The following is a 72089-nucleotide window of genomic DNA, read 5'->3' as shown; positions in this document are numbered from 1 at the left end:
TTTAAGGTGGTTTTTTCCAGTTCTGCAAAGAAGGTCATTCGGAGCTTGATGGGGATAGCATTGAATTGTAAATTACTTTGGGCAGTATGGCCATTTTCATGATATTGATTCTTCCTAACCATGACCATGGAATGTTTCTCCATCTGTTTGTGTCCTCTCTTATTTCGTTGAGCAGTGGCTTGTAGTTCTCCTTGAAGAGGTCCTTTGCATTCCTTGTTAGTTGTATTCTTAGGTATTTTATTCTTTTTGTGGCAATTGTGAATGGAAGTTCGTTCTTGATTTGGCTCTCTTTAAGTCTGTTATTGGTGTATAGGAGTGCATGTGATTTTTGCACATTGATTTTGTATCCTGAGACTTTCCTGAAGTTGCTTATCAGTTTCAGGAGATTTTGGGCTGTGACGATGGCATCTTCTAGATATGCAATCATGTCATCTGCAAATAGAGACAATTTGACTTCCTCCTTTCCTATTTGAATACCCTTTATTTCTTTTTCTTGCCTGATTGCTTTGGCTAGAACTGCTAGTACTATATTGAATAGGAGTGGTGAGAGAGGGCATTCTTGTCTAGTGCCAGATTTCAAGGGGAATGCTTCCAGTTTTTGCCCATTCAATATGATATTGGCTGTTGGTTTGTCATAAATAGCTTTTATTATTTTGAGATATGTTCATCAATACCTAGCTTATTGAGGATTTTTAGCATAAAGGGCTGTTGAATTTTGTCAAAGGCCTTCTCTGCATCAATTGAGATAATCATGTGGTTTTTGTCTTTGGTTCTGTTTATGTGGTGAATTACATTTATAGACTTGCATATGTTGAACCAGCCTTGCATCCCCGGGATGTAGCCTACTTGATCATGGTGGATAAGCTTTCTGGTGTGCTTTTGCAATTGGCTTGTCAGTATTTTATTGAAGATTTTTGCATCTATGTTCATCATGGATATTGGCCTGAAGTTTTCTTTTCTTGTTGAGTCTCTGCCGGTTTTGGAATGATTAATCTTAATAATGAAAGACTCCCTAGGACTGTGCATGATTATATGCAATTAACATCAATTTGAAGTGAGAAAATAGCCTGACATCTACAATGCTTTACCATTTTGATTTGTTTAGCAGGAAATGATTTGCTTAGCTAGTGGAGCACTTCATTCTCTGTCATAGACATTATTTAGTATTTAGACTCAGCAGGGTGGAGAAACTTGACTAGAACATTTGGCCTGGACAAGGAAACTGACTGCATAAACAATTTATATTTATAGATAAGTGTAAATTAAGTCCTTCTTTTCACTTAGTTGTTGTATACCCTTCAGCTTAAGTCTTAAAATTTAGGTATTCAAAATCTGATGATGGAGGAGGGGTATATAGTGAGAGTTCTTAACTGGATTAACCTTTTTTTTTTTTTTTGTGACAGGATCTTGCTTTGTCATTCATGCTGAAGTGCAGTGGCACAATCTCAGCTCACTGCAACCACTGCTTCCTGGGCTCAGGTGAATCTCTCACCTCAGCCTCTTGAGCAGCTGAGACTACAGGTGTGTGCTGCTACATCTGGCTTTTATTTTTTTGATTTTTAGTACTGACAGGGTCTTGCTATGTTGACTAGCCTGATCTTGAACTCCTGGCCTCAAGTGATCCTCCTGCCTTGACCTCCCAAAATGCTGGGTTTAAAGGCATGAGCTACTATGCCCAGACTGTATCAACTTTTAAATAACATATAAACAAAAATTTATATATGTTTTTCATGTAAATGTATAGTTTCAACATTTTTTTGAAGCATTAATTGCAACTTGTACAAAAATAAAAATCTTAACATTAATGATGCAGAGATAAATGTTTACTGAAACTCGTTGAAAGCATTGCCTGCATTTGCTGTCTCCAGTTCTAATCCTATTTGTTCCTGAACCCATTCCAGTCAGGTCTTCTCCTGCAAGTCCTCTAATACTTTCCTCATCATAGTCATCAATGAACTTCCTGTTGTACAAATTTATGTTACGGTAAAGGTTTCTGCTCATGTTTATGTATATTATTATGTAAATTTTATTCACTGTGGAGCCAAGAATGTACAAATTTACTTTTTCATTTTTTATTCGGTCCAAAACTTTTAATAGTTGCCTTTTTTATTTTCTTAATTTTTTTAAAGGTCTAATTGGTAATTTTTCCAAAATGTTCTGAGACCTGTCAAGTTTCTAGCAATAGTTCTTCCAGATGCTCAAATACTTCAGAGGCACTCAGCTGAATTCTATTTCTAATGTCATCTCTCCTACCATCCTCCAGCCTCCTTCTCCAATCTGGACTAGTTGATTTTGTGCCTGGTTACAACTAGACTCCTGAGACTGTCCTTCAGTATTTCTGTGTGCTAGAATTGTGTTTTTAGATCCTATATCTTATTTCTCATTTACTCTCTGATTTGTTAAAGCATACTTGCCACTGCTTCCTAAGCATTATGAAATAAGAAACCTTTTTTCTCACTCAAAGCAGAGAACCATACTTAGCACAGAGTAGATACTCTAAATATTTTAGTTTTTATTTATTTTTAATTGACAAAAATAATTGTATATATTTATGGGATACAATGTGATGTTTGATATATGTAAACATTGTAGAATAATTAAAGTGCAAATTATAATAAAAATTAAAATAAAATAAAATAAAAAAATAAATAATTGCATAATTGATAATAATGCAATCAATTATCCTTACTATTTTTTTGTGATGAGAACATTTGAAACCTACTTTTAGCAATTTTGAGATATAAAATACATAATGATTAACTGTGGTCACAATGCCGTGCAATAGATCGCTAACACTAATTTCTCTTGTCTAACTGATATTTTCTATCTTTTGCCTAACACATCTCGTTTTTCCAGCCTTTACCCCCACCTCTGGTACCATTCTGCTTCTATGAGTTTGGCTTCTTTAGGTTCCACATATAAATGAGAAGATGCTAAATGTGTCTTTTTGTGCCTGCCTTATTTCACTTAACTTAATGTACTCTATGTTCATCCAGGTTGTTCCAAATGACAGAATTTCCTTCTTTTTTAAAGCTATATGGTATTCCATCATGTGTATGCACATTTTATTTATCCATCGATTCACTGACAGACACTTAGTTGTTTTCATATCTTGACTATTGTGGATAATGACACAATCAAAATGGGAATGTACATATTTTTTCAACATACAAATTTCAATTGCTTTGGATGTACACCCATAAGTGGGATTGCAATTCTAGTTTTAGTTTTCTAAAGAATTTCTATACGGTTTTCCATAACGGGTATACTACTTTACATTACCACAAACAGTGTGCTTTGGTTTCTTCTTCTTGCCAACATTTATTATCTTTTCACTTTTTGATAATAGCCATTCTAAGAGGTGTGAGGTGACAGCTCATTGTGGTTTTAACTTGCATTTCCCTGATGATTAGTGACATTGAGCATTTTTTCATATATCAGTTGGCCATTCATATGTCTACTTTTGAGAACTGTCTGTTCATGCCCTTTATCCTTTTTATTTTTGCTTTGAGATGGAGTCTCCCTTTGTTACCCAGGCTGGATAGAGTGTGGTGGTGTGATCTCAGCTTACTGCAACCTCCACTTCCTGGGTTCAAGCGATTCTTCTGCCTTAGCTTTCCAAGTAGCTGGGACCACAGTTGTACGCCTAGCTAATTTTTGTATTTTTAGTATAGATGGGGTTTCGTCATGTTGGCCAGGCTGGTCTTGAACTCCTGACCTCAGATGATCCACCTGCCTCAGCCTCCCAAAGTGCTGGGATTACAGATGAGAACCACTGTGCCCGGCCCTTTGTCCATTTTTTAAGCAGGTTTTTTTTTTCTTGCTATTCAATTGAGCTCCTTATGTATTTTGGATATTTGCCCCTTACCAGATAAATAATTTGCAAATATTTATTTTTCTAGTCCATGGGTTGTCTCTTCACTCTGTTAATTATTTTCTTTGCTGTGTAAAAGATTTTTGAAATGAAATCGCATTTGTCTATTTTTGCTTTTTTTTTTTTTTTGCCTGCACTTTTAAGGTTATATCCAATACATCATTGCCCAGATAAATGTCACGAAGAATTTTCCCCTGTTTCATCCTAGTAGTTTTACAATTTAAGGCCTTATGTTTAAATATTTAAACTATTTCCAGTAGATTTTTGTATACGGTACAAGATGAGGAATCTAATTTCACTTTTATATACGTGGATGTCCAGTTTTTTCAACACCATTTGTTTCTAAAAGACTATCCTTTCATCATTGTGTGTGTGTGACAGCTTTGTGGAAAATTAATTGACCATAAGTACGTGGGTTTATATCTGGGCTTTCATTCTATTGCATTGGATAATGTGTTTGTATATAGAAAACCCTAAAGATTCCACCCAAAAAAAAAAAAAAAAAAATGTTAAAAAAAAAATAAAAGAAAAAAAAAAAGATCTCACAAAAAAAAAAAAAGAAAACTGTTAGAATGAATAAATGGAGTCAATAAAATTGCAGAATAAAAGTCAACATACAAAAATCAGTAGGATTTCTGTACACAACAATTATTGAAAGCAGAAATCAAGATAGCAATCTCAGTTACAAAAGCATTTAATGAAAGGAGTAAATTTAATTGAAAAACTACAAGATCTGTAGACTGAAAACTATAAAACATTGATGAAAGAAATTGAAAATGACACAAATAAATAGAAAGATATCTCATTCTCATAGATTGGAAGAATTTAGTTAAAATGTACAATACCACCCAAAGTTTTTACATATTAAATGCAAAATCCCTCAAAATTTCAATGTCATTTTTCACAGAAATAGAAAAACAATTCTAGAATTTGTATAGCACCACCATAGACCCCAACAGACAAAGCAGTCTTGAGAAAAATGAACAAACCTGGAGGCATCACATGACCTGATTTTGAAATATACTGCAAAGCTATACTAATCAAAACAGCATGATACTAGCAAAAAACAGATATATATTATTCATTAAATATTTTAAATGAATGAATTAATAAATGAGGACACTAGAGAATGAGTAAAGAATAAATTTTCTGAGACTACAATTTCTAGTTTCTTACTTTTACTATTACCTTTACATTATGGTTTTGTGAGGTATATGATCCTAGGTTGAAAATAATTTTCTTTCTCAATTTTAAACTTATAAATTTTGCTCAACAGTTTTCTCACATCTGGTATTAATAAGGGAGAAGACTGATGTTATTTTATTTCTGTTTCTTTTTCCCTTGTTCTCTCAAGAAGCATTTAAATTATTTCTTTCTGTTAAATGTCATGATGATATTTTGGTGTGGTTATTTTTATTATCTTTTTGTGTATTTCATGGGCTTTTTCAAGTTAAAACATTAGGTCCTTCAGTTCTGAAAAAAATCCTTGTATTATTCAATATTTTTCCTTTTTTATTGGGCTAGGATTACTCTTCTCATTTTCTTTTTCCTCATTTCTTCTTTCCCTCCCTCTTTCCCTCCCTCCTTCCCTTCCTCCCTCCATCCCTCCTTTCCTTTCCTTTTAGCTCTATTGTTCATTTGTCTTTTCCCCCTAATTTCCAGGAGATTTATTCACATTTGCCTTTTAAATATTTGATAAAATTTTTATTTTTATCATATTTTTAATTTCAAGAATTCTTATTCTTAGGTTAGCTTATTTTCATGCATCTTATTCTTATTTCAAAGCTGTGATATATTCTGTTTTCTCTGAGGAAATTAATTATAGTTTTCTCACAAAGATTTATTCTATCTGAATTTTTTTCTGAATATCATTTTATAGTTTGTTTTGTTTTGGTCTCTATCTTTCACATGGAACTTTTTAACAGACATATAATGCTAAATTTGGCCATCCATTCATACTTATTGCAAAACACTAAAGCGTTGGTTGGAAATTGTGTGGATGAGCATTGCTTTTGATTAGTAGTATACTCTAGAAAGATCAAGATGTAAGTCAATCATTTGAGTACGGATCTTCAGATGTCAGCATGTGAGAATATTTCCATGTAACTGTTCATTTCTTTCATTTCTTTAGAGAAGAATCGCCCAGTTTGAAGCTTGCTTGGGAAGGTGGGAGTTGTATCAGCTAATTGTAGTATTCTACCAAAAATGATGAATGAGTAGCCTGAGGGTCTTATAGGTCAGCCTTCACGTGCCCCTTTTTTTTTAGACCTACTCATACAACTTGCCCCCCCCGCCATTGTAGCTTGTATTTGTGTTATTTATCCAAAATATAATTCCCTAATCTTTTCTATGGAAGGGATTAACTGATAGCTGTACATAGAGAAAGGGTATAGGGAGGACAATTGACCTATGTACATGCTTTCTACAAGGCCACTTGTTTTTATTTGTGTAATCTACCCCTATGGCCTAAAGAACCTACAGTCTTCGAGAGCTAAGCCTTAGGGATTTCTTCTTTTTAGGCTTATCCCTCAGCAGGTACATAGATTGTTTTTTTCTTATCTTAAATTTACTAATATAGCTACCACTGTACTATCTACTCTTTTACAACATGATTTTAAAATATTCATCTGCTATTACATTTTCCTCTATTTTCCTTGTCTTTGTAGATAATTATTTTTTATTTTTATTTTTTTGGTTTTGTGCATTTGCTTTACTAGAGTTTTGGGTGGGGAGAAGTTAAATGCATGTAGTCAAGTGGCTATGTTTAACTAGATGTTTTCCTTTCCTATTCAAATGAAGTAGGTGAAACAAGGAATGATCAATACATGTAGGACACCTGTCCTATATTGAGGGGTTAAAATGTGTTGTAGAATCAGAAACTTGTTGCTGTCACTATGTGCATGTGCTTCACAGGTACAACTATAGCCAGATAGCTGTTTCTATGGTCAAGGTACTGCTAGCCACCAGAAAGTAGGGTCTGCTGTGGGTATTTGGATATCAAAATAGCACTTACAGATATTTGGAATTTAGGCAAAAAGATTGGCAGAAATGTTCTCTTCTTCTAGATTTTTTTCCAAAAAATCATAGAGAAATATTTGCTGTGATTTATGAAGCAGTGAGGGGTCAAAGAGGGGGAAGAGTGACCAAATGTCAAAAAAGGAAGAACCCAAACCACCTCTAAAAAAAAAAAAAAAAAAAAAAAACCTCCAAGGAAACTTCGTTTTTTTACCATGTTTTTGACATATTTTAAAATGCCTTTAGAATGGAAAGTGGCATTAGAGTTCCTACAGTGGGTATTCTAGGGAAAAGAACACTAATTCATTACACAGTTTTGGCACAAATGTTAGAGTAGTTAGTAGGGGCACTATTACGTAGGCGTAAAAGAAAAGTGGTGTTTTGAGACTATAAAAAGACAAAAATTACAAGAAGAACTTATGCGAACTATATTGCTTGCTTTAAATGATTTTTGACTGAATCAGGACAAATGTACTGTTGTTTATGTTTTAGAAATGTTATAGCTATTGCCAGCATACTAGCAATAGTCAGGCAGTGAAATTTGCCAGAAAGGGAGGCTAAATATTACTTAACTGCATAGTTCAGAGTTGGGAAGAGGCTGTCTCATTTAACCCATTGGCTTCATTAATAATCATGTATTCTAATATGTGAAAATTCTTTATTGGTTTATAAATTTTAAATTATTATAGTAATGCTTGTTATTTAATCATAATTAAATTTACATTTTTATAAAGAAAATATTTAGATCCTGTTTTTGTCATATTGCATATGCATGTTTTTATTTGTTATATTGTGCATGCATGTTGTGGTTAGTTGTGTATGTATTTTTGTGTTAATATGTGTGTGTGCATTTTGTGCATTCTGAAATTGTTGCCTGTACTGCTTAAATATGATGCTGATGTTGTATTTAATGGTGAGTTTTAACTTTAGCTGACATTTCAGTATCTTTAAAGGAATTAATTAACACATTATCAGATAATTAGAAAAAAATTAAAAAATAGATCTGTACCATGCTAAGTATAATCTAGCAACATACATATGTTTATAAACAATCTTTATTTCTTTTTACGACAAGAGGGTAGTGAAGATATGTCTATACAATCTCTAGACAAAGAGCTGTCTCAAAAAGAAGAGCTCAGATTTAAACATGAGGTATTATTAGAAAGAAACCAGCTTGGAATCTATGTAAAGGTTCTTGGGGTGGGAGGGGAGGAGAAAAATCCAGTAGGAAAGAAACATGGTAAACCAAAGACAAATGAAGACTAAACCAAGGACAACTGTGTCAAGAATAAAATGAAAGCTAATAAACACTTGTCCTTGAAAACTAAGAGATAAAAAAGAAGTCCGAGAAATCTGTCTGAGAACAGACTCCAGAAATCTCAAGAAAGGGACATAAAAGAAGAGGATGAAAACTGAAGTAGTGATGCTTATAAAGGATAAATGTAATATCTCAACAGAAATACATTCACATTAGAGAAAAGAGGGTGGGAGGATAGTCAATATTTACCCCAGTGGAAGAGTAAAGAAACTTATCTGCAATTCATTCTGATAGGGAAATCTCAAATGGTCCAAATTTAAATTTCTTGGTGAACTTGGATAGCCAAAGGGCCCCAGAGACTCTTCCCAGAACCTCTACTCCCACGGCATTACTCTAACACTTAGGTAAAGCCTTAGAAAAGGTAGATGACATGGGGTGAAAATAGTACATGTCAGTAGGAGATGAGTCAGAGAAAGAACGAAGTTTGGGAATAAGAATTAGGAACTGTATTCCCAAAATGTTAAATATGAGATAGTTATACATATTCAAGTAAAGACATCAATGAAGTAGGAAGTTACATATTTGAGTCTAAAATTCTAGGGAGAAGTGAGGACTGGAGATGAAGCCATAGAACACTTTGAAATAATAAAAATAAGAAAGAACATTTATGTACTGCTTGCTAAATGTCACACAGTATTTTAAATATTGTACCTAAATTTATTCATTTAAAATCCATAACAACCCTAAATTATTATACTTATTGTACAGATAAGAAAACTAAGGCACACAGTAGGTGGTGCTGTAACTTGAATACTTGTCAATCTAACCTCAAAGACTCTTTCACTACTCTGGAATTCTGAAAAATATTGTGATATTCGAGTGGCACATTGAATGGCAAGAAGAGAGGAGTGGCTATGCCAGGTAGAAAGAAATCACTATAGGTCCTGGTTTATTGTTTGATTTTGAATTAAGGAAAAAAAACCTTGCGTGTTTGAGTATAAAAAGGGTTTCTGTTGTTTTGTTTTTGTTTTTTAAATCTCGGAATAAGCAGGTATACTTCATTGGCACTTGCCTCCACAAAGATTACTGTGGAGGTGGGAACATCTGAACAAACAACTGTTGCTAAATCATATGTATTGTGAGAAGACAGCTTGTTACAAGAAATCTGGCTTATACCCTGTCAACACTTTTTAAACATGCTTCAAGTAAGAAAAAAGAGAAAAACAAAAATAGTGTAAGTTTGGCTTTAGAGTCTCAGAGTGCATTTTTGAGAAACCGTGACTTCAGGACACAATCAAATGGACAACCACTTCTTTCTCTTCCTAATCCCCTCAGATTTTCCTCTTTGTCTCATTTACTTGTTTTATTTATTTTTATTTACAAGAGATAGAACACACTGTACTCATTCAATTGTTCTAAATCTATTAAACGCCTGTTGTGTTAGAACTGCTTATAAATAGTTTACAGTTTAGTGTGTAGTAAATATTCAATACCTCATTTATCAAATTGACTAATCATACAAACTGTATGATTAAGTAATACATTGGTCATACAGATCAAGGACCTTTAAGTAGTTTTAAAAAGCAGAGAGAAGTCTAGCCCTTTTAAAAAACGTATGGTCTGGATAAATAAAATGTGGCACATATACACCATGGAATACTATGCAACCACAAAAAAGGATGAGTTCATGTCCTTTGTAGGGACATGGATGAAGCTGGAAGCCATCATTTTCAGCAAACCAACACAAGAACAGAAAACCAAACACGGCATGTTCTCACTCATAAGTGGGTGTTGAACAATAGAACACATAGACACAGGGAGGAGAACATCACGCACTGGGGCCTATCGGGGGTGGGGGGACTAGGGGAGGGATAGCAGGGGTGGAGGGATTGGGAAGGGCTAACGTTAGGAGAAATACCTAATGTAGATGATAGGGGGATGGATGCAGCAAACCACCACGGCATGTGTATACCTATGTAACAAAACTGTACGTTCTGCACATATGGCACAGATCTTAAAGTATAAAAAAAAAGTACTAACTCTAGTGATGTCAGAAGACTAATTATTTAATTCATTCATTTAAAAGTGTTTAACAAGTGTCCAACCTATGTGGTGGGATATTGAGGGATGAAAATGTTAACGGAACACAGCTGTTCCCTGCTCTCAGTGCCTCCCTGACACCTGCCAGTTGCATGACTGAGTAAATACCTTCAGGTTCCTTCCAGCTCTAAAATTGTACGTATAGAGGAAGATTGAGATTTAACCTTGAAGAACAAAGGGATTTTTTTTTTTTAAAAAAGAGTGAATACTTTTGAGAAAGGGAGCTAAAAATTAACTCTGTGTCTATCTATCTATCTATATCTATCTATCTATCTATCTATCTATCTGTCTATCTATCTATCTATCTGCCTACATATCATCTGTCTATATGTCTATCTATCAAACAGATTTTCCTAGAGAAGTAGTAGACTATAAGAATTCGTAGGTCAAATTGTGAAGAGTTTTGGAGCTGGTATAACAGAGACTGATCATTAGCCCCCAGGAATTATTCTCATCCTCTTCTACCTGTTTAGAAAAGGTACACACACAATTTTAGCTGGGCCCAGGGACTCCCAGCCAGAGACTATGTGCTTCAGCCTCTCTTGCAACAAGTGATTTATTAGGTTGGTGCAAAAGTAATCGTGGTTTTTGCCATTGAAAGTAATGGCAAAAACCACGATTACTTTTGCACCAACCTAATAGTTTAGGCCAATTATCTGATCATAAATAATGGATACCAGTTATGTCATCTTCTTAAAGATAAAGCTTCTTATCCTTGACTTCCTCCCTCCTACTCCTACTTCTGGTGGGAAATTGTGACAATTAGAACAACCTTGAAAGCCATGTATTAAAGATGAAAATCCATTTCTCCAAATACATATTGCTTGTATCTATACTGTTTATTACATGAGATAAATTCACACATTGTGTAACTGTTTAGTGTCGGCTTTTTCATTCCATATAATTCCCTGGAGATTCAATCAAGTTGTTGGGGATCTCAATAATTCATTTCTTTTCATTGCTGAATAGTATTCTGTAATATAATTATATAACAATTTGTTTAATCATTTACCCATTGAAGGACACCTGAGTTATTCCTAGTTTTTGGCTATTAGTAATAAAGAAGCAATGAACATATATGTACCATTTTTGCTGTGGGCAGATAAGTTTTCATTTTTGTGGGATAAATGTCCAAGAGTGCAATTGCTGGGTTGTATGGTTCAGTGTATGTTTAGTTTTTAAAATAAATTACCAATCTGTTTTTCAGAGTGGTTGTACCTTTTACATCCCCACCAGCAATATATGAGTGATTCAGTTTCTCCACATTATTATTATTATTATTTTTTTTTGAGACAGAGTTTCACTCTTGTTACCCAGGCTGGAGTGCAATGGCGCGATCTCGGCTCACCGCAACCTCCGCCTCCCGGGTTCAGGCAATTCTCCTGCCTCAGCCTCCCAAGCAGCTGGGACTACAGGCACGTGCCACCATGCCCAGCTAATTTTTTGTATTTTTAGTAGAGACGGGGTTTCACCATGTTGACCAGGATGGTCTCGATCTCTTGACCTCGTGATCCACCCGCCTCGGCCTCCCAAAGTGCTGGGATTACAGGCTTGAGCCACCGCGCCCGGCCGTTTCTCCACATTATTATTAGTATTTTCTGTTATTACTATTTTTAATGTTAATCACTCTGATACATGACTAGTGATAGTTCATTGTGGTTGTGATTAGCATTTTCCAAATGACTAATGATGCAGAATGTCTATTCATGTATTTATTTGTCAGCTGTACATGCTTTTTGGTGAAATTTCTGAACATATATTTGCCCAATTTTATTTTACCTGTTTACCGTTTACTCTTTTTTCTACTGTTGAGTTTTGAGAATTCTTTTTATATTCTAGATTTGACATTAAAAGCATGGCTCATAAAGGGAAAAGTTTAACCTGGATCTAGTTTGGACTAATTGGGTGGATTATAGATGTTGGATGTCGCATCTATATCATCTTTTTAAAGACAAAGAGGCTTATCCTTGACTTCCTCTGTCTCACTCTTATAAGGAAGTAGCCAAGTGTAAATACCCTGAAGTGATTAATAGTAAATGAGAGTTTATGCAAATGTAATTTTCATATTTTCCTGCCTTCAAACTCATTCATCGAATTGTCAATTGTACCATTTTGAAAATGTAACTTTAGAATTCAGATACATTTTTCTCATAGGCAATGACTGAGAATCTTAAGGTAGGGGAGTAAAAGAGATAAAATTGGCACTCAAGTTTGTAAAGCAGAATTGGTGGCAGAATCATAGTCTCACTTGTCGTTAACTGTGGTGCACAAATACAGAAAATTAAGTACTTTCTTTGGCTAACAATTGTTTGGACAGTGAAATAAAAGTCACTTTTATATCAAATGGTTAATCTAAGTAGTCTTTCAGTTTGAAAGCATGGTCACTAGGTATCTTCTATAAATAGATCTTACCTGCAATCTGTATACTATTACTGAAATATATGCTTTCTTCAAATTGAAGCATTTGATCCTAGAGCATTTTACAATCTTTTTACAGAATACAGGCAAAAACATATTTAAGCAGAGGAAATGAAATATCCAGTCACAAAAAGGCCATTGCCTATTTTCCAAGTCATGTTTGTTGTTTTTTAGATTAAACCAATTCAATTCCTTTTGATTTTTTCAATTATATAATTTTAATTAAACTACTCTCTGAATCATGCACATATTTGCATATTCCATTTGGCCTGTAATATGAAATTATCCATTGACATCAAGTAAAGACGTGACCTATGAAAAACAGAAATGACAGGGACCTTAATGATGACTTCGTAGGTATATTATAACCAAGAATCTACTCACCTGTTGCCTCATGAGAAAGGTACTAGGACCAGGGGTACATGTATACAGGTCACCTGTTTTGATATGTTATGTGCTGAAATGGTGGATGTAGATTTTCCGCAACCCCAGTTGGCTTGCTTCTGTTAATCTTTAGGTCAAAGATGACAATACTAACTAGTTGTTTTAGATCATCAAGTTATTAACTTTCTTATAAGTTTTTGCTCATTTGATAAAATACATAATGATAATCCATAGAAAATGAGAAAGGACTTTTCTGAGGACTTCCTTTAGCAAGAGAAATATGGCTGAATGTCCCCATTTTAGAAATGAAAAAATCAAGACCTAGAGAAGTTTAATTTCAAGACCTAGAGAAGCTATATTACATCCACTATATGAGATACACAGTGTTTTGTTTTGTTTTTTCACGTTATCTTCTCTAAAATTAGGATGCTTCCTACAATCAATAGTGTCTTACATTGGCTGTTGGCCAGGTAGCAACTGTGATGTCCTTGCCTGGTATGTATGAGCTTGGTTGGACAGCTACATGAACTTGGTGGCATTACTGGATATTTGTAACTTCACATTTCATTCAACGAACTGCCTAAGGACCATTTGAGTAAATCGTAAGTTCTGGTTGTGGTCTAAAAACTTATGCTAATACCTTCTAGTGAGATGTACAAATCATCAGCAGCAAAATTCATATAATGAGTCTTAATGGCTTGGAAGAATATTCTGGAGTTAAGGGTGAAGCATTCTCTTAAGAAAAGCTGCAACACCAATGGCCACGATGGCACAAAGGACGGGAAAATAAGTACATCAACTACTCATAGTCAAGTCCTTCATATTTTCTTTTTTATATACTGTAAGATTGATATGCAAAAACATGTTTAAAGTTTAAAAGAGCTCCTTTAATGAGCATAAAATAAAATTTTAAACAATAAGAAAGCATGTCATAGATTGACAAACTTTTCTTTTAGTCACAATCTTCTCCTAAACAATTATGAATTTAATCAATTCTGGTTTATTATTATTTCCTCAGTTATTTTCCTGTAAGCCAAGCTATTGACTATTCAGACTCCAAAGTAAAAACCAAAATATTCCAATTTTGATGAAGAAATCTAATCTTTATTTCTATGATTTTAGCACAATATACTCACACAATAGCTTTTATCTGTACTTAACAAAATACATTTATAGCACTTTACAAACTTTATCAGTTTGGAAAACATTGCATAACATTTTATTAAACACAATACTTAATATATACTATATATATATATATATATTCATAATTTTATTTACTTTAAAAAGATAATTAACTCTCTTTATTCAGTACTTGGTTTTATCAGTAAAGCACAGCCTAACAAAGGAAGAAGTGCTCCCATTAGCAAATAAGAGAAATAGAACACTAAGAAGGGATACCACCTGTTAGTCTGATTTATTTTAAATTAAGGTACCAGTGGAATGTAAACAAATTTTTTTGTAATTTTTTTTTACAAAATACATGTTATCAAATATACATGCAGAGGTCTGAGTTCTAGTGTCTATCATTATATGTTCTTAACAATGTGTTACAATTTGTTAAGTCATTAAAAACTGTAGCCTTTGGCACTTTGAGTAGAAAAAGAATATATCAATATTTATGTAAAGAAAAAAGAACTTCAATGACTAGAGAAGTACTTTAAAATCTTTAGTTAAGAAATAGATTAGGAAATATCATACTGCACCTGAAATGCTGCAGCAGGGTTTTTTTGTTTGTTTTTGTTCTTCAGAGTACTAAAACCAGCCCACCTTTCTCTCTAGAAACTGGCAAAAGCCAGTAGGAGTGTCATGATGGTGGTGGTGGTGAGAAGTGGGGAAGGCAACATTTTATTCCCACTCCCCTCTCTGAGAAGGAAATTGCCAGAAGGGATATGGTTGAGTCCATGTTTTATTGCCAGAGTTTTCAATTCTGCTGGTTTCAGCTAAATTCCTAATGCCTTAGAAGGTTGGTTTTTCTAGAAAGCTCTGCCCTTTTCATGTAGAAACTGGTAATGAAGTGATACTATTCATCTGTAAACAACTTATTGGAAAGTGAGCTAAGATGAGATGAACCATCTCTGTTGTTTCCTTTCATTCCCTTGGCAATCATCAAGTATGTATCAGAATTCTTAAGAAATGGTGCAAAAAGGTTTAACAGTAAGTTCCAAGAACTGAGTGTGTCCTCATAGTTTAAGTTGGAAAACACGCCAAAATATTTTATCTTCTTATCAATGATATTGGTTTCCTTTGATTTAGGCTCAAGGCTTGATTCAGGATAGGTAGCAAAAATGGTTGTTTGCATGTTAAACTAAAACTGCAGCTATTCAGATATTTTGAAGAAAATTATTCTTAATTTATACCATGAGATACTTTGACTTACCAATATGCATTTTTTTCAGATTCTTCCTCTTGGTGTCCAATTAACAAAAATGTTTTACAGACAAAGGTCAAACTTAATCAGTGTGGCTCTAGTTTACTGGTCATCAGGATATTAAAAATAAAGTTAATAACATAGAGCCAAATGGGACATTTAGATTACTTGTTAAGATGGCAACCTATGACAGCTGGTTGTAGACATCTAAGGGCAAACTTGACCAACATTTCTGGCAATGTAACCCACAATGTCAAGTTTTGGCTCAGATTTCTTGTTTGCAAATTCACAGCAGTATATTTTGCTCAAGGAATGTCAATTGTCATTTTTGCTTTTAAAATAGAAGAACATATCTATGATATCAAAAAAATTTAATTAGTAAGTAAAGGAGAAGCCATAGAAAGCAAAATATGATCACAACAATTTCAAAAGATGCTCTAAAATATTTATAAAATTATGCAAATTTACTCACTAAAATAAACAGATTCATTAGCAGTACCTATACTTAAAAAGTAAGCAGCAGAAAAACTATACAGAAAAGCACTAGCTATCCCTTTCACTGAAAATATTCCTACACAATTTTTGATGTTGAAGAAAGCATAATTTTGAAGAAATGCACAAAAACCTTTCAGTTTTTGACTGTGACAGAGCCACTACAGAGAAGCTGCGGGGTGTCCTATTCTAACACAAAGCAGCCAGCATCGTCTTAATAAAGTAGCATTTCTTTAACAAGGAATTGCACACCACTATTTCACAGCTAAATAGAGTTTGAGAGTTTACATGGTATATGTACTATAATAATCAGCACCACCCGTACTGAGCTGTAGGTGCAGATTCTGCAAAATGAATATATAATACTGCATGGCCTCTGCTGTAGGGAAAACGTGTGTATTCTGGATTCCCACAGCTCACTATAAAGAAAAAATCCCCAAAGTTGGCACATTCAGGAAGTAAAATAGTATACATTTGAAGAAAACCACTTTCTTTTGATACTGCCTTCTGCAAAACCTTTTGAGTTTGACGACGGGTCTTAAGAAAACGCTTCACATCATCACATTAGTTAGGTTCTTGCATTGTGCTTTTCCCTCTCCTTGATGTGAAATCTACAAGTTTGAGTATAGCAGTTCTAAGAAGTTACAGAGTTCCCAGCTGATGGTAGACAATCTAGTTTGGTGAGACTTCCCAATTCACTGGAACAGAGCACACGTAGAATCAACATATGGTCTTTTGGGAGTAGCCCAAATTATGGAAGGGACATCACTCAATCCTTATAAGCCCGTGTGGGGGAGGTTCCTTTGTAGAAGATATTTCTAGTGTTTTCGGGGCTGTTGCTTCTTTCAGGGATTAGAATGATGTTGCCCTTTCTCCGCAGGGTGGAGTCGCGGGAAGAAGAAATGGACAGCGTCTCTGAGCCGATTTCGCTGCCCTCTACTGGGGTGACGCGGATAGTGGTGATTCCGTGGTGGTGATGCTCATTGCTATCAATGTTGCTTCTCTTGCGATCCCCAGAACCAAAGCTGTCTTTCAGAGACTCACAGCTCTCCGAGTCCCTGTTGAGATCGTTGAGCTCATAAGTTTGGCGAAGGCTGCCCTTTTCAGGGGCTTTCCACTTCCAGGAGCCACTGCCTTCACCTTCAGTGGACGGGATCTGTATGATGGGCCTGTTGTTCTCCGGGTGAGCCTCAACTCTCACTATCCCACTGGGCTCATGGTCTGTCAAGGTTTTATAGCGGATGGAGCCAGTACAGGAGACCGTGCTGCCTTCAGTGTTCTTGGGGCTGCTCTGGAGGACGCCCTGCTGCTTGGACATGGCTATGACTTGCATGATTCGGGGCTGGCTATTGCTTCTGTTACAGGCCACAGTCTTCTCAGCAGCTTTTAACCACTTGGCCCGAGCAGAGCTGCTTTTGGGTGAGGTGCTGATGTTTTCCTGAGTCTCCTCAGGGATGTGCACCAACTGCGAGGACCCAGGGCGGGACTGAATGGACACTCTCGGCCCTCCAGGCATGCTGTTGTTACATCCGGGGACGGCGCCAGGCTGGATCTTGAGGTACTGATTGCCAGGGCCATGGTGGTCTCCATTCACCCCTACCCTCGAGGGCTCTGAGCTTGACCTCATCTCTATGGATCTGGGTGGCGACTGTCCAGGCTCAGGCTCTATAACTTGCAAGGACAACTTCCGACTTTCATTCTTATTCTTCCACTGGGTGAGGAGCTGCTTTGATCGAGCGGAATCCATAGAGGCGTGAATGCTCGCGTTTCTTCTGACGGGGTCTTCTACAGATGGGGTGTTAGCTCGAGGCAAGGTATTGCTGAAGGTGACCATGTTCTCCTTCCCCATGGGGCTCCGTGGAGTAATGATTTCTACATCAGCATTTGCCCTTTTGAGATTTGTCAACGAGCTAGCATCTCTGTGGTTTCGGTTGAGGATGCCTTCTGTGTGAGCAATTCCATCAGTGCTGCTACCATTTTTAGCAGATAAAACTCGGTTGGGATCTTGATTGAGGTCTGTCAGAGACCTGAGGGCTTCTCTGTGATGAAGCATACTCTCATCACTAGGCAGGAAATTCCCCACAGCATACAAGCCCTAGTGTTTGAGAGAAAACAATAAATATCACGCACTGGAAGAGAGTCGCTAGGGTTTTTTTTAGCGTATCCACTGAAGTACATAATATAGGTATATGCTTCCTATACACCATTGACTAATACAAATAGCAAAACATGAAAACCACATTTTTGCAGGGAAATAGTTTGTAAGTTCTATCATAAATCACTTCATGAATTGCTCAGCAATGTGAACCTCATTCTTTTCTCCACCTTACTGGGTATTTTTGTCAATCTTATCCTGTGTATATTTTCAGAAGAAAAAGCAGACAAGAGAGAAATAAGGACACCTTTTTCCTGCTTTTCAAAGCAATTCATTTTTCTGGATTTAGGGACTTCTTGTTGAGTGACATCTCAAATGGCTTAAATGATTTATTTTACCTTCCATTTTCAATCATAAGAGGAAAGCAGAGAGGTGTACAAAATATACAGCAATACATCATTCGTAAAAGATGATATCAGGTTTTGAAATAAGGCCATAGACAGATATTGTTACTACTCACACTGAGTACTGCCTTGTGTGTTCAGCATTGTACAGGGTGCTCTCGGAAGAGAGGGCAGAAATCATCACCAGATTGCGGCACCTAGATTCTTTCCTGATTTAAACTTGCCATACACCGGAAATACTATTTTATCAATTTAGTGTCATTGCACTAAATTTGAGCCAGATTTTATTTAATTTTGTCTTCATACACAGTGTATCAATTTTTTGTTGTTATAGATTTGGAAAGCAAAAATTTAGAAAAAGGCTCAAGTTCAGACTCAAAATCATTACTTTGCACATGGAAGATCTAATCCCTGCTGGACTTTCAATTTTGAGATACTTGGTTTAGAGATAAAATCAAGCAGCAGACACCTATAAGTGTGCTAATTTCAAAAGGAGGTAGCCACTGTCTACTTTTCAAGTCAAAACAACAAAAAAAAATTCATTGATTTTCTGGAATGCTTAACAATGAACAAAGCGTTGACTTAGAACTAAAAATTTTTCAATTTTAGGGCAAGAGTATGACAGAAATGAAATAAAGTCAAGCTCCTCCCTCTTCAAGTATTTTAATCCCTGGTTGAAATCTTCTTCTAAATAATGCCTGTCTATGCCCTCACCAGAATGAGCAATCCTACCTCGTATTCTATTAATAATTATACCTAAATTTATTAATTGGGTCAAATCCTCCCCTAAACTATAAGCTCTCCATACAAGTACAGCCATGTGTCACTTAATGACAGAGATATATTCTAAGAAATGCATTGACAGGTGATTTTGTCATTGTGTGAACATCATAAAATTCACTTACACAAATCTAGATTGCATAGCCTACCACACACCTAGGCTATATGGTATAGCCTATTGCTCTTAAGCTGCAAAATCCTATAGCATGTTATTATACTGAATACTCTAGGGAATTGTAACACAATGCTAAGCACTTGCATATCTAAACATAGAAAATGTATAGAAAAAATTCAGTACTATAATCTTATGGAATCATCACTGTATTATACATGTGGTCCATGGTTGACCAAAACATCATTATGTGACACATGACTGTAGTTGTTTAATTCTTGTTATGACATGGGAAAGAAAGTTAATATCTTTATTTTGTAGGTGAAAAACAGGCTTTTGAGAGGCTGTGTAACTTGGCTAAGTGCAAGAAAATTGAGACTCATAACCACATTATTTGGGCTATAAATCCCATGCTAATTCCAGGACATCGTGAAATGACACATATGCAAAAACAATTCATAAATTAGAGAGTGGCATTTCTAGTTTTCTTTATTTCTTCTGCAATGCACATTGCCAACTAACACTCCCATGGGCAACCCAGACTTATGCACAATTGCTGGCACGCCAACTTCAATTTGATCCCTTTTTCCTGTGCTGAAGAATGCACGTAAGAATAACTTTTAAAGTGGCAATCTTGACTGTGCCAGTTTATGAAAATAAAAACCTTATAAAATCATAGCACATGTCAGTACTTTAACCGTATTTTGTTAATCATTTTCTTGTAATACCTTTCCAAGGGCACTAAGACCACATGATTGAGAACTGTAGCTACAGATAATTAATTTTTATTTCTGTCAGCTCTTCTCAATTTCTTTCATTGTTGCCTTTTCCTCTGCATGTCACTTGTTTATTAATATTCCCTAGCTCCCTTTTATTTTTATGACCTGGCAATTTTATATACCCCAAGTAACTACAATGGTACTTCCATTAAATAATGTCCTTCTCTAGTCCTTCTCTAGTACTGAGCTCTTTTGAACTCCAGAAGCAACTACTCAACTGCTTATTGATTCAATTGATCCCCCCAACTCCCTTTACCCCTATCAATCTGCTCCATCTTCCAATAACCTGGTCTGCTAATGAAGTTATTATTTGTCCAGTATTCCATGCTGGAAACCTGGCCATTATGTTTCATTCCTCCTGCTCGCCATCTTCCACTTCCACTTGCTCTTTCAGATGCCAGTCTCTTTGCATGTATAGTTTCTTCTTGAATGTCCTCCTCCTTTACTTACCCCATGAAATTCTCATTAAAAACAACAACAACAACACACACATCACTTCTGTGAAATCTTTTCTAACTTCCTTAGGCAGTTTGCTATTCCCAAAATACTTTGTTCATACCCTGTTATATCATTTAACATGTTGTAACCATTTATATTTACGTTAGTCTTTACATTGTAAACTTCTAAAGAATACATCTCATTTCTCAGTGTTTTAATGGTCAGCATAATCCCTGGCACAAATTAGATATTGAATAAATGTAAAATGAATGAATGCATGCATGCATGACAAAATGAAATGGACAATCTCAATTTCCTTATGCTGAGGATATTTCCCTTAGAGGGAGATCAGGCTTGAAAAAAGAGTAGTGTTAAAGAAGTCAGTATTAGTTGGAACACAGGTACATTTAGGCGCTAAATTGGTGCTGTTGGGCAAGTTATATAACATTTAACTAAATTTTTGCTTTCACTAACCTTACTTTCAGCAATAATCACTTTTTTCATCTGTAATATTATAATTATACTATTAATAATAGTCCCCGCCCATCTCCGGTTTGGTTGGCATAAAGTAAAATTCAAAAATCTTTCTGAAATTATGATTTCTGGCTCATAGTAAAAGTTCAATAAGTGATTTTATTGAAAGTGGGATATGTGTTTTGGCATGGAATGGAGATGCCGCCAGAGATTTTCTTATTAACATAAAATATATTGCAAGTAAGCTATTACGGTGCAAAATATTCGATGCATGTTTTCCATTTTAAGCTTTGGTTTGTAAAATAATAATAAATTATTTACCAAGTACAGAGCAATTCCTCCTCCTATTAAAAAGCCACAATAGACATCAACTGGGTGGTTTTTATATTGAGTTATCCGTGTTAGCCCGCAGATTATTCCACAGATGATAAATGTGAAGACCAAGAGAGGTTTCAGAAGCTTAGAAGAATCCGTTAATGTGGAATTGAAGTACATCTTAAAAATGGAAGAAGTGGGTTAAGTATGTTAGAAGGGACATTTTATTAGTAAATTGTAATCAAATCAAAAGTTAAAAGTCTGATACAACTGACTTCTATTTTACTGTTTCATCCCCCCTTCTTAATGGCTATGTTCTATACCCACCAAGAAGGGAAATACATGATGAAATTTATCTAATAAATAACAGATCTGTCATTTAATTACATGAAAGTTGGAAAAATACCAAGGCAGTAGTTAACCACTTAACTGCTTAGCCTCCACGTTAGTTGTCACATAATTTCAGTTCATTCTTCTCAGGAAAGACTTCATGACTATTGTATAAATTAGATGCAATGACTATTTATTGTACGTCATTTCCAAATTTACAATGACCTAAAATTTATTGTTACAGAAATACTAAAGTGGCGCGTGCGTTTGTGTTTGTGTGTGTGTGTGTGTGTGTGTGTGTGAGAGAGAGAGAGAGAGAGAGTTTTTGTGTGTGCGTGCATGTTGTATGTATTTGTGGGTACTTATTATGATTCTTTCAGGTTTAGTAACATTCCTGTAATTCAGAATATCCTTCCATGAAGTATAATGTTAAAGGAATACCAGAATAAATAAATACTATTATAACTGTGTAGAAAGATTCTTTTACTGTGCTATTTTTATAGTAGTGTTTGATTTCTGCTGTGGATGCCATTGTATTGAAAGACCGCAGTGCTAAATTTACCATTCTGTTATTACATGGCTATATTATCTAGTTAGTCACCTGGAGATATCATTCATTCCTCAGATTTTCTGTAGAACACAGCTTAACAAAAAAGAACCAGTTACTTACCGAAACGTACACAGCTGCAAAGGCAGCAAGGGTTGCATGTTGAGAAGGGAAGGACTTTCTGCCAAAAGAAGATAGTCAAATTATGTCTTGTAGTTCAGACACATTGCTAGCAATCATTTCAAAGGCCCCGAGTGGTTAAAATATTCAAGTTAAAAGTCACAAGGCAATAAGCAATAATTTTACTTTCTGTTCAGCTTTCTGGTGAAAGACCTGAGTGATAAAATAAATACTGCTAATCACCATTAATATTAACAAATAGTAGTGATGTACTTTCAAGTAAAAAGAACTGCTGGCTTGGCAAGGGGCCACTTCATTACGTCGCTAGAATGATGGTTAAAAGCAGAAATGGATTAGAAAACATAATTGTTCTTTGTTGTAAGAATTACACCAGTTCAAAGTAAAACTTCATAAAACCTAGTGTTTCAAGGCTTTAAACTTTTTCTGTGATCCTAAATACATTGTTTTATTTACATAAAAATTTTTAAAAATGAACTTATTTTCTCCTGTCATTGGATCTAGATGTGTTTTGTTAATAGCCTAGAAAGCATAAGAAAAGTCTAACTTTAACAAAGGTTTCTCTACAAAATTAACAAAATGTAATACATTTTATAATAATTTCACCTCAAGAATCATAGATCGTCTTACTTAGCTAAACAGTTTAAAGAGCAGGCAAGGATAGCAGAAGAGACACTGAAAAGGGTAGGCAAAAGAAGAGAGATTTGTTTCAATGAATTAAAAAATTAGAAAAAATAAAATTTACTTAAATTGGTGCCTTCCTCAGTATTTGGTACTATGATAAAGAAGATCCCCATTTAATACAGATAAATTAATGTAATAGGACTGAGAAAAATATAGACAATATAGGTCTTGGCTGTAGGTTCAAAATTAATCAATGATGCATGAGAACCATATTAAGGCTTTATTTCTTCAGGTGTACCAATTAACTTATTCTTGACTCCTTAATCAATATTTGGGAACTCATTGAATGGGAAATGCAATTGTTACAATAATTTATTGGCCCTTATCCCTCTGTAATTTATTTCTTTTGAGCCTCTAAACTACTGTCTCTTTTCATGTAAGTTTATTTTTGCTTTATTTATAAAAATGTAATGCATTGGTATTTTCTTGAGTTTCCTTTACATTCTAACGTGTAAGCCCAGAAGCTATGCACACCTGAGTTCATTCAAAGAAAACATATGCAATCCTAGATGTTACTCCTTCTCAAACTTTACAAAAAGAAAAATTCACATTTTTGTAGAATGTATAATGGAGATATAACTTTCATACATGTTTAGTCTTCCATTTAAACCAGTACAAAACTTATTGACTGTCAGCCATGACTGACTATAAATATTCTGAAATAAACCATTTATAGTAATCTAAAACCATAGTGAATATAGGATCGATCACAAAACATGGTAGAATTTGATGATATAAGGACTAATAGCAAGAATGTGAGGCTGAAATTTTGAGACATAGAGAAGAATTTGGAATAAGCCCCCAGTGGGATTCTATGGCTTCTTTTACTGAAGAGATCATTGAATTGAAAAGAAAAATCATTATGACTGAAAAAGGCATGCTTAAAATGATACTTTAAGCAGCTATTGAATAATGAAAACAATGATACAGAGTGTTTTTAGATCTCAGATTCTAACCTGCCACTGTTGATTACTGTGAGGTCAGATCCTGAGCAAATATCTTCCACAATGTAGGAATTTTCTTTGCAAGATACATTCAGAGAGGTATAGTTTGGTTTGCACACAGTCAGAAAGTAAGGTGCCTGATATCCCGTGGACAGTTGTATAATATCTGTAATGAGAGCTGTAGAGCATAGTCCAAATATATGAACACCTATAAGCAAAATGAAAGAAACTGTTAACCAAGTTTGTGGTTGTGTCCGCATCAAACATATTCATTAAACATTAATGAATCAAGATCTTTAAATCTATTGTGTTCATTTTCTCTAAATTAATTTCAAGAAGATAGTATAGAGAATTCTCAACTTCTAAACAGATAGTTAAGGCCAAAATACAGACAATGAGTATCTCCAAAGTCGTAACTTTAGGTACTTTCGTTAATTTGGTTATAAAGGGCCAATTCTTACCATTAACCACAAGTCACTTGCTAGACACTTGGAGCATGCTAAGATATGATCTGAGAGGGATTAAATGTGAAGAATGAAGCAAAATTTAAAGTAGTTTTAATTTGCTTAGCATGTTTAAGTTTCCAGGGTTGTTTCTCCCTGATAGTCTCTAACTCTAGCCACATTTGTCACATCCTACAGAATCCATTCTAATTCTCTTCAAGCTGTGATCTTACTAGGAATGCTAACTAAAAAGAGAAGAGATCGGGCCGGCCCTGTCATGGAAACAACAATCGTATCCTAGGTACCTGAATGTGGGGAGCCTACCTTGAGTGTATGGAATTTGGACATGATGTTCTTATATCTCTTGGTCCAAATTCTTTTTTCTCTCTCTCCTAGGACCAGTCTTAAACCATAAGATAACAAATCCTTGCATTTGTATGTGCAAACGCCATGCCTGCTTGAAGTTGCTTGCCTGGCCTTATCTGTGGGAGTCCAGCTTTCTGCTCACAGGCACATGATCTGGAACCTGCTCACTCTAGTTCTTCTTGCCACCCTAGATTCATTCTGACTTGACAGCTTGCATTCTGATTCATGAGTTGCTCATGGAAATCGTTATGAGAGGACCAGGGTAATTCTCCAGTCACCGCCTCCAGACCAAGAGTGCTGGCTTGCACATTACCCTGTTTTGCATTTTTCTTCACTGCTTATTGTCACCTAACCACCACTCCTCCATCGCTTCTCCACCCACACACCTGGGATTCATGACACAGAAACTTTGTTTCTACATTCGAATTCCTAGAAGCATTCAAAGACTTACTTCTTCCCTTGGATAATGAGACTTTCTAGACCTATTGCCGATGCAGGTTCTGGAATATTGTTCTCTAGGGTAGAACAAACAGATCATCCTTCCAGTCAAAAGAGGATATATGGCCCATTGTCCACAGTATTTTATTTTAGGGAATATATTCTCTGAGATCAGCTACATGTCCTGGAGTTTATTTCCTTGCCTGAGTTTGTGATGCTGTTAAGCGGTCTATTGTTTTCTTATCATCTCAATGTGATGGTAAGAATATGCTTAGTGGAGCACAGTGTGAGGCGTGAGTTAGACCTGATTTTTCCTCTTGCCAGAAAGAAAGTTGTGTATAATTCTCTACTAGGGATTAAGTGAAGCCATTATTTATTTTGAACTTGTATGTTACAGGTAAAAATAACTTTACCCTGACGTACTGGGAATGAGTAGAAAACATTCAGGTTGGTGTGATGTATTGTGGGTGACTATTCAACTATGTTAAAAAAAAATAAAAGACCTGTGACTGGAACAACATTGAGATGGTCCCATGCTAAGTAGAAGGGATGAAGGTTTAGAAACTGGTTTGATTCAGATGCTGTTTAGCCAGGTCTGTAGATTTTCTATAGGTCTCATAAAAGATGAAAGGCAACATTAGAGGCTATAGCAAAGGAAAAATGGCCAAGATGCAGTACTCAATGGTGACATTTCAAAGTGTAGTAACTTCTGGATGAAAACACTCCAGGACAATTGAAATGGAGCCAATAAGGTGGCTAAAGTAATTTCGAAGAGTTATCTATTCATTCTGGCCTGCTGACGTTTGTTCTCCATTTTGAAAACCTGAACACAGATCCAGTGAAACCATTTTAAAATAAATTCATGCTTCAACCAGAGCTAAGGCAAAAATACATTGAAATGCATGGCATAAGAGCTCTCAAAACAAGGGCTCTGGCTGTAAATAACACATTTCAGATACAAAGCCCAAATTTTGGTGTTTTAACAGTTTCTTGTAAACTGTAAAACTCATCATGTACTGAAATTACACATCTAAATTATAGTGTTAGAGATTTGATATCTATGATTAAATATAACATTTCTACTTGAAAAAACATTTTCTTTCTTTGTGATTCCTCATACCCACCAACGAATCTGACGGCTCGTCTGAGAAAGGAGTTGAAGTTGCAGCCTCCGGCATTAATGTTGGGCTCCAGTCCAACCCCATTTCTTCTTTTGGAGAGGCAACAGTAGAGAATTCCTTCTCCTACCATAATCTGCAAAGATAGAAGGGTATTCAGGAAAAAGCATGTTGGAATACCTATCAAGCCAACAGGTTTAAAGGAATTATATATCACTTTTTAACGTATCCATTCAATAAAGTAAAATACAAATTTTCTTAAAAGCTTTAGAGGCACAGCAATTTCTTCTGAGAATTTGATCAAGCAGTGAGAAGTAAATAATCAGGCTACTCTAATGAGATTTAGTATGGTCTTCTCGACTCTTATGTACTGGAACATTTTACCAGCAGATTAGGTCCATAAGCCAACTTGCGATTGAGCAGAAGGATCAATCCAAGGGAAGTGTGTAACTGCATAAAAGCATTATCTATAGCATAGCTGTCCCATAAATATTTCTGCAAAGATGGAACTATCCTTTGCACTGTCCAATACGGTAGCTACTACCCGTATGTGGCTATTCATCACTTGAAATACAGCCACCGCAAATGAGTACCTGAATTTTTAATCTTATTCCATTGTATTAATTATTTAAAAATTAAATAAACTTAAATGTAAAATGAAGTGGCCACAGGTGGCTAGTGGCTATCTTATCAGAGAATGCAGATTACAAGAGAATCTAGGTCAGCAGGGTAGTATTTCCTAGGTATAGATATTTAGACAACGTGTTCCCAACGGACAGAGAATCATACAGTAGTATCAGGAAGACTCTCTTAAGGAACAGGGCACTTTGCTGCAGGATTTTAGGACCTGTGAGATCAATAAAGGAACTCAATATGACTTAGGCAAGATTTTCTTCAGTAATTTTTCTTTGAAACCTCTTGCTGTACCCTAAATTGAATCACATCTCTGTGTATGTGGCAACCTTAGCATCTTGTCCTTTCCTCTAGCATAGCGTTATGAAATCATTCATTTGGCTCTCTCACTAGACTAGGGCCCTCTGAGGGAAGAACCATTTCTTATTTACTTTTCACCTTCACTGTCTAGCACAGTGCCTGCCAACAGTGAGATTTACATTTTTGGCCTTTTACTGTGAAACTCACATTTGCTAACCACCTTAGGCATTTGGGTTGTCAATTATTCCGTACAACAGAAGCAAGATTTAAAGTTGTCAATTTTATTCATGAAAATTTTTTTTAAATATTTAAGACCATTGTGACTAAAAGATTGTTGTGAAATTAGATATTGGTTTGCTATAAATGTGTGGGGCTGTGGAAAGTAGGATTAATGAGATACTGAGAGTCTCTGAAATACAAGTAATCATGTCACCGTAAATATTATAACCTTGGTTAGGGCTGAAACAGGTTTTCTAGGGGAAAATTCTCAGTTCTCATTACCAGCTTGACATTTATTTTATGAAGTGTTCAAAATTATACTTTAAAAAAAAACTAATGACAATAAGCCTATGGCCTTCTACTTTGAATGTTTAAATTGCTATATTTAGTTCTGTAGGGAATATGGTACATGTTTAAAGATAAAGAATCTTAATTTGTGTAAAAAATTTAAAGAACAATTATCAAAGTAGAACTCTACCCATAACCATATGTATGAAAATCATGTGGCATAATAAACTCTTTTAAGATCAGTCGTTATAGATACAATCAAAAGGAATTCATTTCAAACAATTGGATATTGAGTTAACCATTTATACTTTTTGAAAAAATAATCCTACATTAGCACTTCAAGTTAGACATGGACATTCAATAGGCTCTATACTCTGTGTAAACAGATACAACATACTACAACACTTACACAGAATAATATAACTGCTACCTCAAATTTATCATTTCAAGAAAATTAACCACTTATCCCTGAAATGTACTGTGACCCAGCTAAAAGCAATTAATTTCATCTTCACTTCCTCAATAAAAATTCTGTGAATAACTTTGTTTTTCTCTTTATAATTATATGTGTAATGATTCACAACTTGTCCATAAGTGTTGAATTGCGTAAGAATTAATCTGTATAGAAAAATGTGCCTTGTCATAAAATACAACAGTCATTATCTCAAATGACCTTAAGATTTCAGAAGTTTTTTTTTGTTTTTTTTTTTGTTTTTTGTTTTTTGTTTTTGAGACAGAATCTTGCTCTGTCACCCAGGCTGAATGCAATGGCATGATCTCAGCTCACTGCAACCTCTGTCTCCCAGGTTCAAGCCATTCTCCTGCCTCAGCCTCCAAAGTAGCTGGGACTATAGGCATGCACTACCACACCCGGTTAATTTTTGTATTTTTAGTAGAGTCAGGATTTCATCTTGTTGTCCAGGTTGGCCTTGAACTCCTGACCTCAAATGATCCACCTGCCTCGGCCTCCCAAAGTGCTGTGATTACAGGCATGAGCTACCACACCCGGCCAAGAGTTTTATTTTGGTTGTTTGAATGTGTTCAAAACTCATATGTAAGGAAGGTACATCAACACTTTTTTGGCTAGATCATGTAATATGGATAGAGATCTCTTGTCAGTATTCTGACATCACCCAACTGTCCCTCTCATTAAACAGCACATTTTCTCCTCACATTCACTTCTGTCACTTAACCTCATTTATGAGTTTTCAAAATAATTCAATTTGGCTTAAAGATAGGTCTCCTCAGGGACTGGGGAGATGTTTCCCAGTGATTTTCCAAATGCCCAGNTGTGTGTGTGTGTGTGTGTGTGAGAGAGAGAGAGAGAGAGAGTTTTTGTGTGTGCGTGCATGTTGTATGTATTTGTGGGTACTTATTATGATTCTTTCAGGTTTAGTAACATTCCTGTAATTCAGAATATCCTTCCATGAAGTATAATGTTAAAGGAATACCAGAATAAATAAATACTATTATAACTGTGTAGAAAGATTCTTTTACTGTGCTATTTTTATAGTAGTGTTTGATTTCTGCTGTGGATGCCATTGTATTGAAAGACCGCAGTGCTAAATTTACCATTCTGTTATTACATGGCTATATTATCTAGTTAGTCACCTGGAGATATCATTCATTCCTCAGATTTTCTGTAGAACACAGCTTAACAAAAAAGAACCAGTTACTTACCGAAACGTACACAGCTGCAAAGGCAGCAAGGGTTGCATGTTGAGAAGGGAAGGACTTTCTGCCAAAAGAAGATAGTCAAATTATGTCTTGTAGTTCAGACACATTGCTAGCAATCATTTCAAAGGCCCCGAGTGGTTAAAATATTCAAGTTAAAAGTCACAAGGCAATAAGCAATAATTTTACTTTCTGTTCAGCTTTCTGGTGAAAGACCTGAGTGATAAAATAAATACTGCTAATCACCATTAATATTAACAAATAGTAGTGATGTACTTTCAAGTAAAAAGAACTGCTGGCTTGGCAAGGGGCCACTTCATTACGTCGCTAGAATGATGGTTAAAAGCAGAAATGGATTAGAAAACATAATTGTTCTTTGTTGTAAGAATTACACCAGTTCAAAGTAAAACTTCATAAAACCTAGTGTTTCAAGGCTTTAAACTTTTTCTGTGATCCTAAATACATTGTTTTATTTACATAAAAATTTTTAAAAATGAACTTATTTTCTCCTGTCATTGGATCTAGATGTGTTTTGTTAATAGCCTAGAAAGCATAAGAAAAGTCTAACTTTAACAAAGGTTTCTCTACAAAATTAACAAAATGTAATACATTTTATAATAATTTCACCTCAAGAATCATAGATCGTCTTACTTAGCTAAACAGTTTAAAGAGCAGGCAAGGATAGCAGAAGAGACACTGAAAAGGGTAGGCAAAAGAAGAGAGATTTGTTTCAATGAATTAAAAAATTAGAAAAAATAAAATTTACTTAAATTGGTGCCTTCCTCAGTATTTGGTACTATGATAAAGAAGATCCCCATTTAATACAGATAAATTAATGTAATAGGACTGAGAAAAATATAGACAATATAGGTCTTGGCTGTAGGTTCAAAATTAATCAATGATGCATGAGAACCATATTAAGGCTTTATTTCTTCAGGTGTACCAATTAACTTATTCTTGACTCCTTAATCAATATTTGGGAACTCATTGAATGGGAAATGCAATTGTTACAATAATTTATTGGCCCTTATCCCTCTGTAATTTATTTCTTTTGAGCCTCTAAACTACTGTCTCTTTTCATGTAAGTTTATTTTTGCTTTATTTATAAAAATGTAATGCATTGGTATTTTCTTGAGTTTCCTTTACATTCTAACGTGTAAGCCCAGAAGCTATGCACACCTGAGTTCATTCAAAGAAAACATATGCAATCCTAGATGTTACTCCTTCTCAAACTTTACAAAAAGAAAAATTCACATTTTTGTAGAATGTATAATGGAGATATAACTTTCATACATGTTTAGTCTTCCATTTAAACCAGTACAAAACTTATTGACTGTCAGCCATGACTGACTATAAATATTCTGAAATAAACCATTTATAGTAATCTAAAACCATAGTGAATATAGGATCGATCACAAAACATGGTAGAATTTGATGATATAAGGACTAATAGCAAGAATGTGAGGCTGAAATTTTGAGACATAGAGAAGAATTTGGAATAAGCCCCCAGTGGGATTCTATGGCTTCTTTTACTGAAGAGATCATTGAATTGAAAAGAAAAATCATTATGACTGAAAAAGGCATGCTTAAAATGATACTTTAAGCAGCTATTGAATAATGAAAACAATGATACAGAGTGTTTTTAGATCTCAGATTCTAACCTGCCACTGTTGATTACTGTGAGGTCAGATCCTGAGCAAATATCTTCCACAATGTAGGAATTTTCTTTGCAAGATACATTCAGAGAGGTATAGTTTGGTTTGCACACAGTCAGAAAGTAAGGTGCCTGATATCCCGTGGACAGTTGTATAATATCTGTAATGAGAGCTGTAGAGCATAGTCCAAATATATGAACACCTATAAGCAAAATGAAAGAAACTGTTAACCAAGTTTGTGGTTGTGTCCGCATCAAACATATTCATTAAACATTAATGAATCAAGATCTTTAAATCTATTGTGTTCATTTTCTCTAAATTAATTTCAAGAAGATAGTATAGAGAATTCTCAACTTCTAAACAGATAGTTAAGGCCAAAATACAGACAATGAGTATCTCCAAAGTCGTAACTTTAGGTACTTTCGTTAATTTGGTTATAAAGGGCCAATTCTTACCATTAACCACAAGTCACTTGCTAGACACTTGGAGCATGCTAAGATATGATCTGAGAGGGATTAAATGTGAAGAATGAAGCAAAATTTAAAGTAGTTTTAATTTGCTTAGCATGTTTAAGTTTCCAGGGTTGTTTCTCCCTGATAGTCTCTAACTCTAGCCACATTTGTCACATCCTACAGAATCCATTCTAATTCTCTTCAAGCTGTGATCTTACTAGGAATGCTAACTAAAAAGAGAAGAGATCGGGCCGGCCCTGTCATGGAAACAACAATCGTATCCTAGGTACCTGAATGTGGGGAGCCTACCTTGAGTGTATGGAATTTGGACATGATGTTCTTATATCTCTTGGTCCAAATTCTTTTTTCTCTCTCTCCTAGGACCAGTCTTAAACCATAAGATAACAAATCCTTGCATTTGTATGTGCAAACGCCATGCCTGCTTGAAGTTGCTTGCCTGGCCTTATCTGTGGGAGTCCAGCTTTCTGCTCACAGGCACATGATCTGGAACCTGCTCACTCTAGTTCTTCTTGCCACCCTAGATTCATTCTGACTTGACAGCTTGCATTCTGATTCATGAGTTGCTCATGGAAATCGTTATGAGAGGACCAGGGTAATTCTCCAGTCACCGCCTCCAGACCAAGAGTGCTGGCTTGCACATTACCCTGTTTTGCATTTTTCTTCACTGCTTATTGTCACCTAACCACCACTCCTCCATCGCTTCTCCACCCACACACCTGGGATTCATGACACAGAAACTTTGTTTCTACATTCGAATTCCTAGAAGCATTCAAAGACTTACTTCTTCCCTTGGATAATGAGACTTTCTAGACCTATTGCCGATGCAGGTTCTGGAATATTGTTCTCTAGGGTAGAACAAACAGATCATCCTTCCAGTCAAAAGAGGATATATGGCCCATTGTCCACAGTATTTTATTTTAGGGAATATATTCTCTGAGATCAGCTACATGTCCTGGAGTTTATTTCCTTGCCTGAGTTTGTGATGCTGTTAAGCGGTCTATTGTTTTCTTATCATCTCAATGTGATGGTAAGAATATGCTTAGTGGAGCACAGTGTGAGGCGTGAGTTAGACCTGATTTTTCCTCTTGCCAGAAAGAAAGTTGTGTATAATTCTCTACTAGGGATTAAGTGAAGCCATTATTTATTTTGAACTTGTATGTTACAGGTAAAAATAACTTTACCCTGACGTACTGGGAATGAGTAGAAAACATTCAGGTTGGTGTGATGTATTGTGGGTGACTATTCAACTATGTTAAAAAAAAATAAAAGACCTGTGACTGGAACAACATTGAGATGGTCCCATGCTAAGTAGAAGGGATGAAGGTTTAGAAACTGGTTTGATTCAGATGCTGTTTAGCCAGGTCTGTAGATTTTCTATAGGTCTCATAAAAGATGAAAGGCAACATTAGAGGCTATAGCAAAGGAAAAATGGCCAAGATGCAGTACTCAATGGTGACATTTCAAAGTGTAGTAACTTCTGGATGAAAACACTCCAGGACAATTGAAATGGAGCCAATAAGGTGGCTAAAGTAATTTCGAAGAGTTATCTATTCATTCTGGCCTGCTGACGTTTGTTCTCCATTTTGAAAACCTGAACACAGATCCAGTGAAACCATTTTAAAATAAATTCATGCTTCAACCAGAGCTAAGGCAAAAATACATTGAAATGCATGGCATAAGAGCTCTCAAAACAAGGGCTCTGGCTGTAAATAACACATTTCAGATACAAAGCCCAAATTTTGGTGTTTTAACAGTTTCTTGTAAACTGTAAAACTCATCATGTACTGAAATTACACATCTAAATTATAGTGTTAGAGATTTGATATCTATGATTAAATATAACATTTCTACTTGAAAAAACATTTTCTTTCTTTGTGATTCCTCATACCCACCAACGAATCTGACGGCTCGTCTGAGAAAGGAGTTGAAGTTGCAGCCTCCGGCATTAATGTTGGGCTCCAGTCCAACCCCATTTCTTCTTTTGGAGAGGCAACAGTAGAGAATTCCTTCTCCTACCATAATCTGCAAAGATAGAAGGGTATTCAGGAAAAAGCATGTTGGAATACCTATCAAGCCAACAGGTTTAAAGGAATTATATATCACTTTTTAACGTATCCATTCAATAAAGTAAAATACAAATTTTCTTAAAAGCTTTAGAGGCACAGCAATTTCTTCTGAGAATTTGATCAAGCAGTGAGAAGTAAATAATCAGGCTACTCTAATGAGATTTAGTATGGTCTTCTCGACTCTTATGTACTGGAACATTTTACCAGCAGATTAGGTCCATAAGCCAACTTGCGATTGAGCAGAAGGATCAATCCAAGGGAAGTGTGTAACTGCATAAAAGCATTATCTATAGCATAGCTGTCCCATAAATATTTCTGCAAAGATGGAACTATCCTTTGCACTGTCCAATACGGTAGCTACTACCCGTATGTGGCTATTCATCACTTGAAATACAGCCACCGCAAATGAGTACCTGAATTTTTAATCTTATTCCATTGTATTAATTATTTAAAAATTAAATAAACTTAAATGTAAAATGAAGTGGCCACAGGTGGCTAGTGGCTATCTTATCAGAGAATGCAGATTACAAGAGAATCTAGGTCAGCAGGGTAGTATTTCCTAGGTATAGATATTTAGACAACGTGTTCCCAACGGACAGAGAATCATACAGTAGTATCAGGAAGACTCTCTTAAGGAACAGGGCACTTTGCTGCAGGATTTTAGGACCTGTGAGATCAATAAAGGAACTCAATATGACTTAGGCAAGATTTTCTTCAGTAATTTTTCTTTGAAACCTCTTGCTGTACCCTAAATTGAATCACATCTCTGTGTATGTGGCAACCTTAGCATCTTGTCCTTTCCTCTAGCATAGCGTTATGAAATCATTCATTTGGCTCTCTCACTAGACTAGGGCCCTCTGAGGGAAGAACCATTTCTTATTTACTTTTCACCTTCACTGTCTAGCACAGTGCCTGCCAACAGTGAGATTTACATTTTTGGCCTTTTACTGTGAAACTCACATTTGCTAACCACCTTAGGCATTTGGGTTGTCAATTATTCCGTACAACAGAAGCAAGATTTAAAGTTGTCAATTTTATTCATGAAAATTTTTTTTAAATATTTAAGACCATTGTGACTAAAAGATTGTTGTGAAATTAGATATTGGTTTGCTATAAATGTGTGGGGCTGTGGAAAGTAGGATTAATGAGATACTGAGAGTCTCTGAAATACAAGTAATCATGTCACCGTAAATATTATAACCTTGGTTAGGGCTGAAACAGGTTTTCTAGGGGAAAATTCTCAGTTCTCATTACCAGCTTGACATTTATTTTATGAAGTGTTCAAAATTATACTTTAAAAAAAAACTAATGACAATAAGCCTATGGCCTTCTACTTTGAATGTTTAAATTGCTATATTTAGTTCTGTAGGGAATATGGTACATGTTTAAAGATAAAGAATCTTAATTTGTGTAAAAAATTTAAAGAACAATTATCAAAGTAGAACTCTACCCATAACCATATGTATGAAAATCATGTGGCATAATAAACTCTTTTAAGATCAGTCGTTATAGATACAATCAAAAGGAATTCATTTCAAACAATTGGATATTGAGTTAACCATTTATACTTTTTGAAAAAATAATCCTACATTAGCACTTCAAGTTAGACATGGACATTCAATAGGCTCTATACTCTGTGTAAACAGATACAACATACTACAACACTTACACAGAATAATATAACTGCTACCTCAAATTTATCATTTCAAGAAAATTAACCACTTATCCCTGAAATGTACTGTGACCCAGCTAAAAGCAATTAATTTCATCTTCACTTCCTCAATAAAAATTCTGTGAATAACTTTGTTTTTCTCTTTATAATTATATGTGTAATGATTCACAACTTGTCCATAAGTGTTGAATTGCGTAAGAATTAATCTGTATAGAAAAATGTGCCTTGTCATAAAATACAACAGTCATTATCTCAAATGACCTTAAGATTTCAGAAGTTTTTTTTTGTTTTTTTTTTTGTTTTTTGTTTTTTGTTTTTGAGACAGAATCTTGCTCTGTCACCCAGGCTGAATGCAATGGCATGATCTCAGCTCACTGCAACCTCTGTCTCCCAGGTTCAAGCCATTCTCCTGCCTCAGCCTCCAAAGTAGCTGGGACTATAGGCATGCACTACCACACCCGGTTAATTTTTGTATTTTTAGTAGAGTCAGGATTTCATCTTGTTGTCCAGGTTGGCCTTGAACTCCTGACCTCAAATGATCCACCTGCCTCAGCCTCCCAAAGTGCTGTGATTACAGGCATGAGCTACCACACCCGGCCAAGAGTTTTATTTTGGTTGTTTGAATGTGTTCAAAACTCATATGTAAGGAAGGTACATCAACACTTTTTTGGCTAGATCATGTAATATGGATAGAGATCTCTTGTCAGTATTCTGACATCACCCAACTGTCCCTCTCATTAAACAGCACATTTTCTCCTCACATTCACTTCTGTCACTTAACCTCAGCTAATGTCATTTATGAGTTTTCAAAATAATTCAATTTGGCTTAAAGATAGGTCTCCTCAGGGACTGGGGAGATGTTTCCCAGTGATTTTCCAAATGCCCAGCTTATTTCCCCTTTTTGAATGGCATACTATTGTACTGCTGTATGGTGTCAGAATTTAGGTTCTGATAAAAAAATTATTTGTTTCTGTTACATTTGTAAACAGAAAATGGTTTATAACAAGTATCTTTTCGCAAACTCTGTTTTGTGCTGTACCCAACCCTAAAAAACAACAATGTAATTTGTTGCTGTTTTTGTGTCAAGTATCATGGACAGGTTTTGGGAGGAGGTATTACAATTACTTCAGGGGAAATTTTGAGAGGAAATATATTTCTCAGTACTGTGAGAACCCTGTCCCTGAAATAGTTATCATAGGAAGAACTCCCAATCCAAAAAATCTTTCTTATAAAACAACACAATAACAATTATTATAGTATTCATCATAGTATCTTTAAATTTTCAATGAATGAATGTTTTTTGGAGGCCCCAACATGTCTAATGTTTTGCATATTGATTGTGTAGTCTCTTAAAGCTAAGACTATCCTCCAGAAGTTACAATTAAATTCTGATAGAATTTTTTTCTATAAAATTAGATGTATTAATTCTTTAATGATATGTAATAAAATTGTATTTCCAGGGAAGAAAAGCACACTTTTTTTTCTGTTCACATAGACTTTATGAAGATTTATGATAAACCCAAATAGTCTTACTTGTTTTCTCTGAGAAATAATCTCCAAGAACCTAAAACAGAATGCTTGTTTTATCACTCTAAAGTAAATGCAAATTGAACATTAAGGAAGAAATTTTTCAATTTAAGGGCAATGTCAGAAAAATAAATATATACATTTCATATAAATGAAATACATTTTTCCACTTTTATATATAACATTACGGAAACAAGTTATTTTTAAACATCTCTCAAAGCATTAAAAATCTGGGAAGCAAATACTGAATGATTCATATTTAAATTACTGCATAAAAGTTAACCGATCTTTTAATTCCTGCGAAGGTCCTTTTGGAGAATCTTGTTGAAGCGAGGCCTTTTGCTTTGCTTTACCTTCCCTCCACTCCAGGTGGTGGGCAGCAGCTCTCCTCACAAAAGTCCTCAGACACCCATTCCCAAACTGAGGGTTCTGCTTGCCTCCCTATCCCTTCTCACTACCCCATTTTTGGGACCGGCTTATGTCACCATAAAGATAGAAAAGAAAATGGCATCTTTGAATGTCATAAATTAGAGTCCGTTATTTTTATTTTCAGGAAGATAGGGGAAAGGAGTTAGCACAGCTGCATCTGTAGGAAGGTTAGAGACAGAATTATGGTTCTAGAACAAGAGAGCTGCAAACAATATAGGATCACTGTTGAGAAAATGTATGTTTGGGGAGAAGCCCTTCAAAACCAAGAAAAAAAATGAAATTAGAGTGAAATCTAGAAGTATAGTATATGTTTGGAGAGAAAGTTGTGGCAAAGTGTTTGATGTTAGCAAAGTCAAATCTGTCTCACCAACCAGTTGGTTACCTAAAACCTATGAAACCAGTGTGTTAGGAAAGAATGGCTGTCATCCTGGAATATCTGGAAGTGATACAGGGAAATCAGGAATCCTGAAGTGTAAATAGTCCCCTAGTTTACCTTTCCTTCCATGAAGAAGCATGCAGCAGCTATGGAGGCTCTGTGGAGACCCTGGAATGGAGTGGCACCTTTGCAGAAGGAGTTGGCACTGGAGTACCCAGGTCAGCCTGGTGGAAGGGAGCCATGGTGGAGTTTCCTTTTATTTTTCAAGTCTCAAGAAAGAAAGCTTTAATGCCAGGTCCCTCAGAAAGCACCCCAAAATTGCATATTGAGAATTTATCATAGGATGTAAAGGAGTCAACACAAGCAGGCACACAGTGATAACGCCAAGGTTATTGTCGCCAGGACATGTAACAGTGTCAGCAAAGGAAGCAACATGAAATAAATAGTGCTGGCCGGGAGTGCCACAACTAAATTAACTTTCCTAGCAACTTGATAAAATGCCCTAGGGGAAATTCCTTATTTCTTTCTCTTGCCTGGTTGCTCTAGTCAGAGTATCTGGATATATACAAGGCAAATTGTTTATATGATTAAATATCAATACAGCCTTTATAACAGAGGCATGATCACTTTGTATAGTATTTTATGTAATTCATTTCAAATTCATAAATATCAATCACAATAATTTTGAGCACTTTACCCAAATTAGTATAAGTGCTTTCTGGTGTGACAGTATGACAGATTTAAAGAATTTATATATACATAAACTTTATATATGTAAACTCTATCTATCTATCTATACTTTTATTTTAAGTTCAGGGGTACATGTGCAGGATGTGCAGGTTTGTTATATAGGTATATGCGTGTCATGGGGGTTTGTTGTACTGATTATTTCGTCACCCAGTTATAACACCTAGTATTCATTGCTTACCTGTTCTGATCCTTTTACTCCCCCCAATCTCCCAATCTCTTCCCTCAAGTAGGCCCCAGTATGTATTTTTCCCCTCTGTGTGTCTATGTATTCTCATTATTTAGCTTCCACTTATAAATGAGAACACGTAGTATCTGGCTTTCTGTTCCTTTGTTAGTTTGCTAAGGATAATGGCCTCCAGCTCCAGCCATGTCCCTGCAAAATACATGATTTCATTCTTTTTTATGGCTGCACAGTATTCTATGGTGTATATGTACCACATTTTCTTTATCCAGTCTATCACATCACTGACGGGCGTTTAGGTTGATTCCATCTTTGCTATTGTGAATACTGCTGCAATGAAGATACATGTACATGTGTCTTTATAACAGAATGATTTCTATTCCTTTGAGTATATACCCAGTAATGGGATTGCGGGTTGAATGTTAGCTCTGACTTTAGGTCTTTGAGGAATTGCCACACTGTCTTCTACAATGGTTGAACCCATCAACAGTATATAAGCATTTCTTTTTCTCCACAACCTCACCACCATCTGACGTTTTTTGACTTTTTAGTAACAACCATTTTGACAGGTGTGAGATAGTATGTCATTGTCCTTTTGATTTGCATTTCTCTAATGATCAGTGATGCTGAGTTTTTTTCCCATATGCTTGTTGGCTGCATGTATGTCTTCTTTTGAGAAGTGTCTGTTCGTGTCCTCTGCCCATTTTTTAATTGGATTTTTTTTGTAAATTTATTTAAATTTCTTACAAATACTAGATATTAGGCCTTTGTTAAATACATAATTTTCAAAAATTTTCCCCCATTCTGTATGTTGTCTGTTTGTTGACAGTTTCTTTTGATGTGCAGAAGCTCTTTTGTTTAATTAGATCACATTTTTCAATTTTTGCTTTTGTTGCAACTGCTTTTGGTGTCTTCATCGTGAAATCTTTGCTCGTGCCTATGTCCTGAATCATATTGCCTAAGTTGTCTTCCAGGGTTTTCATAGTGTTGGGTTTTACATGTAAGTCTTTAATTCATCTTGAGTTGATTTTTGTATAGGGTGTAGGAAAGGGGTTCAGTTTCAATTTTCTACAAATAGCTAGCCAGTTATCCCAGTATCATTTATTGAATAGGGAATCCTTTCCCTATTGCTTGTTTTTGTCAGGATTGTCAAAGATCAGATAGTTATAGGTGTGTAGTCATATTTCTGGGTTCCCTGTTCTGCTCCATTGATCTATCTGTCCATTCTTGTACCAGTACCATGCTGTTTTGGTTACTGTAGCCCTGTAATATAGTTTGAACTTGGGTAACATGATGCCTCCCAGCTTTGTTCTTTTTGCTTAGGATTGTCTTGGCACTTTGGGCTCTTTTTTGATTCCATATGAATTTTGAAATAGTGTCTTCTAGTTCTATGAAGAATGTCATTGGTAATTCAATGGGAATAGCATCGAATCTATAAATTGCTTTGGGCAGTATGGCCATTTTCATGATATTGATTCTTTCTATCCATGAGCATGGAATGCTCTTCCATTTGCTTGTGTCATCTCTGATTTATTTAAGCAGTAATTTGTAGCTCTTTTTGTAGAGATCTTTCACTTCCCCTGTTAGCTGTATTCTTAGGTTTTCATTCTTTTTGTGGCAGTTGTGAATGGGAATTCTTTTGCTGCCTGGCTCTCAGCTTGACTGTTGTTGGAGTATAGGATTGCTAGTGATTTTTGCACAATAATTTTGTATCCTGAGACTTTGTTGAAGTTGCTTATCAGCTTAAGAAGCTTTGGACTGAAACAATGGAGTTCTCTACACATAGGATCATGTCTTCTGGTGACTAGTCAGGAATAGTCTTACTTCTTCTCTTCCTTTTTGAATGCCTTTTATTTCTGTCTCTTGCCTGGTTGCTGTAGCAGAATTTCTAATACTTGGTTGAATAGGAGTGGTGAGAGAGGGTATTTTTGTCTTGTGCTGGTTTTCAATGGGGAATGTTTCAAGCTTTTGCCCATTCAGTATGATGTTTGGGTTTGTCATACATGGCTGTTATTATTTTGAAGTATGTTCCCTCAATATCTAGTTTATTGAGAGCTTTTAACATAAAGGGATTTTGAACTTTATAAAAAGCCATTTCTGCTTCTGTTGAGATAATCATGTCCCTTTTGTCTTTAGTTCTGTTTTTCTGCCCTGGTAAAATGACTGCATAGTATGTTTTTTTTTGTTGTTGTTGTTAAAACTTTAGCAAATGACAGGAAAATGCTGTTATTCTGAGCAATATTGCACTTCAAGAGTGTTTAATTCGTCTCAGAGTCTCAGCTTCTTCCAAGTACATCATTAATAGTTCTAATAATCTAACAGTCACTGTAGAATAACTGATTAACTTATAAAGTATTTTAAAACCTTTTAAACATTAAAAAGTTCTATGAAAATTGTTTCCATTTTGTCTTCTGAGAATATTTTATACACTATGTATTTATAGTGTAAACAGCATGTTATGATTATTTAATATTAGGGAATTTTAAAAATCCATAGCTATATAAAAGTATAGAGTTTAGAAGATCTTTGTAGAAAATCTTCTTAAATTGCTGCTGTACTAAACCTGAATAAACCAATTCATTGGAATGTCTGGTAAAAATTGCATTCAAATAAAGCTTTTAAGTTAACAGCCATTTTCTTTGACATTCACGAACATGCTAAAAGCAAAACAAGATTTTTTCACCATAGAAGTCAATATCATTTCCCTTGAAACATGTTTCTTATCCCCTTAGGTAGTATTTCTGGGCCAAAAGTAGTGGTGAAAAGGGTTGGCCAGTCTTATTTATTAATAGATTTATCTAAAATTGTGTTGTTCACAATGTATTTTAACACATTAAAAACAACTAGGTTTTGAATTCAGTTCTAGTACATTAGAGCATTTCTTTATGTACATATTTTATTTATGTAATTATTTATTTTAGATTTTTTATTGATACATGATAGATGTACATCTTTTCAGGGTATAGCTGATAATTTGATATATTCATATAATATGTAAATATTATGTCAGAGTAATTAGGATACTCATTATCATATATATTTATCTTTATGCTAGGAACATTAAATTAGTCTATTCTAGCTATTTTGAATTTATGGGCATATTATAAATACAAATGCCTTCTTTGAATATAAAACATTTTATTCTTTGAGTGTGTCTGTGTGTATGTGTATGTGTGCATGCATGGCTGGAATGAGTTTTGATATCTATAATTATTCATGCTCAGTACTCATAATCAATAGCAATAATCTATTTAAAAATGAATCTCTAAGTGATAGCAAACGCACTTTTGGAAGCAAGTCTGTTGGCTCTGTAATTTCTCCTCCCCAATTTTTCAGGCTTCAGATACCAAATAAACACATGTAAAGTCAGTTAATTAGGTAGTGTATCAGAAATGTCATATTAGCCATTCAAAGAGGAATATACAGTTACAAAACTTTTCATATTGTTTTATACAAATAAACACTAGGAATCAATCATTTTTCAAATCATATAATGTTTAGCTTTTAATGCCAATAATGTTATTCTGTTAACTTCCACATGATGCTATCAAAGTATCTCAAAGACATGATTTTGACTCAAGATTTAGAGTTCACCTTTTGCTTGCTTTGAACCCATTTATTTTGGCTTCCTAGGACTGATAAACACAATTTGGGGGATAGTTCTTACCGTAATTGCAGGTCCAGCAAAAGCCAAGCTAAGCAACATGAGGAATGGAATTGCCTCCTGGGTTGGTTCAATGTATGGCATGCTAAGACTCCGGTCATAGCAGCTAAATCCAGAGTGTACAGGTTTGAAGACATCCGTGAGTTCGAGGAAATAGAGGCTAACCACCGATGATGCCAATATAGGCAACTAGGAATGAAGGACAAAGAAGATCAATTTATTCTACCTGATATACAGGCCATACCTAGAAAACAAGTGGCTTTCTCTCCTTCTTTAACTATTCCTCTCTGATTCCAGAGTTAAGAATTATTCGTAAGTACTATTGCTTCTGCCTTCAACATGGATTCCAATTCACCCACCTTAGTTATAGCCTGTTATGAGTCTCTGTCAACCCCAACTTTGTAACTGGTGCTACACATCCACTCCTACCCTCCCACTGTACTCATCCATTTTCCCACAGCATTCCAAGGGGTCTTGTAAAAGTATTTCAGATTAGATGGGTCAACATCACTGATAATCAGAAAAACGCAAATAAAAACCACAGTGAGATACCACTTCATGCCAGTCAGAATTGTTACTGTTAAAAAGTAAGGGAACAATAGATGCTGGTGAGGCTGTGGAGAAATAGGAACGCTTTTACACTGTTGGTGGGAATGTAAATTAATTCAACCATTGTGGAAGACAGTGTGGCGATTCCTCAAGGATCTAGAACCAGAAATACCATTTGATCCAGCTATCCCATTACTGGATATATACCCAAAGGAATAGAAATCATTCTACTATAAAGACACATGCACATGTACGTTTATTGCAGCATTATTTACAATAGCAAACACATGGAACTAACCCAAATGCCCATCAATGATAGGCTGGATAGAAAATGTGGTACATATACACCATGGAATACTATGCAGGCATAAAAAGGAGTGAGAACATGTCCTTTAAAGGGGTATGGATGAAGCTGGAAGCCATCATCTTCAGCAAACTAACACAGGAACAGAAAAGCAAACACCACATGTTCTCATTCATAACTGGGAGTTGAATATTGAGAACACATGGGCACAGAGAGTGGAACAGCACACACCAGGGCCTGTTGCAGAGTGGGGGTTGAGGGAGGGAACTTGGAGACAGGTCAATAGATGCAGCAAACCACCATGGCACACGTATACTTATGTAACAAACCTGCATGTTCTGTACATGTATCCTCTTTTTTTTTTTTTAGAAGAAATAAAGAAAATAAAAACAAACTAAACAACAACCACCACCAAAAATATTTCAGATTGCATCACTCCCTATCTGAATCACTGTAGTGGTTCCTATGCAACTTGAATAAAATCCAAATGCCATCCCATGCAATGCAAGTTTCTTCATGCTTTGGCTTTTGATTCTTCTTGTACCACATTTTCGCTATACCTTAGCCCCCTGCCCACTGCAATCCAATGGGTTTCTCTTCTTTTTCTGTGATAGTCAAATTCATTTCTGCCCAGGGTCCTTTGCACTTACTATTTCTTCTTCCTTTTGTGCTCTTTTTCTGGCTCTTTACATACTGGATTCTTTTTACTGTTTAATGATGCCTTCCTGCACTCTCTACTCAAGGTAGCTCTTGATCCATCCATCATGCTCTGCTTTATTATCCTGCTTGGTATTTTTTCATGGCACTTATCATTAACTGAAATTATCTTGCCAATTTAATACTTATTTATTTTTTGTCTCTCCCAGTCTCCCACTGAAATAAGTGCTTTACGAAGTGAGCGTCTGCCAGTGTTATTTATAAGTCCTGGCACTTGGTAGGCAGGGAATACATCATTTAATAATTTAAGGAAGCAATCACTACTTGTTGATAACTAACTAAATGAATAAACGAGTAAACCTTAATTTATTACAATAACTAGAGTTACCAGATTTAGCTAATAAAAATACAGGTTACCCAGTGAAATCAGAATTTCAGATAGCAATGAATAATTTTTAGTGTAAGTATACCCCATGCAATATTTGAGAGATACTTACATTAAAAATTATTCATTGTTTTTCTGAAAATCCTAACTTCACTGGGTGTCATCTCTTTAGTTTCCCTAAACTAGGCACAGTGTACTTTCTAGGCTTTGTGTACTCTTTTTGGGTTCAATTATTTACTCATTCAACCTATGATGTGCCAGGCACTATGTAGGTACTAGATACAATATATTAAACAAGAGATAGACTCGGCCATCAAGGAGTGTAAGCTTAGTGAGAGACCTGTTTAATACTTAAATGTATTTATATGGATGTAAGTGGAAATTTCAATAATGTGCTAAACAGAAAATATCACAAATGCTTAACCTAATGCCAGACATGCTGGAATCTGAAAATGTGGACATATAGCACTTATATAGCACTCAAAGAATTGCTTAGTTTAAGGCTTTGTTCCTTTGGAGGATATAATATTTATTTATGCAAATAGCCAATTTTTTTGATAAAGACAATGTTAACTACCCATGATTTCTGATTTAGTTTTAAAAAATAATTATTTTTTATTTTTAGAAGACAACATTATGCCTTCTATTCCCAAGAGGACTTTTTCGTAATGAGGAAATAATATGGTTTATTGGAAAAAATAGAAATACGTAGTGATTAATCTGGCATTATCTTTCTGTTTTTCGGATGGACACTTTGCAGAGAACAAAAAGTATATAAAAAACATTTATTTTTTTCTTATCGACTATTATTTGGTCACTTCAAATATCTCACCTTTCCTCCTCACCACTTCCCTCTCTTATGGCACAGGAATAGTAGCTTTCAGTCTTGACCAATAAATCAGCACTTCATGGTGCATGCACATTATTGAAATTTCCACTTAAATCCATATAAATATATTTAAGTATCAATTTAACAAAAACTTCACATAGTGCTTACTATATGCCAATTTTCTGTTTTATGAATTTTAATTAATTTGACTCATACCTTTTAAATTCATTTAACTTAAAACTTTCTAATGTGACATAAGACAGTTGCTATCAATATCCTTATTTTGCAGGTGGATAAGCAGTTACTGATAGTAAGTGACAGATGTGGATTTTGAATCTATGAATTCTAGTTCCAAAGTCCACAATATCTGGAATAAACAGTTTATAAATGTTATTAAGTATTGTCATTGTTATAAATAATAACAATAATATATTCATCAAATGTCACTTTTCTCATGAAGCTTTACTTGATAATACCTTTTAAGAGTGATTTCCTCAGTCTTAATTCCCTAGTACTTCTTTTTAGGAAATGTTTACCCACTGCTCTTTTTTATCTCCTATAAATTAGGTCTAGTCTTTTGCATTGCTTCCCAAACTAAAGTCTCCTTAAGGCAGCGGCCTAATTGTACTGATTTCTATGTTGCCACTAATATACATTATTGTGACTTCCAAATATACATGCACATACCTCTATATATACATATATGCTACATTAACAAATGAATTAAAGTAATTTGTCATTAATATTATGCATTAGTCCTTTCAGCCAATAGTCTTTCTGAAACTGAAACTTTTTCCAATTATATCATTTTCCATATATATATTAGTATCTTCTATATTTCTATAGAAGCATGTTTTAAGACCTTCATTTGTTTTCAAAATAAGAATCATTTTTTCTTTTTAATGTTTATTTCTCTCTTTTTTTACAAAAAGCACCTTTTACTCTGTTCCTTGCATCATTTTGTTTTTAATAAAGAGTTATTTGTATAAAATCTTCATCATATTCATTATATTTTGGAAATAAGTAATTTTATGCATGGTATTCCCATACTTTAGTACCCAACGTAATGAATTAAATGACAATGCTTATTTCTAACATAACTGTCTTCAGAGTTTTGTTTTTTTTTTATCTTCTGAAATGCGCAATAACAGATTTTTTTTCAGTGTAAGAAATTTAACAGATGGTATGTGCCAATTTTGGAATACATATAGAATTGATATGCACATAATAAAATTACACAGACTTGTTTTGATTGCATTGAAAATGGGATTTTGAAAATGAGATTTAAAGAGATTTTTTTAAAGTCTATACAGCAAGCACTACAAATTTTATTCTCTAGTCATGATATAGCCCCCAAAAAAGTGAACCAAAAAAGTGTAACCAAGCTATTTTTATGCAGCAATAGAGAGGAGGGAAATTACCTGAGGATTAGGAAAGCAGTTTTCAAAAAGAAAAGATTGATTCTTATAATTACCATCTGCTAAGGAACTTGTGAGTGAAAATAATGGAGCAATTTTTAAGAAGAAAAATTGTAACTGTTTTAGAGAACAGGGCAAACAAAAGCAAAGTGTTTCAAAAGACCACATTTGCTAGATAATATTGATTTTTCCAATGCTAACTTTAAAAAGACAAATCTAGATTATATATCAATTTTAGTGCAACATTTTATGAAATCTATCATGACATTTTATCTAGATCAGATAGCTTACTTGCTTTTAGCATGATTATAATAAGGACAAGCTTTACTTTTCATTGGGGAGAGTTCACTTTGCTCTTATCCTAGGGCAATACAGATCAGTTCCATTCTTTGCCTTCCTCATAGCCATCATTAATTCAGAATCCTATAAGATCCTCTTGAACTTGTTGAAACCATAGTCACAAAGGGCCAATTAATATATATATGCTATTGGTGGCTCATCCACTTACTCATTCAACAAATATCTTTGAGAGCCTGTCAGCCCCAGGCCTTGTTCTAGGTCCTGGGAATACAGTTGTGATAAAACAAAATCTTTGTTCCCATGAATATTTCATTCTAGTTGAGGAAGGCAGGTAAAAAATATATATCAGATATATATTATATCTGGTATTATGTATTATATCAGAGATACATATTGTGTCAGATATACATTATATCAGATTTATACTAAAATATATAATATATATAAGATATAATATATATCAGAAAGAACACATACTATAAACAAGAAGGCTGTGTAATTAAGTGCCTGAATTCCTATTTAGGTAGGAAGACCTACCTAAATAGGTGCCATTTAAGCAGAGACTTGAAAGGGCAAGAAAGAACCAACCATATTAAAACCAGGTAAAAAGCATAACCAAGTGGAGGAATGATACAAACTGAAGTCAGAGAGGTAGATTTGGGACCAAACTTTGCAGAGACTGAAGTCCAAGGAGGAAGTTAGAATTTTATTTAAAGTAGGATCAGAAACCCTCTGGATAGTTCAAGCAGAGGTGTAATATGATTTGAAATGTCTTTTACAAAGATCACTTGTTGTTGGATTGAGAATGGTCACAGTGGACCAAAAATAGGAATAGGGTAAAAATTTAGAAAGCTTTTAAAAACTCAACAAATATTTATTGAATACCTAGTAGGCACCAGGTACTTCTCTAAGTGTAAGGAATGTGGCAGTAAACCAAACAGAGAAAACTCACAGAGCTTACCTTCTAGTGGATGCATGGCAATGGCAGAAATCCAAGAAAGATGAGGCAGCATGTTCTAGAGTTTAGTACTGGAGATACAAATAAATTTGTAGATTGTTGATATAGTTTTGGCAATAGATATGACAGAACTTGTTTATGGCTTGATCAGTGAATAAGATAAAACAATAAATATTGATCTCAAAGATAGGGTTTGAGCAATTAGGCCAGTGGAGCCATTCCCGGGGATAGGGAGAAGTTTGGATGGGAAGAATAGAAGATTCTGTTCTGAAAATATTAAAACGGATATGTCTCTTAGTTATTAAAACAAGATGTCGCTTTGGAGCTAACAGGAGAGGCCAAGGCTGGAGGCATAAAGCTGCAAATTATTGGTACAATATCCTCACTTTTGGAGAACAACACTAGCATAAGAGATTTGAAAGTTAAATTATTTTAGTTTTGACATAAGTAATGTCACAAAATCAAAGAAAATAATTGTGCATATTCATGCCAATCATATGCAAGAGCTAGTCTAAGAGAAAAAGGAAGATTTTAATATTAATAACACATTTAAAATGAGAGGCTTGGAACCAACTTGGTAAATACCCCCAAATCATATAAAATATAAAATTTGAAACATTAATACAATATATTAAAACTCAATTCAAACTGGGAAAAACACTAGCAGAGCAAGGCAATTATGTTAAAACCTGTAGCCATGAAGAAGGTTGTCACAGGTCAACACACATGTGGTAAGGGACTTTAGTGGTATTCTGTAGTATTTTTGCCTTGTAACTAATACAAATTAGTACTTTCTTCAAATATTGATGATAATAATAACATAATACTAGGCTTTACAGCATATAAAACTATCTTCACTCTAAGTATGGCATATTCAGATTGGCTGCAAAGAACTTCAAAAATACAGATTATGAAAACATACTAACATTTGAAGTGTCATTAAGGGAAAGAATTGGTCAGAATGAGTCTGTAACATTACTCAAGGTCTAGAAATCTAAACTAATTTCTACACATAAAACAGATGTGGCTTGTAGGACATGAATAGATACAAATTGAAACAGGGCAGTGTGATTGAGGAAAACCAGTGCTGGCATTAGAACCAGGAGAATCCATTTTCTCCCCTCATTTACTCTACCAGGTTTTGGGATTTGGGAAGTCACTTAACCTTTCTGGGCTTCATTTGTTATCAGTGAAATGAGAGCCTTTTTACATTGCCATCTAATACTGAAATGCTCCATGTTCTGTCATGGATTAAGAATTTTTTCTCTCATTTCTTTCACACTGTCACAGCCTTATATAAAACATTATGGCTTAAAAAAAAATCTGCATTCTCCTCATAATTTGTTTCATCCTCCACAATGCTTCCAAGCCAATTTTCCCAGAATTCACACCTCATCACACATTTAATGGTGCCCCACTAATAACAAAATAAAGTGCAAATTTTTTAGAATGATATTTATGACTTTTTATAATATGGCCTTCATCTGCCTTTCTTGGTTAATTTTGCTTTCCACCTACTCTCTACTCTCCAAACCAGAAAGACAGCCCATGTTCCCATTATATTTATATTTCAAAAAGACATGTTCTGGTCTCTGCTTCACATTACAGTTCCACGTTTATTTCTCATAAAAATTGCACTTATCTTTTCGGGTTGAGACAATATAATTTTTTTTCTCCCTGAAATCTTCCCCATGCACTCCACTCAGAATTGAAGGCTCCATCTCACATACTTCATATATAAATTTATTGAAGGACCTGTCAGTCTGGCTTTGCTTAAATTTATTTACATATTACCAGCTCTTGCCCTAAGATCAAGTATTCAAAAGTGATACCTTTGCAATTCACTCAGTGCTTTGAATGTTTTAGGTGTCCAGTAAATATTCACTGAATTTAATTGAAAGAAATTAGGAAATTATGATTAAGAAAACAAAACACATAGACAATTTCTGAGAAATACACAGCATGTGTTGAGGATTTAGGTGCCAGATACTAGTTAAGTTTAAAAGATTACTACAATCAATCCACACTGTATAAAGTGTCTATCAGTATCTCCAAATTACAAATGGGAAAACAGGCAGAAATAGGTTACACAATTGGTGCAACAGCCACAAAACCCCCAAGTGGGAACACCCAGATTCCTACCCAGATGTCTATGTTGGGAAACATGCTCAAAATTCTTTGCTCATGGAACTCAACTAGCTTTCTTCCTTCATACTGTTAAGATAGCTGCAATTCCCACGTGGAGAGAGGGTGTCTTAGGGGAATGGTGCAGTTCGAAAAAGGCCATTCTGTTTCTCTTAATTCTTATTTTAAACATGTTCTCTGCTCACTTATTCCTTATCACTCAAACATAAAAATTGCTTTGTTTCAATCTGAGATCTATCTTTTCTAGAACTCCTCTCAGTTTCAGTAGAATTTATTAGGTATGTACTCAGACCTAAAAAGCAAAGGACATTTACTGAGTTTTTATTTAGACGTTTCCTCCTAATTATCTGATTTAATTCTTATAACCTCCTTGGGATTCTCAAGATAAATTTAAGAAAAGGACCATGCCCCAGATAAGTAAAATAGCCTGCCTAGCTTTTAAGGCCAGTAATTGAAGCCTGGTCTGCTAAATTCCTGGAAGCATGCACCGCCATGTACCCTGCTGCCATTCTACCACATGTCACCATCTGGCACTAGTCTAGTGCTTTTCAGGAAAGGATAGCCCCAAGCTTCAATGAGATTGCCAGTTTAAAGGACACAAGGCGAGAGATGGCACGTGTCAAGGGGTTTCAATGGCAACAACAGCAAAGGGGTGGCAGGCACTTTGAAATCACAGTCTCACTGATGTGGTGCCCTCAGGTCTTGAAGGTTCTCCCTTGTGCAGTTTCTTTGAAGTCATTTGTATTATTTTGGTTTTGGGAATATCTTAAGAGCTTTTAATTATATTTTGGATATGATCTGCTTGTTTTTTCACTTTTGTCTTCCCTAGTGAATGATTTTGAATGCAAAGTATCAGAAATTATGCACACTTAAGGTTCCAGATGTTTTCCTGCTTTTAGTGCTTCCTTTGGATCACTTTCTCTGACTGTACAGCAATATCCTGATGAATGCCTGGATCACAGCAATTATCATATTGGATGGTGGTTATTCCTCTCCTATTCAACAACAGGATCCTTGAGAGCAGACAAATTGTATTATTTATCTCTTTATCCCTTTATTGTACACCGAGAACACCTAGTCAGGACACATCCTCAGTGCACAATGAACTAATACATATGTGAATGATTTGAAGAGAGTTGCCAAATGTTGAGATGTTCTTGCAGTATGGTTAAGAAAATATCCCCCATTTAAAAGATCTTCATTTACTTCTACCACAATAAAATGCTTTCTATTTTGAATTTATAGATTTTTAATAATTTTTAGGATTAAAAAATACAAGAAACTTAAATTGGATCCTCCATAGAAATTACAACTAATAGAGAACAGCTACCTTTTCTAATATATGTACTAGATTGGGAAAAATCTGTTCTATGTTTTTATACCTGAATATGAAACTGTATCTTTACAGCTCTAAAAGGACCTGTTACAATCACTCTATGATCTAACAGTAAAGTCAAAAATAATGATAAATGGTTGTTTTATTACCTGAACATTGACCTAGCATTCGGCTTGGGTAGTAGGTTTTGTAATCACCAGCCTTAACCTCAGGTAGTGAAGATTTGTTCTTCTTACATAATTAGACACTGAAGTATGTATGTGCATTGTCTTGGTAAGCGTTTTATTCTTTAAACCAAATTAGAGACTAAGACCTGAGGCTAAGGATCTATATTTTAATTGTTAAAAGTAATTGCTTTTAAATCCTTTCTCCCAGCTATAATTTCTCTTCCCTTGTAACATACAGTGGACATTACAAATTTGGGTAATAGTAGTAATTTAATGCTACTAATATTTGACAGGTACCATTTAAAGTACTTTATATGTTTGAATTAATGCAATCTTCACAACACCTTTTTGATGACGGTACTATTATTACTGCCATCTTACAGATGAGGGAATTGAGATTACATGATTTGTACAGGGTTATCATGTAAGATTCCATGATTTGTATAAGGTTATACAGCTTTTTAGCTGGATTACAAACTCAAGAAATCTGGCTTTCCAGTTCATGTTTGTGATTATTGTACATATTACCTCTTCCCAGAAGCTTCTATTATGGACCTATGGCTTTCCAAAGACATTGAGAAAAAACAAAAATAAAGAAATGAGAATATCTCTCTTTATATATTCTTAATGCTACTCTACAATGTCTATAGTGTGTGATATTGTACATATTCTTGATGTCCTCTAAAAAAGGTAAGATCTTAATATACTTAGATTAAATAGTGTTTTCACTCTTAGTGGGATTGTTTTATTCATCAAGAGAAAGCAGATAGCTGTTCACATTATCTGACAAAGGAAAGACATAGTGCAAACAAAACAAGAGTTTGGGGGGAAAAGGCCACTTTAATAATGTCAGGCAAATGTGGCCTAACTAAAACTTCTCCATGAGCGATCTTCAAAAGTCATGGAGCATGTATATTATGAAAATACTGTGCATGGGTTTCAATTTTTTGCATCAAAATGAGTTCACATTCACTCATAACATGTCTGAAAAGGATCTAGTTTGAAGCACCAAGACGGATAAGATATCAGTTTAAAAAGATCACCTGTCAGAGCAACATGAATTCTGCTAAAATTGAAGCAAGAACATTCATCAAATTTATGATGAAGCTTTGGTAGAAGAAAGGCAAAATCATTGATACTTTACAGAAGGTTTATAAATACAAGAAATCAGTGGAAAAAGATGATGTTGACGATGAATTTCACAACATCAAATCATCTACATCAATTTGCAAGAAAAACATTTGTCTTGTTCGTATCCTAATTGAAGAGGACTGACTATTAAGAGCACAAACAATATCCAACAATATAGACCTTTCACTTGGTTCAGCTTATACAGTTTTGATGAAATGTTAAAGTTTAGCAAACTTTCCACTCAATGGGTGCCAAAGCAAATGTGGCTAGATTGGCTGCAGACAAGCGCAGAGCTTTCAATGGAATTTTTTAAACAAGTAGGATCAAAGTACTGAAGCATTTCTTCAAAGAACCGTAACAAGTGATGAGACCTGATTTTACTAGTATGATCCTGAAAACAAAGCACAATCAAAACAGTGGCTACCAAAATGGGAAAGTGGTCCTGCCCAAGTAAAACCAGACTGGTTAAGAGCAAAAGTTATGGCAACATCATTTTGGGATGCTCGAGGCATTTTGCTTGTTCCCTTTCTGAAGGGCCAAAGAATAGTAACATCTGTTTGTTATGAGAGTGTTTGGAGAAAGTTAGCCAAAGCTTTAGCAGAAAAATGCCCAGGAAAGCTTTTCTAGAGAGTTCTTCTCCACCAATGCTCATCCTTGTCATCCAACGAGGGCAATTTTTTGGGAGTGTCAGTGGGAAATCATTAGGCATCCACTTCACAGTCCTAATTTGGCTCATTCTGACTGTTTTCTAATCTTAAGAAATCTTTCATAGGCACCCATTTTTCTTCAGTTGTTAATGTAAAAAAGACTGCAATGACATGGTCAAATTCCCAGGACCATCAGTTCTTTAGGTATGGACTAAATGGCTTTTATCATTGCTTATAAAAGTGTCTTAAACTTGATAGAGCTTATGTTGAGAAATAAAGTTTATACTTTTTATTTTTATCTTTTAATTCCATTTTATCTATGAACTTTTAGACGTCCCCTTGTATTTGAGTTATAGCTGAGTTATAAGAGAAGCAAATTTCTGATTTTGAGATCTAAATTGACATGTAATCTTAATGTTATATACAAAGGAATGATTGAATTAAAGGCAATCAGTGTTTCTAAATTAATTATGTTTTTACAATGTTTATTAAAATAAGTTATCAATTTTATTATTAAACCATTTTACTTAAACATGAAAGTTCATATTTTCTGTTATAATTATACAATTTATTTAACAAATACTTTTTAGTATTTGCCATGTGACTGATACATTTTATTTGACCTATTAATTATTCAGAAAAGAAATTTCTCATCTAATTTCAGAAATTAGAATTCTATAGCATATCACAAGCTTCTCTCTCCCTCTAGGCTTCTCCTCTATATACAGATGCACAGTTAGATGCACATTAGGAGTCCTTCTTCAGAATTAAAACTTTCCAGTGCTGCTGAAGGTCTTAGTTATGTAAGTTTTATTTCTGAAAAGGCTTGGTGCACATAAAAGAGATATTGAAGCTGAGCTGTTAATGTGGGATATTAATAACTCCATTTTATTTTCTAACATCTTAATGATGTGATTAAATTAATTAAAGTAAGTGGTATTGCATTATATGTTTCACTGGAAAATGCATCCAAAAGTCAGATGAACAATATATATAAATCAAATGCATATAACATGGCATACAAGTGCATCTGCCAAAGAAACCCGTTTTGTTACTAAATACTTAAATAAATAAATCTAACTGCTGTTAGGTGCTTGACCAACACAATCACCTGGGAAGGTAAGTGGTTTGAACCAAGAGTAGAGACTGTGAGAGGGAGTTAATTCGCCCTGCCTCACTGCCCAGGCTCAGTCTCCACACTAAAGAGCTTCTGTCTAGATTGTAAATTGCTGTCCTCTCTGTGATTTTTTAACATGGCCTGGAAAGAATGTGGAACTGAGGATAGATCATTTGTGATTCCTGGGGTCAAAATATATTAGATACTTCATCCCATCTCCCTACTGTGCTGCCTCAACCTCTGGAATCTTAGGAAGGTGAAGGGTAGTGGTGGAGGAAGAAACAGAGCCTGTTGAGTTTCGTGGGGTGGAGACTTTGGAATGAGCAGTTCTTAAAGTGTTTTGTAGTCCCGTAGAGCAGGCATTTTCTAGGATGCACTGCACTTGGCCCTTCCTAGACATATTGGAACACACATCTGAGCACTGAAGTCTTAGCAATCTCTTCTCCTATTTCTGAACAGGACTGAAAGGACCACTAGCCTTCAAGGTTAGTCGGGGAATAATGTGGCTAAGATCAAGGCCAAAGCTGAGGTTCAGCCCAGGGTCTATTTCCATATATTCATTAATTAAACTGCTAGATTTCTTGACTAACACAACAACTAATGCATCACAGATTTATTGAGACTATCTGCTCTCTGCTATTTTCATTGTTCCACAGGCTGGAGTTTAAAAATAAATAAAAAGAATTTTTTCTTAATTATGTCCTGCTCAAACTATCTAAAAGTTACTAGAACCAATATTATCTATGAAATAACTACTAGTCTGAAACTTAAATATTGAAAAACATACTAACATCAAATAATTTTTCTCCACATACATCAAATTCAGCTGGAAGCTAGAAACCAAATGAGGTCTTAAAGCAGAAGAGTTTTCAAAAGTTCATCTCTCTATAGTATATTGTTTACAACAGATTGCTGTCCACCCTTTTTATAAGTTTTTGCCATGAATAAGACATTACTTATGTCTAAATCTTCACAGTTGGATGTTCTCCATGTTCTAACTCAAATCTCAGTTGCTACAATACAAGCATTTTCAGATCATCACCCAAGGGATAAGTAACCTGTTAATTCTTCAGGGTGTATCCAACTGCCTTAAAAAAAAAAAAAAAGATTCCAGTGAATCATACAGTAGCCTAAGTGAGATGACTCATTCCCAAAGACTAAATCTAATTTATTCATCATTTTTAGAAAGCATAATATTCTTTATTTCACAGATGGTTAGGTTGAGGCAAGGGAAGATATTTAATTTGCATTGGACAGACATTTCTGCTGACAAGTTTATATATAATACTGTAGAACTCTGGAAAGATGAGAATGGCAGTGGCTCACAGAGTATGGGCCTACCAACAACCTTGGAGTAGGGACTTTCAGGAGAGTGTTACCTGGGCGCTGTGTATAGAAGGTGCTCAGTAAATAAGAATTCCCCTCCACTGACTGGGTCAAGGTAAGGGTACTGAAAAAAAGTGGTCTCTATTTTGTGAGTGTGTGCATATGTCCCTCTATCCATGAAAATGAGCAGGAATTCCAGTAAAGGTTTGTTGTTAATGTATTTATACCTTATAATAAACTGCTCTACCATTGTATGTACACTATATAAAACATACATGAATGAGTGATACCAGTAAAAAACAATGAGGAGAACCTGCTCTTTTCCAGGGAATCATGTAACATCTAAAGCCACCAACAATGTTTACTTTCGACAAGATGGGAGAGAGAGTGTTGGTAAGTGGAAAAAAGAAAATTCATTTACCAGGCTTGACTTTGCTTTAGAATTGTTGGCCATATTTTATAATTTGTTTACGATTAAAGGGTCATAATTACTCTCACCTGAACATAATACTTTCATCATTTTCAAACGAGGAAAATTAGGCTTAGAGGAAATAAGTTACTTGCCCAAGATTACAAGGCTAGTTGGTAGATCGAGTTAAAAAAAACTATATTATTTTACCAAAGTAAAAAAACATATATCTAATACTTTGTTTTACCATGGGCAAAAAAATTTGTCTGCTGGTATATGTGCCTTATATAAGTAAAATAACTTTCTATGAAAACTAAAATTGCAAGTTCTTTGCTTCAGTGATGCCTTTCTTTGAAATCTCAAATCCCAAACAATCCATATGTAGCTCCTAGATCATAAAATAAATATAAGTAAAATTAAGATATGAGGACTCATATAGATCTCAGAGATTGATTTAATCTTCAACTTTTCAATAATCCTTGAGGCAGAGCAATGTCTTGTATGAAAACTTTACATTAAGGTATGAGGGAAAATTCAAAGCTATTCCATGAATGATGACATAAATTATATTTTTACTCCTTCCTGTGTTTATACTTTCCTTTACTGTGTGTTACAGACTTCATGTCAAGGTAATTAATTGTAAAATTACAAGTGGGCACTTAGACAATGAGAAAAAAATCATTTCCAATTTTCTGATCTTTGGCTATTACCATGCTTTTAAAAGAGCCTAACAATTTGGAAAAGTGGAAGATCCATTCATGATTGCTTTGACTTGTTGTTTAATGCAAGGTGGTCATGAAATGTGTTTGGAAGTTAGCACAAACAGCTACCACAACTTGTTCACATGTAGAATTAGAATGACCTGTATTTTAAATGTTATAATCCAGAGGGAAGCTTTCTAATATAAGTAATTCTAGAAATAGTAGTAATTAGGAAAAAGCACTAGAACAGGAATCAGGAGACCTAGGTTCTATTCCTGATCTGATATTAACCAAAGTGTCCTTAGGTACTTCAGGCACACTTGGTATGTCTACAGGTTAACTCAGTTAACCTTTTCAAGGAAAAATGTTCTTATGTGATAGAAGAAACAGTGAGGCCATATGTTCTTAAATTCCATAATTTTATTAGACTTACCTCTGTAATAAGACTTTTAAACTCTATAAGACATTTCCCCAGCTTTTAAATAAAAAGGTTGCTTGAGAAATGTCCTATGCCATATACATATGCTAGAGAAAATGTGTTTGCTGTAATATTTGTAATACATTTCCAACATAAACAGCAATAATAGTGTCTCAGGTAATCTTTATTTAACAAGCCAGCTTAGACAATCAAATGTTTAAAGGGGTCTCATGGTTTGCTCACAGATTGGATCTCCATTACACACACACACACAATTCATGCCTACCTTCAATTTTCTAATGCTTTTTCTTCTAATCCTGCTTGGACTCACCTCTCTCTGTTTCTATTATCTTGTTTTCTTTCTTTCTAACATTTTAATAGACCTACATATTCTATGCTCCTAAAACTCTATTTATGTTCTAAGTCTTCCCTCTAATCCCCACACAATGATCCTCATTAATGTCCATCAAAGACTCACAGGAGCCATTTGTGCTTGTCCAAAGGAAGCTTCTTTTTAGGGGCCACTGGGCCTTCAAGTCATGTCAGAAATTAAACCAGTTACTATTAATTAGGAAATAGCACTAACACAGTGAAGTTTAGAGCTGAATGTAGAGAAAAACTCTATTCCGCAACTCTGATAGAGCCACAACCAGACATGTTTCAAATACATGCATCCAGATACCATCAAGCCAGTCAACTCACAGCAGAGGCAGGGCTCTCCATTCTACTTCAGCACTAGGTTTAGCACTGTTGATGGAAGCATGTGTGAGACAGTGTGGTGTAGTCATAACGCAAGAGCACGATGGACAAGCTCTGAAATCCTGACTTCTTCATTTAGTTGCTATGTGTCCCTGGTAAAGACAGTAGCTCTCTTAGCTATAATTTCTGAATCAAAAAATAAAGATAACAATGCCTTCTCAGTAGGGTAGTTCTCAGGACTAAAAATAATGTATCTAGAGGGTCTGCCATATAAAGAAGACTAGAAATGGACTATTCTTTGTTATTACTCTGATTATTATCATTATTATTATTAAAGATATACTTGAAATTTGCAAGCCAAGTATTTATTATTTCCTAATAGAGAAAAGTAGAACGAATCACATTCCAAGTAACTTTCCCATGAAGAAATAGTAAGATCGTGGTGGTGTTTAGGAATAGAAAAGAATTCCCTAATGTTCAACACTTGCATTTGCAGAAATGTCCTCATTTAACTCTATCTCTAAAACTTAGGAATCTATTCTCTATTTACTTTATTTTGCATCTGACTTTATGCATTGTGACTTTGAAAGAGGAAAGACTTGCCAACTCATCTCATTTGGCAGAGTTTGAAGTACTTCTTTGAGCAGCCTATCCTTCTATACAATCTAGAGAAGAGGAAAAATCTACAGCTACTATTTTGGTATATGCAATGCAGAAACGTGATTTTATATTTCGTACTGATGCTAACATTTATGTAAAAGGGAAAAAACTAGCAATACTTCTCAGCAATAAAATCAAATGAGTTATATAATTTTTACATAGATCATGACATAGAACAGAAATCTTGTGAATTAATGTTTGCTACAATTAAGAATCTGTGGATATTTTCCAATGGGAAGAAAATGAAAATTGTGTTAAGGTTTTACCAAGGCACCACAATGTCAAAATGTGTTTAGACCAAACTAACCAGGTGACTTTGCTCAAAGGCTTGTTGAACTTCTCTAGGTAGGATGGTAACAGAGTAGCAGCAATGGCTTCTACTCCTGAACGCATTGTTTGATTACTGACCCTATAGTAATTAACTCTGTTAGCAAAATCCTGCAACGTATCTACTGCTGAGTACACATTCAAAATAATGAAAGCTTTCTGAATAGGCCAGGCACAGTGGCTCACCTCTGTAATCCATCACTTTGGGAGGCTCAGGCGGGAGGATTGCTTGAGCCCAGAAATTCAAAACCAGCCTGTGCAGCATGTCTCTACCAAAAAATATAAATTCTAGCTGGGTGTGGTGGTGCATGCCTGTACTCAGGGGGCTGAAGTGGGAGGATCACTTGAATCTGGGAGGCAGAGGTTGCGGTGAGCTGAGATCATGCCACTGCACTCCAACCTGGGTGACAGAGTGAGACCCTGCCTGAAAATAAATAAAATAAAATGAAAACTTTCTGAGTAATCTTACTTTTTTGAGTTTAAAATATTCTGCATTGGAATGCTTCAGATACTGTAATTTTATGCTGAGTGGAAAGAGAGATGATATTTTTACTCCATATGTATTTGTACATAGCTATGTGCAGGTGTGTGCATACATATGTGTCTGTGTGTGTTTTCTTGTATGCATAACAGGCAATTTCAAACTCTTTTCTGTATCTGTAGCCTTGTAAACATATATTTACATATAGGTCAAACATAAGTCTTCTGCCTTCATAAAGTTAGCAACAGATGTGTTATAAAAAATGTTACATCATGTAGCAGAATGATTAAGTAAAAAGAATCTCTTTCCCATATATTTTAACAATTTATTTATTTTTAGGTGTAAAAAGGTAATTTGTCACTTGTTTATACTACATAGTGCATTGATCTTTGAGCAGGATGACTAATGAGAACAAAATTGTGAGCCTGAGCCCCAGAGGGACCACTGTAATCCTTTGCATGCACTAGCACCCAGACAACTGGCCTTATCACATATACTATTGAGCTATTAAGTTTGAAAACCCTTTTGCTAATTCTAGGTACACTGCTGGCTGCATCTGCCACTGTAAGTGATAGAGCCATCTCTTGCAGAGTACTCAGAAACTTTAAGAGCATGATAAACCTTTTCTTTAGTGGAACATTCCTTTTTACCTGCTTTTCTGTTCAACCTAATAGGGTATGGGTATGCTTCTCTGAGAGTTCTTCTTACTGCTTGACCTTTGTTTTCCCAGGCTGAACAGTATAAAACTAAGTTATGAAACTTGCTCATAAAATGAGGTGCTAAACTAAAAATCACAATGTTTTTCAAATGCTGTCCAACATTACTGTCAACCATAAACCACTTTATCAGCAAATAGCAGCATAAACCAAAGAGGTAAGAAAAAATAATTATATCTCTTAAATTAATGTGTGCTTTAACATCAGGTATGGTGGTGAACAAGGACAAGGTTACTTGGTTTTAGTGGCTGAACACCACAGCCTAATGCCTTCGGGGATATAATTAGAGATACTTTGACACTCCTCTTTACTCCTTCCTTGCTTCTATCCAGGGTCCTTGTTGAGGGGCACTAGTCACTAGCTGATGAGCTAATGTGGAGAGTATGCACTGTCTACCAACTCTTTGTGCTTGGAGGCTCCCACTGGAGGAGGAATTGAGCTGAGGAAGCTGATCTGTTGCCAGAGAAAACTGTATCACCTTTGACAGCATGCCCTTGCCTTATTACACCTTCCTATTTTTACCAGTGAGAAACCATACAGAGTAACTTTGCCTATATGAGCGTTCTTTCAACAAGTTGACAGAGATTGTTATTGCAGTGGTGAAGAGCATGAGTTCTGAGTTAATATCCAGCCCTGCCTCTAACTTTTCTCTATAAAATTGGGCAAGTTGTCTAACTTTTATGAGTTTCAGTTTCTTCTTCAAAACACAGATAATGATGGCCTCTTAATTAAAGAGAAATTTTGAAGATTGAACGACATGATGCACGTAAAGCATTTGACCCTATTGTTAGTACATATTAAGTATTTTATAAATGTTTGTCTTTATTATTGTACAAACTGTAAATAGCACTTCACTCTCTCCATTTATATCAATTAATACAGGTTCATTTCAAGAAACCTGTGGAGCCCAAACTATTTCTAGAAACTGGGGAGAAGATGACTTCTTAACTATGAGAACTCTCAAGCTAGACCTTATCAGTACTTGATCCCTTAAATCCAAACTATAAGTGAAATAATCCATTTCAGGTCATGACAGTTATAAAGGAAAGGAACTAACATATCTTGATCGCCTACCATATCACAGGCCTGATCTTTAACCTCATAATATATTCTATAGTCTAAGACATATAATTATTTCTATTATGTATGAATACATGTGTATTTATATTTATATTATTTAATTTCTATTATATGTGAAGAAACAAAGGATGAGAGAAGTAACTTGGCTAGATCAATTCATGTAGTACCTGGCAAAGGTGGTGTTTGAACCAATCAATCTGTCTGTATGGCCCAGGTTTTCCCTAGAGCATGCTGCCATTTTCCTGATGTAACTCAGTCCATCTTGATTTCAGCCCCTTCTGGCTTGAGCGAATTTCTCTTCCCTCATTTTCCCAATTAAAGTTTCTTTATATCTCATATCTCTCATGAGTTTGTAATTTTAAATTCCTAAATTCTTTGAAAAAGACAAAGTATAAGTTGCTCATGGCGTCACTGACTTGAGACCCAGAAACTGTTTTCTCCGGAGATCTGTTTTGTTAGCCTCTTCTTGTTACTTAAATTATAGTTCAAGTAACAGAGAAGGCTAAAAATATGTGCTTTAGGCTAATATGTGATGGAAAGAGATTCACTCATGCTTCACTTTTCCATCTGAACTTCTGAGGTCTTGGAAAACTATGCTGTAAAGCAAAGTGTCATTACTCTAGAGCATTTTACTAACATGCGAATTCAAGCTATGTTTATTCATCCTACAAAGGAGATGTAAATTTAGTGCATTGTCACCAGCTTCAAAATGAGTCATTTCAAAGGAGCGTGGTAGTGCATCTGGTCAAACCCTTAAATAATTGGTATACTAATGCAGTCTCCCATTTTCTGGAAGCTCTTTAGTGATTCGTCATGCATTTGGTTGTCAGGAAGATAATTTGCAATCCAATTGTATGGATCTGCCTTTGAAGTCTGTGGATAACAGACACAGTGCCATCAATGCTCATTTAAACTCCATGAATTGTCTTTAAGTAATTGTTCTATAGCATGCTCTGCTGAAAAATTTCATAGAGGGTATGTGAATGGGCCAAAGTAAAAGTAATGAATCTGGGCTATTTCCACTCATGGGAAAGAAGTGACAATTATGAGATGTCTATTCCTAAACACACAATTCCAATGTATTATGAGGCACTTTTACTTTTAAAATTCTTGCTTAAGGGACATGTACTCCTGTTAAAGGTGCCTCAGAAGTGTGCATGTACATTCTGTAAACGCACATCCTTGATTCTCTAGTTCGCATCCTCTTTCATGAGGGCATTTTCCTTGAAGCCATATAGCTGCTACCTACATGTAGTCAGCTTCCTGCTGACCTCAGGTGTGCTCCTTCCTGGAGAGGGAACTCAACCATTAACTGATTTCTCCTAGACAAATGTCATTGACTCAGACACAAATGAAAGCACTATAGCACAAAACTAGCAATGCGACAAGTGGTCTGATATATTGAACTTGAAGGCAGGTATCTCATCTTTCATTCCTTCACCCTTTTCATCACGGACTCTTCTGCTGTCCACATTTTACTAGAGAAAGCTCTTTATTGTCTTTCATCAAAAATTACCCAAGCCATGGTCTCAAAAATCTCTTGTGAAAAGGACAATAAATGAATCAATTGATTATTTTAAATACATAGGTCCTTTTTAATTTGTCTCTTTTCAATGGGTCATGAATGAAGGGGCCACCCATCATTTCTCTGAAACTTATGCAAGTCACATATATCTTTCTTAAAACTGAAATTATTTGAAAAACTATGACACCTATACAAAACTTCTAAATACATTGTTACCTATAAGAAGAGTCTGACAATGTCTCTTTTCCCAATTTCAAGGCAATGACTATTCCTCAAAACAGATAAGCTTTGCAATGATTGCATACAGAATCTACTGTTTGTGCTTGGAAGGGCTAAACCTCCATATTTGGTTGAAAAGATGGCCAGAGAAGGATATTTATAATTCAGCAACAGTCTTACAATTCTCTATGCAACCCAGGCTCTAACTACACAGAATATAGTTTTATGCCTAAAACCATCTAAATTCCCTAAACCTATGCAATACGTCCCCTTTCTATCTGTAATTTAAGAAACCTCTTGCTTAAAAATGTCTTCCTAATGCAATGGAGTACAGTACATGGAATCACTGTATCTGTCAATCTTTATAACCCTCCTATGAATTGTTTCTCTCGCAAATACTGCATTTTGGTAAGTTAGAGGTTCATTATGAATACATCTGCATTTAATTGCTTAACTGTCATCCTGCTCAGCACAGTAAATACACAGATACAAATCATGTAAAATCAGATGATGTCATAGATTTAAAATATTATATATAGATATGTACACACACACATACATAATATGTATTTTTTTCCCCTGTGGAAAGAGGCCAGTAAATTGATGATTAATGTTTAGAGATGCAGATCCAATTTTAGAAGCATATGTGAACACCATAACAGGAGAGGGATTTGGGGGTACAGGGGTAATAAAAGCAACGGACAATATTTGTGCTATGTAAACACCGTCAACCCTCATATGCCCTAGGCACAGCTGTGTGCACACAGAGTTCTCGACGCGTACTTGGCAGGTTGAAGACACAAATCCCGAAATATGGGCATCATGGCCCCTCTGGGGCACTGGCGGACGTTGTGCACACAGACACACAGGAGGGCCAAGGAACTAAAACCACACTCACTCACACAGGTATCTCTTCCCTGGCTGCCCAGCAGCGACACCTCTAGTGGTAATCACCCCGGGCTGACAGGTATTCACAGGCACCTTCGGGGAGCTCCTGTGAAATCTAGGGGAAGAGGGAGGGTCGGGCATTTGGGGACAGCGGAGCGCGCCCTGGCACGATCTCTGCGCCTCCAACGCTGTCGGGGACCTGAATTCGCTCAGGAGATGCCCAGAGGATCTGCATTATGCCAAGGCGCTGGGCCAACTCACCTCGACGAAATAAAAGCAGGGCAGGAGGGTGACGCTGTCCTTGATCACTTTGCCCTTTGGCCTCTCCTTCGCCGACATCCCTGCCGCCTGCCCCGGTCTGCGTCCTCCCCCGGGCGAGGTGTGCGAAGCGCAGCCGAGGCGAGCTGCCTCCTCCAGCCCCAAGCGCCCGGCGCCGCTGATGTCACATTCCCCGCGGCCACCGCTGGAGCCAGCGCGCTGCACGCAGCGCCCCCGCCTTCTCCCCGCCCCTTTTTGCAGCAGCTCAGCGATTCCCTGAGCCGGCCGGCCCTCTTCCTCCCCTAGTCTGGCTCCTGCTCCCCGTTTTCCTGGCGAGAGGCGACGTCCAGCTCCCTCCTCCAAGCTGTTGCTGCAATGGCTTCCCCTCGATGTCACCCCCTCTCCTCAGCTCTCTACCGCCCTTGCGAGGCTCCAGGGCTGTCGGAGCTTGACGTCAAGAATCCGAAAAGGGGGACGCACTCCTGGTTTCTGCAGTAGCGAGGCTGAGGAGCTAAGCCACCTACTCCCCTCTTGGGAAGCCTCCTGGGTCACTCTAGGAATGCTATTCAAGAATGCTGAGGATCTGAAGCCCTGCTCCAGTGCACTGACCCGTAGCGAGAAAAATAACCCTACCTGCACGAAATGAAATCATACTGAAAAGTAGGCCGCGGTAGGCACTCACTGAGAGCTGGTTGCTAACCAGAAATGACAGCTCCTACAGGAGATTCTCTGCCGGGGAGACTCCTTGGCTCCCTTAAACACCAAAGCACTCACTAACAAACACTATTGGTTGTGAGGGAATGATGTGGGTTCCTTGCATCCAGAAAGGCAGATGTGTGAATGCACAGGTAATGGGCATTCTCATTGAGCCCAAAGGCTAGGGCATGTTATAATCTCACTGTCACAACCCTAGAACAATGTCAGTATTACATTCATAATAGTAAAAAGAAGTATGTCTTCAGATATTAATAATCTAAAGTCCTTCCGCTTGTTGGCAGTATACGTGGCTAGTCTCAATTTTGTGATTATTTTGGCAACCAGTGTATCAAGTTGATGAAGAACAGAAAAACACCCAGCAAGCACAGGACATGGTATTATACTAATAAAGATAACCAACTTTTGTGATCACATGTCCTAGGCCATTTCCAGTATCTTCAAGTCTCCATTTCAATCATGTGATGGCCAATTCCAAACTCATTTATCCATTTCCCTTTTTCAGTCGCTGCTCCTTTAGGTCTTCGGCAATATGGGACCATCCTATCTAATAATGTACACATTTCACTGCCACCACCACCTCTTGCCCCCACTTTCCTCTGCCAGCTGTGGGTTCCAAAGTCTAGTAGTGTAATTGTTTGTTTTCCCCTCCCAATTTGCCATACTCACCTGATAAAAATCCCAGCTTAGTTGAACCAAATTCTCTGCCCTTACCAGAGCAACCGAAAGTAACTGGAGAAAAACACACAACCGCATGATTCTGTCTCCCATCCAGCTCATGACCACAACTCCAAATAGGTCCTGGATTTCCCCCAGAATTCTAGAATTTTTTCTGTTCAGCCATTTTCCCATTCAGAGCTTCTCACTTCTCAAATCTCCTCATTCTCAGTTCATAACATTTACTCTTATTTCACTTAGAAAATAGAAGTAATCAGAAGAGAACTACATATTTTTCCCAAACTGACTACGTGCCCCCATTCCTTACCACACACAGGACTGCCATCTCTTGCCAAGACTGGCATAACCTAACAGCTTCCTAACTGTTCTACCAGATTTTGCCCTTGCCATTCTCACAACCTAAGAATGATTCCCTACACAAAAGCCAGAACGGTCCTTGGAAAAGTAAACCCGATTGTGTTATTCTACGCAAACCCTCCAAAGCTCTCTGCCACTTCAACAGAAAGTCCAAACTTCCTGTATCTTCTTTAAAGCGCTACCTGGCAACCCTGCCTGGTTCTGGGAGCTCATTCACATCACTTTGCACCTCGATGGTCTGGCCATTCCAGCCTAGCCTCTCACTGCCTCAGGAGCTTTGTACTTACTCTTCCTTTTTCCGAGAACTCTATTCCACCAGAATTGCATGGCTTAACCCATCACTCAATTCATATCTCTGCTTAAATTTTAACTCCCCAGGGAAGTTGTGTTTTACACACCAGGTAACATCACAATCTCAGACCACTGTCACTCTTTTTTCTTTTATACTATTTTATTTTCCTTCATAGAACTTACCACCATTTGACAGTATATCATATGTTTCTTTGTCCTTTTCTCTCTTGTCTGCCTCATCCACTAGTAAATTCCATAAGGTCAAGCACATTTTCATTATTATGTTTTATGGTAACTAGAAGTGTACCTGGAAAGAGTAAGTTGTCAGTATATGTTGAAGAAATAAATAAAACAATAAAATTAAGTCACGCATGTATAATCATACAGCATAGTTTCTTTCACATATTATATGTTCAATAAGTGCTGGCTAATTCTGTTTAACTATTACATTAACCAGTAATTATACTTTTCATTACTAACAACATTACTTTGTGTTGTGGGGAGGAACTGAAGGCCTTTCTTTTTACAACCTTCTTGACACCTCAACAAAATTTATAGTCTTTAGTGAGGTAAAAAATAAGCTAGGACATTATTAACTTAAGAGATATGCTATCCAATGAGAACACATGGACATAGGGAGCTCAACACACACCGGGTCCTGTAGAGGGGTGGGGGGCTAGGAGAGCGATAGCAGGGAGGAGGGGATAGGGGAGAGATAGCATTAGGAGAAATACCTAATGTAGATGATGGGGTGATGGATGCAGCAAACCATCATGGCACATGTATACCTACATAACAAACCTGCATGTCCTACACATGTACCTCAGAACCTAAAGTATGATAATAATAATAATAATAATAATAAAAGAGGTACGTTATCATCCTGGAAACTCAGTATTTTTATTTAAGAAGAGGTGAAATAAAAGACTAAACTTATACTTGCCTAATTTTAATAGCAAAAAACCTGAAAATATGTGATAAAACATCAGAGCCATATGCTGACCATATCTCAACAATTGAGGAAATTGTTGAAACATCAGAAAGGTACCCTTTTTTTCCTCCCTAGCTAGTCTGCCCAGATTGGCCAGCCCACATTGTCAAGGATAAGGAAATGTTTCAGAATTCAAAGCCAATTCTTACTGTAAATCTTTTACCTTTCATTAGGCCAAGTTCTCCTTCCTTCTCTCTCTCTCCTTTTGAATTTTGTTTTTCTAATATATAGCATTTCATAAAACAATCAAGCTAAAGATTCCCTTAAATATTAAACAAATGATAATGTCTTACATTGGGGTAACAATTTGATATATATTACCTACTTTAACTTTTGATGCTCAAAACAATGCACCGACGTGAACAGGGCAAATGGTTTCCCTTTTTTGTAAAAAAAAAAAAAAAAAAAAAAATCAGTAGACAGGACTCAGAGATGGAACAAATAAATAGAAAAGTTTGAACCAAAACAGAATGAAATTTGGAGTCAGAAGACATGAATTTGAGCTCAAATTTGTAATGCTTGAACTCTGCTCATAAGCAAGTCATTTAGTATCTCCAAGCTTTAGTTTTCTATTGTGCAAAATGAGAAGAGTGCTGGTACTATCTGACAACACTGCCTGGTAGCTTAATTGTGACAATAAGTGTGAAAGCACTTGGTGAATTGTAAAGCTAGTTCATCCATTCATCTGTCCATCCATTCAACCTACAAGTATTTATTGGTCCCCAGTTATGTGAGAGGCATATTTCTTACAAGACACCCACTAGAGGAAAGAATATATATGGTTGCTGCCTTCATAAAATTCACAGGCTAATGCGGGTGAAAAGAAGACAGACACAGACAATAAATTAGTCATAGTAATAGAAAACTCCTCCATGATGCTCAGTATGGAATAGGCACTGTTAACAATACTTTGCATCTTACCTCATGTAACTCTCACAAGATCTTTATGAAATGGGCATCATTATGATCACATTTTATAGTTAAAAAAAACTGAGACTCAAAGAGGTAAATTATGACTGTATGGTAGGACCACAGATATATATAATTAATGGGGCTGATATTCTTGAACTCAGCAGGTTTCTCAAGCTATGTGATCTTAAGGGCTACACATACTGCCTCTCTTTACAAACGTGTAATTATGTCTTGTGACATAGACTAGTAAAGAAACAGTTAGGGAACAGTTGCAATCACTACGAGAAACTTCTTAAGAATGGTGGTCAAGGAAGTCCATGAGAGGAGTGGACATTCAAGCCACTTACAGCACTGAGGCTACTAGAGAACATTCCAAAACTAAAAAATATGTTTCGTTCCATCTTTCCCATGTATATTCACATTGGAGCCAAGTGCAAAACTTTTATGTTGAATGTTGCTTTATGTATGCTAGTTGCAGCTCTACAGTATAATAGTGACATTAAAAACAATGTAATGTGCCTCACAGAACTTGAACATTTTCAGTGGAAATCCTGTTTCAGTGCATTCAAATGAAAAATGGCACCCACTGAAAAAGCAGCACTCTGACATTTCACAAGACAGAGTATTTCATAGCACAAATAACCTGGAAAAAATATGCCTGAAAATGCATTTGACATTATTATTAAAACTGTCAGACTTCTCAGATAAGAAAGAAGTCGTTTTTCTATGTATTGGTTTTCTGTGCCCATAGTTGAATGCAAACTGCTTTTCTGTTTCCTGGCAACTATTTGCCCTTTGGGTATTTGCATGACATTTATCTTTAAGGTCATAAAAATATATTTAAATTAGCTATGTATTTCTCAGATATCAGCCCACTCCACCACATTTGAGGGTACAATGTAAGATTTTATTGTATTTTTCTAAATGAAAGAGACTTAACATAACTGAATATGCAGATGTATGACGTAGGAAAAGTATTGAAATGAGAAGTTTCTAAAGGATGGAAAATGAATGTTTTAGCTCCAGCCTCATCACTGACTAATTCCGTGGCTGTGTATAAGAGCATTTTAACTCAGGGACTCTGTCTCCACATCTAAAAATGAACGGGTTAGATGAGTGAGATGGACATCTGTTGTTTGTGTTTGTTCAGGATCCATCATTCCCTCTTTTTGTGATGGTTCTTGAATTTTCATGATAAACTGTCCCACTTCCACAGTCAAAACTGGGACTGCAAATGAGGGTATTCAGTCCTCCTGAGGCCAGATGGAACAGTGACCAAAATGTGAGCAATTGGATCCTATTCCCCAAAAATCTGAATCTTGAGGAAAGTGATACAGAGTCAGAAATTTTTCGGTGTTGATGCATGGTGGAAGAACAGAAAATGCTAATTAATGCTGGCCTTTTGGTTCTCTGAACTATCCTTGTTACCTTTCTCTTAGGAAGTCTGGCTTTTTTCTTCCTTTTCTTTGTATTTTTCCTTCCTTTTGTTTCTTTGTATATCTCCATTGTCTTTCCAAATACATCCTTTCCTCTCCTCTTTCCTGTCTTTCTCATTAATTTAGCCAAAGCCCATTTTCTGTGCCCAAACCAATCAACACATTTTCTGTGCCCACAACCAAACAAAAAAGTCACACACCTGTGATAAGAAGACATTCACATACCAAAGGTATGCGACTTTTTTGTTTTTTAATCTAACGCCAAGTTTACCTAACAGCAGTTCTGGTAAGAGATTTTTTTTTTTTTTTTTTGGAGATGGAGTCTCACTCTATTGCCTAGGCTGGAGTGCAGTGGCACAATCTCAGTTCACTGCAACCTCCACCTCCTGGGTTTAAGTGATTCTCCTGCCTCAGCTTCCTGAGTAGCTGGGACTACAGGCACGTGCTACCATGCCAGGCTAATTTTTGTATTTTTAGTAGAGATGGGGTTTCACCATGTTGGCCAGGCTGGTCTTGAACTCCTGACTTCAAGTGATCCCCCCGCCTTGGCCTCCTAAAGTGCTGGGATTACAGGCATGAGCCACCATGCCTGGCCCTGGCAAGAGATTTTTAAAAGATTATTTTGTTTTAGTGTAGTTTTCTATCAATGACTTTTGTCCACTATGATCATTTGTGAGGCATGGTAGAAGCTGATTTACATGAATCTATGGAGCTTCATCCCACAGGAACATATCTTTGCCCTGGGAATCAGTGGCTACCTCAAGAAAACCTATAGCAGTGATACAGGCAACAAAATAAAAAGTTTATTGCAGAGTTGTGTTATGGCTGTGCATTGTCATACTAGTGTGTTGTGAATGTTTTTCAACTGTCTCACAAGATATTGATCCTCTCAGGGCCTTAGCAGGGTCGGTGCAAAGTAATCCAGGTTCAAGGTGGAACAGTGTATGACAGCAAGCTCAGAAGGCTATAAACCAGGAGAAAAGAGAAACAACTTCAGAATTTGCTGCTCCACCCCAGTGTACTAAATATAGCCTAGAGGGAGCCCCACTACCTGGAAACCCACTGGAGAGCCAGTGGCAGAGCATGTTATTGCCCAGGGAGCACTGGGCACACCCCTAGGTGCGGTCTGTTAAAGGTTTGGAGAGTGGAGAGATCCAGCAGTTCTCCTCATGGGCACAACTGAGGGAAATGATTGACATTTCTGTCTTCTATCTATAATTCTATCCATGGGCACTTATATGCCTTGTGTATGGCTTCCAAGCTACCTACATAGCAATGGTCCTAAAAATGAATGAGTCATTCTGCAAATAGAGCATCATTTTTCTTTTGTAACATGCAACAAAAATATGTAATTGGATTTAGAAACATCTAAGTTATCATCAGAAATTTAAACATTACTTTTGTCAATGAAGGCAGAGCTTTTGAATTCTTCATATGTAATTTCAAGGGTTGTTATATTTTTAATGATTGTGAAGCAATGATGTCAGATTATTTTTAATTTTAATTTTTTTAATTTAACTTTATTTTATTGCATTTTAGGTTTTGGGGTACATGTGAAGAACATGCAAGATTGTTGCATAGGTACACACGTGGCAGTGTGATTTGCTACCTTCCTCCCCATCACCTCTCTCCATGCTATTTCTCCCCAACTCTCCACCCCCCACTGTCCCTTCCCTATTTCCCCCCAACAGACCCCAGTGTGTAGTGCTCCCCTCCTTGTGTCCATGTGTTCTCGTTGTTCAACACCCGCCTTTGAGTGAGAACATGCGGTGTTTGATTTTCTGCTCTTGTGTCAGTTTGCTGAGAATGATGGTTTCCAGGTTCATGCGTGTCCCTGCAAAGGACATGAACTCATTGTTTTTGATGGCTGCATAATATTCCATGGTGTATATGTGCCACATTTTCCCTGTCCAGTCTATCATCGATGGGCATTTGGGTTGGTTCCAGGTCTTTGCTATTTACAGAGTTTCTCTCTTGTTAACGCTGGCTGGAATGCAATGGCACGATCTCAGCTCACTGCAACCTCTGCCTCCCGGGTTCAAGCAATTCTCCTGCCTCAGCCTCCCAAGTAGCTGGGACTACAGGTGTGTGCCACCATGCCCAGCTAATTTTTGTATTTTTAGTAGAGATGGGGTTTCGCCTTGTTGACCAGGATGGTCTCGAGCAATTGACCTCGTGATCCACCTGCCTCGGCCCCCCAAAGTGCTGGGATTAGGGGCGTGAGCCACTGCCCCCGGCCCGAATTTTTATCTCCTACTTGTGCAGACAAAGTTTCTCTTCAATGGTTACTATCAAGAATTTAAAGAGGTCAAAAGTGAAAATTACAATGAGAAAATGTATGTAGCCATTCTCTTTATAAGTGAGCTTAAGTTTCTCATTTAAAAGTTTCTTATTTAAAAATTGAATGAAATTTATTTGGAAGTTTTAAATTTAATGTATTTCTCCAAAACTTTGTTTTACTTCATGTTCACATGCTATAAAAATGTGCTTTTTTTCCCACCAAGTTCTGCACAGCTGCTCTCAATCCCCTTTTAAAATATTTACCCTATTGTGCTGTATTAATACACTAGTGTTTGTGTGAAAGGGTTGAGAAATACATGCATATAAATTGGCTATTCCTTTTTCTTCAGTGTCACACTGCAACTTGTTCTCTACTATCTTCCTGGAAAGTAACAAGCAGCAACTAATTAAAGTGTACGATGATCCAACCCACTCAACCTAAAAATCTTGTCATCTTTGATTTATTCATGCCTTGTGTCCCTTATATTTCATTTCCAAATTCTTTTGAATTTCCCATGAACATTCACCTTTCATATTTTTCTCTTCCCTATTTGCA

General features: G+C 35.9%; 1 protein-coding gene and 1 long non-coding RNA gene across 3 annotated transcripts; one reads left to right on the top strand and one right to left on the bottom strand.

Annotated features, from left to right (window-relative positions):
- Nucleotides 1-14131: 14131 nt before the first annotated feature.
- PLPPR4 (phospholipid phosphatase related 4) lies at nt 14132-64266 on the bottom strand. Of its 2 annotated transcripts, XM_017503757.2 has the most exons (7): nt 63878-64266; nt 42228-42413; nt 33452-33581; nt 31093-31288; nt 29438-29495; nt 21316-21489; nt 14132-18007 (listed from the first exon to the last, which is right to left on the bottom strand). In XM_017503757.2, exons 1-7 carry the CDS (start codon nt 63953-63955, stop codon nt 16682-16684), a joined length of 2148 nt encoding a protein of 715 aa, XP_017359246.1. In that variant the 5' UTR covers nt 63956-64266; the 3' UTR covers nt 14132-16681. The 2 variants fall into 2 exon arrangements, with proteins under 2 accessions (XP_017359246.1, XP_017359244.1); XM_017503755.2 differs by lacking the exons at nt 29438-29495; nt 31093-31288; nt 33452-33581; nt 42228-42413; nt 63878-64266 and adding exons at nt 22310-22367; nt 23965-24160; nt 26324-26472.
- On the top strand, nt 40219-60204 carry LOC108286140. The gene is made up of 3 exons (XR_001817820.1): nt 40219-40360; nt 42473-42479; nt 60192-60204. It is a non-coding gene; the product is annotated as an uncharacterized LOC108286140 (long non-coding RNA).
- Nucleotides 64267-72089: the final 7823 nt, after the last annotated feature.

This window comes from Cebus imitator, unplaced genomic scaffold (assembly GCF_001604975.1).
Source record: "Cebus imitator isolate Cc_AM_T3 unplaced genomic scaffold, Cebus_imitator-1.0 Scaffold314, whole genome shotgun sequence".
Lineage (NCBI taxonomy): Eukaryota > Metazoa > Chordata > Mammalia > Primates > Cebidae > Cebus > Cebus imitator.
The sequence above is the reverse complement of the archived record's forward strand: the minus strand, read 5'-3'. Positions and strand labels throughout refer to the sequence as shown.

What these genes read in the sequence shown, in the direction of transcription:
- PLPPR4 (XM_017503757.2), bottom strand. Translation starts at nt 63,955, where the DNA reads ATGTCGGCGAAGGAGAGGCCAAAGGGCAAAGTGATCAAGGACAGCGTC. An exon ending in ACGAGCCGTCAGATTCGTTG is followed by an intron (nt 31,289 to 33,451) that starts GTGGGTATGAGG and finishes TTTTGCTTATAG; the next exon opens with GTGTTCATATATTTGGACTA. An exon ending in ACAGTAATCAACAGTGGCAG is followed by an intron (nt 29,496 to 31,092) that starts GTTAGAATCTGA and finishes TTCTTTTGGCAG; the next exon opens with AAAGTCCTTCCCTTCTCAAC.